Genomic DNA, 72,089 nt, shown 5'->3' with positions numbered 1-72,089 from the left:
TAAAATTTTTTTTGTTACATGTTTTGTTAATAACATGTAATTTTTAGAAACACCTGCGTGTTTAAAAATGTCTGTAGTTTGAATCTGAGAATGGGGCATGAAGAAGGTGATAATGATAATTAAATAAGAACAAATGCTTCTGTCAAAGGTTTAGCAATGAAAAATAGTTTAATAATGCATGTTTAAGCTATGCACCCTTTCAGAATAATAATAATAACGAGCTACAAATCACGTGTATAGAATTCAGTTACTAAAAAAATGAATCGGTGTATTTACAGTCAATTACTTATTTGTCTTACTAAACCCTCAAGAAATCAACATTGCATTATTACACTGAAAACCTGTTCTGTCGAACTCCAGGGATGCACACTGGATTCTGAAAGATCTGTAGGTTCAGAGGACAAAACAGAGTCAAATTTATCTGGAAAGTGTTTGCTGTGCTTTTTAATTACATTTCTGTATATGAAATCAACAACATTTTCTCTTCTTATTTGTTTTTATTTGCTTTTTTTTTTTTTTCTTTCCAGAAAATACAGTAAAGGGTGTGCTGACTTTGCCTTACAAGCTACAAGATGGGATTTGAAACATGCCATATTTTGTGTGGTCTAGCAAGATACTACTGGTTCAGGGAGCATCCTATTTGCAACTGTTTTCCTGGATAATAACAACATGTGAAAGTCTTTTATATCCAAGTCATATAGAAGGTTTGGAATCCAAATGTATAAATACTCAAATAACTGTGCTAAAGCAGGTAAGAAAGGCTAGAGGGAAAACAAATAACAAGAAATGATGTTTGGAGAAAGAAAAGAAAGAAAAAAGGAAAGGAAGGAAAGGAAAGAAAGGAGGGAGGGAGGGAGAAAGGGAGGAAGGGAGGAAGGAAGGAAGGGAAGGGAGGAAGGGAAGGCAGGAAGGGAGGGGAGGGGAGGGGGAAGAAGAAAAAGAAAAAGAAAAAGAAAAAGAAAAAGAAAAAGAAAAAGAAAAAGAAAAAGAAAAAGAAAAAGAAAAAGAAAAAGAAAAAGAAAAAGAAAAAGAAAAAGAAAAAGGAAAAGAAAAAGGAAAAGAAAAAGGAAAAGAAAAAGGAAAAGAAAAAGGAAAAGAAAAAGGAAAAGAAAAAGGAAAAGAAAAAGGAAAAGAAAAAGGAAAAGAAAAAGGAAAAGAAAAAGGAAAAGAAAAAGGAAAAGAAAAAAGAAAAGAAAAAAGAAAAGAAAAGAAAAGAAAAGAAAAGAAAAGAAAAGAAAAGAAAAGAAAAGAAAAGAAAAGAAAAGAAAAGAAAAGAAAAGAAAAGAAAAGAAAAGAAAAGAAAAGAAAAGAAGAAAAGAAAAGAAAAGAAAAGAAAAGAAAAGAAAAGAAAAGAAAAGAAAAGAAAAGAAAAGAAAAGAAAAGAAAAGAAAAGAAAAGAAAAGAAAAGAAAAGAAAAGAAAAGAAAAGAAAAGAAAAGAAAAGAAAAGAAAAGAAAAGAAAAGAAAAGAAAAGAAAAGAAAAAGAAAAGAAAAAAAGAAGAAAAAGAAAAGAAAAAAAGAAGAAAAAGGAAGAAAAAAGAAGAAAAAAGAGAAAAAGTGGGGGATGTACCTGCCACTGTTTTTCTAATGCAGTGATGTGGTTTGTGAGTTTTACAGTCCTGGAAGGTAACGTTAAATTATAACCATACCTTATTGATTCATATCACCAAAGAGATGATTTAAGTTATCTCCTACTGAGGGCTTGATATGGGAGAAGGAATACACAGGAAAGAAGGTGCTTCACTGCTCTCTATATTCTGAAAGTATTACTTAAATTACCTTCAAGTCATCTGATAATTATGAACTTTCTTTTCCTTTATATTTATATGGAGTATTTATTGAATTGCACACTGTGCTTTTACAATAAAGTGCTTTTTACGTTGGTTTCTTTGTTCCTCCAAAATAAAACTGACAGTTATCCTTTTATAAGCTATTCTGAGAACATTTTTCTCTTCTTTGAAACTGATTGATGCACTACTTTAAATGTTCCTGCAAATATCGTTTCAATTCAAGTTTCTGCATAATGTAATAAGAAGATAAAAGAATTCTATACTTCAACAAGAGACATTACAAAGCAACTAGAGACATTATCAAGGGCATTAACAAGCTCCTAATAGCAATAAAACCTTTTAACTGTCTGATGTAGAACATGCTCCCACCAAACCACCACATATTATGGTAATTGGCTGCAATTTCTGAATCTTTCATTGTAAAGTTACAAAGAGTTAGGTAGAACTAAAATGTGAAGCTGGAATCCACAGTTCAGTTGCTTATCCTTTATTATTATTATTGTTGTTGTTGTTGTTGTTGTTGTTTTCTTTATAATATACAGAATCAGCATGAGGCCTGGCAGCAGCAGCCTTTTATACTCTGTTCTAAGGCTGTTGATTCTCACTGTTCTTGTTTCTCAATATTTAAAATATAGCTTTTTAGCCCTTCTACCAGCTATCATCTAAACAGAGGAGTATAATGTGCAAATTAACCACATTCCAGTCACTTCATATGTTCATTCACTGTAACACTGGAAGTTCAGAAAATGAAAGGAAACTTGACTTCAGGACTTTAGTTTTCTTTATGAAGTAAAATAAGTACATTGCTTGTTTTCTCTTCTATCCCTTCTTAAGAATTTTCAACTCTAATCTCATCCAGCATCCCAAAAGAAATACAAAATTCAGTAAAAGCAGAAAAATGGAGAACTGACATGAGGCTCCCTAGTGATTAACCTGCAGTTTAAAGCCATATGTCCAGCTGACATGACTGTCGTACCACGCTATCCTTCACAGGCTGGCAACCTGTTTACTTGAGAAGGGCAATCCTATTGGTATCTAGCATCATGCTCTGAAAAAGAAGCTGTCATTTCATGTCTCTGAAACAGCCCTGACTTAATGTACAAGGCACCAAGAAACAAAGCACAGGGAAAAAAAAAAAAAAATCTGAGGGAGGAAGGAAAGAAAAAAAGAAACTACTGCAAATCTACAATATTTCCAGACCAAAACTTGGTGTTCAGACAACACAAAACCTGTCAGGCTCTATCTGCAATGGAATGGTTGGATTTGTGCATATCAGCAAGGTTTACAGAAGAAATATATGCTAGAAACACAAACTGGATAACTGGACCACCCCCATTTCTTCATAAGAGGGAGGAACTGCTCCATTTCTGAAGTTCTTGCTGTTTGTATGGAAGTTGATCGCTTGGACTTTGCTCAGATCGTAAAACCTCAGCATGCAATTTCTATCTGCTTCCTGTAATAGTTAGTCGGACAATCCTTTCATTACAGTGTAAATTAGAGTAATCCTTTATTATTGCTATTGTCAAAGGCTGCTCTGATTAGACCCACATTAGGGTTTGCTAAGGCCTTTTGACAGCAGAGTGCACAATTATTACACAGTTACCAACATGTTTCCAGCCCTGTTACTAACACAGCTCCTTAAGTACTCAGAATTGAAACAAAACCCAGGCAAGAAACTAACTGCTTTGTCCCCAGAAAACCTTAGATAGTGCTCTACCCATTGCAACCTTTGTAAAAGTTTGTGAAAAAAGACCTCAGGAGCAATAGAAACAGAAGACACCTACAATGACACTAAATGCTTAAGTGCAATGTTTTATCAAAACATTGTAACTACTGAGAGTTCACTTCCATGTAACATGAAATGGCATTTCGGTTTGACATCAGATCTCCTTTGTAGAATTCCACTGAACTCTGCACAGCCTTGCCTTTTTCGTACGTCTGCCTTTCCGGCGTTAACTCATTAACCATCAGCAGTGGGAGATTGGTGCAGTGAAAACAGAAATGGCATCACTCAGTACCATGTTATCTCACAAACGCCGGCAGTGAATCAAAGCTACTGTCACAGTCATGCATCAACATTCTGAACAGTCACATAGCTAGAGGTATTTTTAGGGCATTTCACAAGAATTTCATTGTTAAAGCAATAACTTTTTCAAATCAATGTTCTGCAGGAAATAAGCAGAAAGAAGCCAACGATCTTAGAACACGAGAAGGGAAATAATCAGGCATCACAACACTTCCCTTAGTGTACACTCAGGATGAAAACCTCCCCAGTGCTGCCTTAAGAAAGGCAGACACCTTATTTATCCCCTATAAATAAGCTGGCGGTAGATTATCGCTAAGGCTGAGTGACACTCGAGCCTTTCCAACGCACAATCGGGTTTGAACTGAACGTTTAAGCCATCATGTTAAGGTTTTTGAGAAAAATACCACGCTGGGGGCAGGGGGCCGATTAAAATCCGCACGGCTCGTGATGGCGGGGATGGGGTCCGCGGAGACGGCCCGGCCCAGGGCTCGGGGCTGCGCGGCGGGGAGCGGCGGCCGGGGCCCGGCACGGTCCTCGAGCGCCCCCTAGCGGAGCCCGGGGAGGGTTTGCCCGAGCCCGGCTGCTCGTACTGGCCGGCCTGGGCGGAAAGGCGTCCTGAAAGCGCGGTGGGGACTCGTTTTTTCCACTTGGGGCACTCGCAAAAGAAATAACAAGCCGGTCGCGCTCAAACATGTCAAATTGCCTACAGCCTAGGCCTTGGCCAGGGCCTGGATGCACAGGAATGAAGGACGTGACATACTTTCTGGTTGCAAAAGTCAGTTTGACGTGATATGAGAGAGAATGAAATAGAAGGAGGATGTAAAGCTCCTCGGGAAGTTCCTCCTGTATGTTGCTTTATTTGAACAGTAAAGGGAGGAATGAACATACAGAAAGCAAACAGTGCCAACAAAGTCAGCCCTAACTGATGACTAATAATTGCTGCTTTGCTCAAAGGTCCCACACGGCACAGGGACGGAGCCTTCACAAGCATGAGGGCTGCTGCTAAGCCCCTGAGTTCTGTCTCCACATGCTCTCTCATACATCCACATAGTTCCCAAAACACGGAGAACTAGGCCCTGTCTTGCTCAGAAACTGGGGCCACCTCAGAGAACCAACACAGCACTCGCTATCTGCTCCACTGAATTACTTCCTCTCTACAGACAGGGCCAGACACAGCTGATAGTAAGGCACCTCCCTGGGCCAGGACATCTCAAGTAATGTGCCTCTGCTGCTGGGCCACTGTAACCAGCTGCAGGCTGCTTTACCAGCTGGAAATGCAAGGCAAAGCACTTTTACCCCTGCACAATGCATGATTCATGCCCACATCTTGGGAAAGACCAGCTTTTGTTCATTCCAGGGGCTCAAATGGTACCTGTGGCTCAATTCTACAGCTGTTTTCCTAATTTTCCTTGTTTCCTTCCAAACAGAAAAATGTAGCCTAAGTCACTGCAGCCTGGTCACTGACCACAAGGGACATACTGTCATCCCTGGAAAAAGAAGCAAGGAAACCACAAAAAGCATCCTACATTTGAGAGTGAAGATGAGCCTGTTTATGCAGTTTGCAGCACTACCTCATCCCATAAATGTCTCAGCAATTTAAGGCATTATTACACAATCTAGTTGATGTTTAAAAATGTTACAGATCTCAGTAGCAAGTGAAAGCCATACCAGGTTACTATCACTTGCTTTAGCACAGAGAGGGATAGATGATCCCATATACACACACACGAATTTTTCTCTCACAGCATTAATTTCTTCCTTTCTTGGGGAGCAGCACAGCTTTGTTCAGAGCAGCCCCGTGCAAAATCCCTGTCAGCCCTTTGGTGCAGAACTGCCACTTGAAACTGCAGCACAGAATTGAGAGTCCTGCTGTTGGCTGTACTTGCTCTCCCCAGCACAGGAACAGCCCTCCCCCACATTGCCCTTTTACTTCTCCGATATTTCTATCCCCATCTCTCCATATTTCCATTTCCCCCCTCTTCTCTCTTTCCAGTTCTAATAGACACCAGCAGCCAAACCCAGACCAGAACAGTTTTTTTTCCATGGTCATACAGATCCAGGTGAGTCAGGCCCAACTCTCGTCTGTTTCCTGCTGGGGCTGTGCTGCAGGTTGCCTCCAGCACTTCATGAGGAACATTTTCCATTACATTTTTCATTTCCAACTCTCAACCTTTCTATCATATGATTTCAGGTTAAAACAGCAGGAATTTTGTACAGCTTATCTACTTCAATATGATCTTTCTGTCAGCTGCTAGAAAAAGATTAGTAGACATTAAAGCCAAAAGCCAAAATCCAGCTGTGATTCATCTCCAGCTTCACCCTAGAAACTTAACCTCATTCAAAATACCTGAGTTTTTCTATCTGAAACCAAGGATTTGTACACACGAACCATCACTTGTAACCTTAACATTTACCACAACACTCTTTCAATGGATGTAACCAGATTTCCTCGGCTGTGCACGTTTTTTCATGTTTAACACAGTCCAACAGCTTAAATAGAAAATGGCATGTAGTTTCAGCTACTGAACACACCTTCAGCGGCTGCTCACCACCCTGCATGACCACCAGCACTGCCCGTGCCACAGGCAGGTAAAAGAAGGGTCACACAGTTTTAGGCCACCAGCACTGCCAGACAAGGGCTGAAACCATGGCCAAAAGGGAAAAGAAGAAAAAAATATATACATTTACAGGATGTTCTCTCTGGCCATCTCTGGCCTTAACACCTTTATACATTATAAGAAAATATGCAGAATAGAAAAATAACACTCAAGGTTCCCATTGCATTCTTAACAGAAAAGGAAAAGCATCATTGTTAAAGATATGATATGGAGATATGTCTTTCTCCAAACCTACAGTGTTTGGTACTCCTGCCAGCACAGCTCTTCCACAGGATCCAGGGCAAACTTCTGCCATAAGCCTAACAAGTTACATCTCTATTATGATACACGGTTTATATGTATTATACAGGGTTAACAACGAGACAATTGTTATTTCCATCATTTTAAATCTATTTCCACATTTCAGAGTGCTTACATATCATTTCATGGAATTATGCGCACTCTTTCATGAGCTATTAATTCGGTGTCCTGTATTCATTTCTTCTGTGTTTCGCACCTCCCTTGTGTTAGAGCAGTGGTTCCTAAGCTGTAGCCCACCCACAGAATTAAAGCAACTGATCTACAGGAAGGATCCACAGGTCTGCATTGCCTTCACAATATTCAACAGTTTCAAAAAGGAGGACACTATTCCTCCCTCTTCAAACTACGCCCTGCCAGATACCAGGACTCCACAGTTGCCTAAAGAAAGGCAAAGAAGCTGAGGAGTCACTGTCCCTTTTCTATTCTAAAGAATAATGGCTTTATAATGGAATTTTCCAGCAAGTAAATCTGGTCATACAACCAATTAGGATAATTAAGAAATTCACAAAAGTATTTATCTGTCACAAAGAGTACCGATTCCAGAATTTTGCAAATCCCAGGCAGACTTGATCCTCTAATTTACACTGACATCACATTACAATGACCTGTCTACATCTGACATTAAGCATAATTTAATGCTTGTTAATCAACAATGAGACAAAGTGTAAGCCCTACTTTCCTTATCTAATGCTTATTTTCTCCTCTGCAGAGAGAGTTAGAGGATTTGTCTCGTTCTGTCTATCATCTTCTTTGGTAAACACCAATCACTGGAGTAAATCTGATAACTAGGCTGACTTCTGACCTCCTCGTTCATATTTGTGTCATATATAAATATGTTGCTGGCAATATTTTCTGGTAGTAAACTACTTGGTTTTTTATCCTGTTAAACAGAAACGTATTATAGAACAGAGCATAAGGGAATTTCAAAGCATTATAAATATAGGATTAGGAAACTTGCCAGCAATATCTATTGCTGACAGCTGACTTTATTAAAGTTCATCAGCATTAATTGCCTCATTGTTGAATGACTTTTGCATGTAATTATCACCAGACTAAACACAGATTGCCTCAGGTACAGTATCTAATGTGATCATGTGTTCTGAATCCTATTAAAATAGCTGAGATGAAGCAGAGATTATTCTCTCCCTATCAGCAGGGAAGTGTAAGAACCAAGAGAAACAGGGATAAATGATTTGGTTTAGTCTAAACAGTGTCAGTTTCTCTGTATCATTCCAAGATTTCCAGCAATGCTTTGGAGCCATAGATGCTGAAAGGAACACCTAGAGATGCCAAATCCTTACCAGTGTCATTTATCTCAAGGACAAGTGAAAATTCCTGTGCCCCACTAGAAAAGAAAATGCCTGAGGCATGATTGCTAAAATGGGCTTTAAACGTCATGCTATATTTTAATAGACAGAAAGATGGATACATCAATGTCTAAAATAATAATTGTTAAATTATATTTATCAGAACAAGGAAGGGCTGGAATTATAATTTGAAGTTGCCTAAGCTCCAGTATTGTGAGCTAATACCCACAGAGAGGACAAAAAAAACCTTCTTTGAACTTCTATGCTGTTTTAAGATGTTTTCAAGATCTAAAGGCTCAGCATCAAAGACAAAATTTCATACATTTTACACCAGCCTAAAACCGTCATACCATACTGCTATCCCATTCCCAAACTCTACTGTCTCAATAAAAGTAAATAAATCAATTACAGTTTCCTTTCCCATTTTGAGACTCACTCAGCAAAATACACTCTACTTTTTTGAAACCTTACAATATACGTATTAAGGCTTTGAAACGTGTATATATACACATATATACATAATTCTGCTCATAGATTTAAGTCTTGAAAAGGATCATCTCAAAAGCCTCAGCACTGTCTTAGGAATGAGTTGCTTGCTAGTTCCAAATGCCCACCATTCTCATGTACATACATACCTCTGTGCATAACTACCTAGCATCTACCAGGCTTCTGCTGTGACTTTTCAGTAAAATTTGTATTCACAGTAGTGTTTCAGCCATAGATTTAACAGCAAATTACTTCAAAACTGTTACACAGTATTTAAAAATCCAGCATGAAAAACTATTGAACTACTTTAAGTAGTCAATAAAGATTTGACTGCGGAGCGCAAACAGCTCCCGGAATTCTGTAATATTTTTGAGCAGTACTAAGCAGTTCTTGATTTGATTTTGTGTGTTGTAAAAGGCTTTTGTCGCCCTCTTGTAAGAAAAGTAGCTGCATACAAATGCTTGAATAAAGACAAGACTTGTCGCATATTGCCTTCCCTTACCCCTCCTCACATCGCTTTTTCTCTCAAATTTATTAGCATTAATAACTAGAAGCACTGATGTAGCCTTTTAGAGTATTAGACTGAACCTGTAAATTAATGCATTGGTTCATCACAATTCATTAATCAAGCCTGTGTTGGATTTAACAGACAGCAGATTATTAAAGACACCAAATTACACAGACGAAAAAACCCAGCTCCCAGAGGGTCAGATGTAATGTGAATGGTTTTGCATAAAACCATAAACCTGCTATTAAATTAAAAACGGGCAAAAATTATGTCCACTGCTTATCTAAAGTAATTTTTTTAAAGGGGTGTTACGTTAATTTACTTCTTAACTGGTCCTGGTTACACAGCAAAGGACTAAAGGTTAACTGCAATGGCTCCTCTGATGCTTGGTTAAGCAACTTACACTAACATATCCTGACTGAGGTGAAGAAATTAATGAAATTACTACTGTAATTCATTACTAATGGAGAATTGTCAATGCTTTCAGCCAGCAGTTCACACAAATTTTCTGCAGACGTGAAGACCTAGTACAGTGACTCATGCTCTTAGACTTGCTACTCTTATTTCAAGGCCCAGCACCATTCATCAGCCGAACTCGATGCCATACTATCTAACAAAGTTTAGCAACCTTTGATCTCAATATCTGAGGTCTTTCTATGTCTGTGACACAGGTTTATGAACAAAGAAAAAATAACATGTAATTTTCAGCATCAATCTAAGGAACACTAAAATAAACAGTTCTCAGAGGCAGAATTGCTGCTACCAGCAACCACAGCATAACGTAGGAAAGACTGTAATTTGATAACTAATGATGCCAAATGCAAAGAGTACAAATGAGTATAAATTTCGTAAATCAATTACCATCTTAAAGGACATTCATGATAAAGTACTGAGGTAGTAAAGAGCCCATTGTGCTACATAGTCTTCCTCTCCTCGATTTCCCTAAAGTACAGCTAGAAAATCAAAGATAATACAGCAAAGTCATTCGCTTCAGAAAAGAGACTCATCTGTAACTGCTGTAATCATCATCTACATACAGCAAGAATGTTATGTTCAATCACATTGACATAAATAAAGTATCAAATATTACTTGGCTACATATAACATATGAAACTCCTAATAGAAGCATTCTTTTATGTTAATTTATAGGACACTTGTTTTATGATTGCGGGGTTATTCTGGGAGGAAGATAATAAAGATAATGTTTATGATCTTCCCATTGATTCACTTTTTGTTTGTAAGCAAAGAAGATAGTGTTTGTGATGGTCATAAATACCCCAGAACCGTGCACAGCATGGTTCCCAGTACAGCAGCAGGGTTAAATTACAAAAACAAAAAAGAAATTTTAAATATCAGTACAGATTTTCCCAAGAAGAGCAGAATTAAAAGTAGGGAAATCCTTGCCCACACAGGAGCTCAGCAAAGCACACCCACTGCTGCCTTGGGTCTCTTCTGTGCTTCCCCCAGTGTGAAATGGAAAGAAGATCTAGCATAGCAAGAGCAACATAAGAACAGCAAACACTTTTAATGGAGGAAGACAGCAGATTTGCTGTGACACCCTTCCCTCCCAGCGGGGTACTGCTGATGGTAAATAGCAAGCCTGACTAAAGAGTCCCCATACATCACCCAAATGTCAAATCGCGTCCTTGGGAGAAACCAGTGAAAGCAAACAGCACAAGGAGGTTAACCAGAGAAGAGCGCCCTGCAGATGATGCCCATTCCTTCTACTCAGTCCAGAACCATCTTGCTGGCTGCTCTCAGGGGGCAAGGGCTAAGGCAGGCTGGATCCCAGTGGTCTCTGGATGGCCATTTCTTTTGCCAGGTTCAGAAATGAGAATTTCTCTTAACTCAGTGAAGGGTATTACAAGAACTCTTACTAAACTCCAGCGAGACCCAATGTCTCAGAGCAAAGGAGCCACAGCACACAGTGAGAGCACAGCAACGAGCAAAGTGTTTGTCATCTTCACAGTTGTCTCTCCTGGGGGCTCAAAAATTAGGTAATGCAACCTAGAAACCAAAGGAAAGATAAGGTCATTAGGGACAAAGCATGCTTGGAATTTATTTAATTTAAACACCTCTAGTTATGTCATTTAACACTTGCAAATGACTTACACTTCTAAGATAATTCTCACTAAAATCGTGTGGACACCACTCTCGTGCACACATCTGCACCACCATGCTGTTCCATACTTTTGTGCCGTCCTTTTGCCAGTACCACAGGCCCAGTCTCCACTTCAAACACAGGAGTTGTAATAGTCAGTGATGCAATTAACTTTTCCTTCAAACTTTTAGGACTCTAGAACTCAGTGGGAGTCTGCTCAGTCCCATTTCTCTGCAGACCTGAGCAACTTGCACAGCAGCTCTCCCTGTCAGTCTGCTGCCAAAATATTCTGAACCACCTGAGGAGGTTGAGGAGAAACTTAATCCACAGATGGAAGACTGTTGTAATAGCTGAGCTTTTCTGTATTACAAGCAATTTTTTTTTGTATGATATTGTAAGATATTTATCATACATATCATACAGACACGCGTATCATAGGATATTACAAGGACTAACTGAACAACAAATTGCACCTTCCTAGCACTACAAAAAATTTTAAAAATATAGTTGAATATATTCCTTAATTGTACCAACTCTGCAAAAAATAACGTGATTTAAATGCATTATGCAAACACTTTTAATTTATGACAGATTGCTACTTCAAATACAAGTATTAAATCTCTATCAGATTCATTGAGATAATGCACTAATATGCATCACTAAGGTCTTAAATTCCTAAGTAGCAGTACTGTTTGTTAGATGCAAATAAGGATTACTTTAATTAAAAGACTATCCTCAGCATCTCAGATGATTTAATCCAAATCTTTATATAGGCCACATTCATTATCTATCTTCAGTTAATAAAAATACGACCTACTTTGGTTACATTTTAGAATTCAATGTTGATTACCATTTTGTTAATAGAAATAAGATTCTAAAGACTTTAAAGACAAGCCGAAAGCAATTTTGCCAGCCTAATTAAAATACTATTTAATGGCCTCAGAAGGAGCTTTACATTTATTAGTAACTGTGGATGTAGAATTTTTAGAAATGCTTTTAAGATATTGAATTAGACATCAGAATCCTAAAAGCATACCTAAAGATAACAACTGAGATTTATAACCAATGAGCTTAAAACACAGCCTGAAGAGTGCTGGTGAAGAACTGTTAAGCCCCACAGGGACGCATTTGAACAAAGAGAGCTGTCCTGATAAACTCAACAAGACTACTCACTTCTTAGGAGGCGGCCCATACCATGTGTCTTGGCAGAAGCAAGGCTTAAATTAATCATAACACTCCAAACGGAGCGTCAAGTTTCTGCTAAGTAGTAGTTTCCAAGGAGACATGATGCTTATCAAAATACTCTGAGGCACTGCAGCCTGCCAGATCTAAGACAGTATCTGAATGGGATAGTCACTTCTTACCAAAATGTAGCTTATTCTGGATTAAATCAAGGTCACTGCAAGTTCGGTGAGAAGGCAATGTTTGAGGGGAGTAGTGGGAACAAGCCTCTTACCACAAAGCTTTCTCGTGTGACTACTAGTGCAGGATTGCAGGGAGTGAACAGAGTAAAGAGCAGCCTGCCTCTTCCTATCCTCTACTCCAAGCAAAAAGTGGGAGAGCAACGTGCATCCCACTGCAATCCTACAGTGTCAGGATTTGTTCTTCAGACTCCCACATTTCTATATCCTAAAACAGTGACCTCACTTTTGAAGCTAAGAATGTAAGGTGATGACTGAATGAGAAGCTTTGCCCATTCATCACCCAGCAAAAACACGAGTGCAAAGTGCTTGTCTTATTAGATTGAATTCAGATTGGTCACCTCTAGTTATTACTGGATTCAGTTTATTATAAGGTTTCAAGAGACAAAACGTCTTGCTGCTTTCAAGAGACACAATGTTTATGGCCTTCTATTTAAACTTATTATCAGATCCTACACTGTGAACTCAATAGAACTGTGGCTGGGTCCAATACTGCCAACAGGTACCCCTCCCTTCCCAGCCCCCAGACATATTTGCAGAAAAACATGTAATGGCACACGTTTCCCTTTATTTCTTTTGCCACTCTCAGTCCAAGAGCAGCAGTCACAGCCAGCAGCAATATCCCACCTTGCACACACTTGTGGACCTATCCTCCTCAACCCCGGACAACCGATTGCTGCATGCAAGGAGTTAATTTTATTAGACAAGGGATTTTTAAGCCTAAGAAAACTGATGACATTAGAAAGCTCCTTGTAAATTTTACATAAAGTGGTCTTGTCTCTTTATCATGTACATAAATGTCACCCACTGAAAGACTGTTGTCACAAATGTCTCCCATGAGCGCTGGATCTGTCAGTAATGCAACACAGAAGATGCCTGTTCTTCTCTTAACCTGCACTTTTCAGTAATTATTAATTCCTTAAACATTTAAAATAGATCGTTCCACTGGTGCTTTCACCTCTCTGGGTCACTGCAGGAATGTGAGCCCACATGGCTCATAGTCCCCTTTCAGCACTCATTTTCAAAGACATACAAAGCACAAACCAAGAACCAAAAGCAGGCTCCTGAGGCTAAGATCTGTTTTTCCTCCAAACTCTTCTTTATGCTAATATAATTCCCTTTTGCTGGGTTTCATGCATGAGACAACGGATTCTAAAATACTCTTTATCTCACAGAAAGCACAACGGTCCAAATTTTTCCCCTTTCAACTCCCAGCTACTCCTCTCCACATAAGCATAGGCTGAAAAGATGATAAGGGCAGTATTCTAGCAGATCTGTCCCTCTCCCTTCTTCCATTATTAAGAAAGCGGGAAAAAAAAGAGTGAAAAAAAAACATTACCTTGGAAATGGAGGCAGGCTTTGGTGAGATAAGCCACTCCTCCATGTCGTATATTCCACCGAAGGGATTCATATTGGGCTTGGTATCTTCTAATGGTTTCATCAGTTAACATTAAATTGCTTTCAGATAGAAATAGAAGAATTTTCCTTGCACCGCATTAAATAATTCACCTTCATATAGACTGCATAAACTGCTTTTCTGAAGAGGAGCAAACAATTATTGTCCCATTTATATAAGTGACAGTGTATGGCTTCTCACAGATTGGCAGCCTGTATCCCACACTGTGTTTGGCTGTGCAGTTCCCTCTCTGTGTCTGGTCGTTTTCTTACACTTGGCAAAAGGAAAGTTATTTCACAGTAAGAATGCAGGATTGTGAGGCATAGCAAGATCTTTGGAGTGAGGTCTTCCTGCCCTCAGATGGCCTTTAGTGTCAGTGCTGGAAATGCTCTCATATTGAAACAACCCCTGTAATAACCAGGACATTTAACAGGATAATGTCCATGTAGCATATGTAACATTTCTGGGGTTCAACAGAATGTGCAACAACTCTATTTCTCCTGTTTCTGAGGAGCCATGGGTTTCTGTTTGGCAGTGAAAACTTATCTTTTTCACTTTGTATCCAAAGGTAAAGTTCCACATTTTGGAACAATTCACATCATGTTTGTCCTGGAGCAAAAACCTGAGCTGTGCTGCAGATTCTGTAGTTCACATACTAGTTATTGTTCAAAGGTTTTGCGTGTTCCAGCATCCCCTCCAGCCTTAGTAAGCAAAAAGTAATAAAAAAAAAAAACCTTGCCCTTACAGTAGCCTTTCAAGTACAGCCATGCATGACCTAAGAGTTGTAACTCTGATTGCCACAAGCTATGTTTTGCCATGGAAGTAATCCTTCCCAGGCCTCCGGTTCCTCTTCTGCTTGCCAGCAGCCAGCATAAAGCTAAGCCTGTTTCACAACAACAAAATCTTTCATTCAGGTCTTAAGAAGTCTTTAAAAAGACTTCTTAAAATGCTTTAAAAAGAAAAAAAAAAAAAATTACAAGTGTGATCTACAAATCTGTTAAAAATTTTGTTACGCCTTGAAGATGTGCTTCCAAAAGTACATCCCAAACTATTTTTCCTTTGCACTATTGGAAAATGATGAGGTGGCAACTACATGGCATAAATATAATCTCTTGCTGCTGGCTCAGGAATAAAAATCCTCATTTCTACCCAGAAAAAACTTAGACCTCCTTGTTACAATTCCTAAAAAGGCCCTGAAATTTTGTAACATTCGCTTCAGCACTTTTAATGATGTGCTGTTAGCAAGAAATATTCTGAGAGCTGTAGCACATTCCTACTTCAGATTCACAAGAAACGTAACAGTTCCTTCCCTCTTAGGACTTTCAATCACACTTTCTGCCTAAGGCAGGAAAACTTTTTTGCCACTAAACAATTATCCACAAGTCATTTGTTTCAACTCAGCAAAGAATTTACAGGAAAAATATATGAACTACATAAGTAAGAGATTAACTTTCCCTTTGTAAAAAGCTATTACTTTCCCTCTCACCTTGTTCTTACTAGATATGTCATGCCTAAATCATACTGAGAGGGTGGATCTTACCCCTTACCCATACAAAATTTTTGACCTATAACAGGTTTGCAGCAGTTAAACCCTGTAACATCACCGACCACTCTGTTATCATTTGAGACTGCCTTTGCAATCTATGTGGAACCGAAGCACAAAAGCCTCCCGAAACACTGCATAATTGAGAAGAACAACACAACATCTCCAGTCCAGGTTTCTATAATATCTATGCAGAAAGTCTCACAAAAATTAAACACTTACCTGTATTCTGATCCCACACACAAGCAGACATTTCTTTTGCCAACTCTCCTGGTCCTTATTTTGCAGAATGCCTGTGCTCTGCAGGCAACCAGCCCCTGAAAGCTGCCTCTCACCTCTCCAATCTTTCCAGCCACCTGGAACGCCTGCTTCCCCCACATTGTTAGACTTTTTCAGGTTATTGCCTCAACAAAGCCTCTATCATCCCTTGATCATTTGAGGAAAATTTCTAAGAATTGCTTCAATTCCTTTGCACAACATACAGCTCTTGAGCTATGTTAGTCATCTCTATATCCATGAAACCTTCCATTATTTGTTCTCCGTTGCGCAGGCTGTTTCTGCTAAAAAAGAGAAAATTACAATAAAGCTACACATTTATTTCAAGCACTTCCATTTGAAGCTTAGATACAGTAGCAACATCTTTGCTTATATCCCCCAAACTCTTTCCTGGGAGTAATCCATTTAAAAAATAAATAAATAAATAAAAAATCCTTCTCTTGGCTTCTCTGAGAGCCACATCACCAGTTCTTGTTGCTGCTGTCTGTTCCTTTCTAACACCTCCACTTCTACCAAATAGAAACCATTCTCTGGCATAGCTCTATCCATACAGCTCCACTTCTCTTCAACTTCTCACAAGGGCAGCACTCTTACGATTATCTCCATTTGCTTTAAAAAGAACTGCTTTCTCTATCATTTTTGCTGAAAGGTATTCATAGCATACACTTCCACAAAAATGTTCCCCGCTTCTGTAAAATACTCCAAATTCAGTGCTCAAGCAGAGACCAACAACAATATTTTGCATTTTCTTTTTTCTAAGTGCATCCCAAGAACATCACGTGTACACAAATGATTTTACCCCCTTTGGTCTTAAAATCATGGCCTCGATTTAGCACTGCAGTATTCCTTGTGAGTAGCAGGAGTGTCACCTGTACCAGGAGTGGCCCCACCTGGGCCTAGAGAGCATCCTGCCTTCAGCCAGCAGCTATGCAGACCTACAGCAGTAACAGGGAATCACCTGCTAAGGTCTGCTCAAGAAAACAGTGATCATTTCACTATTTCCCATATAAATCGGTCATTTCTTATCCTCAGAAACATCAGAGTGGACAATAAGAAAACGTTGTTCTTATGCAGAAATCTTCTGTCTCTAGCTTAATCCTAAAGTGGCTCTTCCCATCCAAGCTATTATATCATGGGAAATGCTGATAAAATGTTTACCACAATTCCACAGTTAGCCATTTTCTAATGGAGGATACAAACCAATCACTTCCATTATGTTGTTTAAAGAATGCAAAGAAAATCAAAGGTGTAATGATTGCTACTTTATTAGCATAAAATTAAAGCATCTGAATACCTAATCGACTGAAAATGCAAGGTATTCATTTTTTTTCTTAAATGAATGTGAAAACATCTCTTTTAGGCAATTTCTTCAGTCTCACTGAAAAGTTGTCTTTGCTTCAGGTTTACATTATGGGGTTAGAAAACATGAACTAATGTTGATGTAAAAGCCTATCTGTGACAATAGCTCAGAACACTAACTGCAAAATGCTATCAGTGTATTTACATTTCAAGCTCCATTTATGCTGATATTTAAGCACATAAACGTTCATGATATTATAGAACAAAAAATTAAGTATACCTACAAAATACAAAAACCAGAACAGAGTGCAGCCAGCACTTCATGTGTTACGGACAAGAAACTAGGATAATAATGGTTAGTAATATTGTGAGATATATGAAAGCTGATTGCTGCAACTATGTTCATAATACAAGACATTTCCATTTTAAACTCTGAGAGAAATACACTAGGTGCAACATTTCATCAGCTTACTTCAAATGAACTCTAACACCATTATGTTTCTATTTTCACAGATAAGCTGAACAAACCAGGGACATTGGGTTTTAAATCATCCATATATGCATTTTATTAAACTGTTTCTAAAAGAAACCATGTAAACAAAACATTTTTCCACTATGACTTGGTTTCGTTTGTTGTTTTGTTTGTTTGTTTGCTTTTAATTTGAGGCTCATTACAGCTCTTCTGTGCATAATTCATTCTAACGTTGTGTGTCATTCATACAGAAATAAGATACAGTCTTGTTATGGGAAAACGACATAAAACTATAGAAATACAAAAATTAGCTTTATTCACACACCAAAAAAAAACCAACAAATCCACTTTCTATTAATTTTTTAATCAATGATTTTCATCTTACAGTGTCTTGTCTCCCTTGGAATAACAAAAACAAATAGGGAGCAGGGAGGGAGGAACCTATAATCTTGAATGAGACTGAATAGGTGGAGAGGGGAAAGAGACTTACAAACTCCCAAAAATCCCAGGATGATGCCCCTCAGAAAAAGTACTGCCCTCATCTGGAACTCTGCATTACTTCCACTGAAGCCATGAAACTATCCTGGTTGGCTGCTCATACAGATTCCTTTTCAAGATCTATCAATTACAACCCTTATCTACAGCCCATATATATTACAAATAATGTTTTCAAAGATGATAAAGAAAGAAGGGAGTTGAATTCCAGTGCCTCCCTCTAAACATGCCTTATAGTAACAAACCTGCCTGAGACATCTAGATATATCTCTGGAAATAACAGGCGCCCACCCAAGGCTGGGGGAAGCACATCCTTCTGTGGAGCAGAGCACATCTCATTAAGATTAGAACAGATGCTCTGGATGCACTGCATTCACATAAGAACAACTGTGCAAGTAGGGCTGATGTTCAGTTTGAGTTTTTACCCCAGTGTCAGTGTACCTTTCTTACTCCATCTTTTGTTTTCTTCACACTTAATAAAACAAGGGATTCATAGAGACCAATTAAACCACAGTTTTATCCTAAAAAAACTTGTTTATCAAGTCATCAGTCCTACTGCTACAGCTTTCATTACAGCCTGACTTCCACAGCAAGGTATGATTACATGGCTGTGCTGCCCATAAGGAAGCATGCATATTTTTACTACACTTTTTCTTTAAGTCTTAAATTCTACTCATTCCAAGTAAAATGAGGTTAACGATTGAAGGAAGTTCTAACAGGTTTGATGAACACAGGTGGCAGACTGAGAAGAAAAATATTACTGATCCTTTAATGATTTATGCAGATCATAGCCAGTATCAGACACAGGGAAATCCCCTGGGAAAGCAGTCATGAGTGCCTTGCCTACAGGAAAGGTTTCATGCGTACAATTTAGACACAAGCCAGACCACAGGAAATAAGACTTTACTAAACAAACTGTTCAAAGATTGTTTATATTGTAATATTCACAAGAAAGTTAGCTTTTTATTTGTTAAAACATTTTTCTGTGCAGTTTTTTCTTTTTTCTTTTTCTTTTTCCTTTTTTTTGCAAGTAAAATGTGTTACTCCGGTAAGTATATATATTTCACTTACTTTTCAGACACTGAGACATGCCCTCTTAACAATTCTCGGGAGCTCTGGCTTCGTTTCCTCGCATTTTGTATTTCTATGTCTCTTTCACTTCCTTTGGAGGGAGGAACATGCACCACAGCATGCATTTCGATGACTTCTGTGCCCCAGGGGCTCACAGGCTTACCCATCTCTTTTACCAATAAATGCAAACATACCATCTGTTAACAGACAGCTGCAACATTCTTCCAAAAGAACAACCTTTAAAAATATTGTTTACTTGTCTGAACACAAGATATCTCTCCTATCCTTCAAAATAAGTGACTGATTGACGGGTAGGCAAAAACGTTTGCTTTGACAGAATCAGACTGACATCAGTTTTCATGTTCTTCTTTGCTGTCTGAATAGTATCAAGCTGATCAGATTTGTAATTCTTCTGAAGCACATCAAATCAAGCATAAATACCACAGTACTTTCTGCACTAGACTTGTTTATCTGACCAGTGTAAGTTAGTAAGTAAAAAAGTCACCTGTGATAATGGCACCGTGATTGTTTTCTATATTTCTTTCTATGGCTCCTGGAATACAAAAATCACCTAGCTTCTTTGAAAAGCCCTGTCCAAAGAGTTAAACAAGAAGGCATCAGGTAAAAGTAACATTCCAGAAAATGCTGTAAACACGAGTTTACAACCAAGTGTGACTGGAGCTGGAGCTGCTTACCCCACAAATGGCTTTTCTAAAGCAGCTAAATGTCATAGCTTTTACAGTAGTGAGGAAGAAGTTTGAGAAGAGTCTGCACCTACACTTGCAAGAAAGATAGCCATAACTGTATGCCTCAGTTACTTTTGCAGTCATACACAACTTGAGATCATGTGACAAGGAAAATCATGCCATTCAATTCCCAAAATTAACAGAAAGAATATTCAGCTGATTTATATGCAAGCTGGGTAAGGCCCCAGCTAGACTTAAATAGCCAAGATGTTGATATGGGTTGGAACAAAGTTCCTTACTGTTCTATTTCCAGAACACCAGAGGATTTTAAAGATCTGGCTGAGGACATACATCCACCAAAGAAAACACTACAATTGGCTTTCATCTCAGCTGATATACAGTTTTTAAATCAATTTAAATTCTCCACTTCAGCGGTTTTATACATTTTACAATAAAAACTAACATTAAGAGAAACATTTCTAGGATTTTTACATCCGAAGTCACATGAGCTCTTTCTTTAAATCAACATTCAAGTATTTATAGATTCAAGTAAATAAAGAAATGTTAGCAGACAAACACCTAAAGGTTGTTAAGTATATGCTGTCCTCTCATGCTAAGATCTGTTTGCTATGCTTTTTAGAAAAATACTTTTACATAGGCTTCCAAAATGAAATTAGTCACAATTTCTAGCAAGCCATTATGGAAGACCACCATCACAAGAGATGAAAAACAAAGCATTGAAAATCAGGACTGTAAAACAGTTCAATTGAAAGATTATTATTCTAACACTGTTTTCTCCTAATATTTCATATTTATCATGCAAATATCATAATTAATTCCACATTCTTCTGAAAAAGTTATAGTATGCACAGAAGTCAAAAAATCAATTCTTAATGTATATGTTGCTTTCTCATTATTGCAACTCCTGTTGGTTTTTTTTCTTTTTCTTTTTTTGTAGATAAGTTTGCTTGTCAAAATAGTCTTTATTTCCCAGAAGAATCTGCAGTCAAATACTACTTTTCTCATGGAGTCCAGTGCTTTATTTTTATTTTAAGAGAGGAGGCACAAACTCAGAGAAGAGATTTGCAAGTCCTGCAGTTTCAAATTCCTTTTGTAGCTCATCCAGCGTTGAATATTCTTTGACTTCAAACATCTGAAATCTACATTGTACAAGAGAAACTCATGAATATGCCTCGGTTTGTCAGAATGTAATTATCGATTCAGTTACTTTTCTATCCACAACAGTATTAAATTATACCTTTTATGCTGTGACTGTACTTTTGTCTCACACAGTACACTAATCATTTTCTCTTTGCATTTCTTTCCGCTCGAGTCCACATCTACCTTAGAAGTTTTCTGAAGAATCAAGTACTCCTAAGTGTCAAAAAGAACAAAATATTAAATGTCAGCCAGCATCTTTGAAGTTTAGTGAAACTCAGAAATCCATATGAAACAAAGATCTTTTTAGAACACAGTAATCACATATTGAAAGTTCATCCCAAAAAATGCATGCCTGTTTCAACACATCACCTTGAAGCTGAGCACAGTCTTAAATAATCTAGAAAACATTGAGTTTGAAAGATCAAAACTTTCTCTTCCAGTATCACCTTATAAGGCCTGCCTAATGCAGCAGGACTACATAAACACAAGTTCAAAAGTACAGTAGGAGCACCACTGTACTTGGTGACAAGGAAGAAGACGGCTAGGAATTAACTACTAGTATCTGTTATTACCTTCCGATCACAAATTTCCTGGCTTCGGGGTTACTTCGTGGGGTGTTTCAGAAACAAGGAGACTGACTCTAGCATATTACAGTCAGGAAACATAGGGGAATGCAAGAGCAGAATCCAACGGGATATGAGCCACAGGCTTCACTGGTTTCTTTCTTACAGAATAACTTATTTTTCTTAAACATGGAATCAAGTTGTTGGGCCTTCCTATTATCCTATTGATCAACCTGCTTCCAAAATTGCTAATCTTGGAAAAACACACAGAAAATATTCAGACACAGGTTTCAGTAGTAAATCAATAGAACTAGTCAACATTCATTGTTCCTGCACCTTAATGTTGCTCTTGTCACCCTGAAGAAGAATCAATATTATCTTGCCCATGAACATCAGTCTTCCAGTCAGTTTTAGATCTGAAGCCCATTTTTCCACAGTTCTGACGTATTTTGCCTTCGCTCTCATGTGATCTAAATGCAAAAGGAGCATCCAGACAGCATCCTCTGTACTTGCCCCTTTTGACAAAGTGGTTTTTTCATTGCAAACTGTTGCTGGTTGCTTAATGATATACTTAAGATGCTGCTGTATCCAAAGAACCAGTTCATGCACCATGGGTTCAGAAAGATGCTTCTTCGCTTGTTCAAGTAATTTATCTTTTATGTCCATACACTGGGCCCTTGTAAGCTGATCTGAGCTAACAGAAATTTCTGGTAGAGTTGATGGATAATTGACTGGTAAACGAAACAGCAGCTTTAAAAGTATATCTGCATCCAGTAGCTCTTTCACGCTGATTTGAATTCTAAATGTGACTCCATCTGTTTCTGGAAAGTACAAAAAATAAACATTAATAGTTTGCTTAAAGTTGAAAAACATTATTAAGTTTTGCTTTCATCTTTTATCAATTCAACCCAATGTCATTCTGTACTAAAAACATAGTGTTTTTCTTGGAGGGATGAGGAGGTGCAACCAACAACTGTAGCTTCACTTGCAGGGAATCCTAAAATGAAACTCTTCCATATCATACTGGAAGGAAAATTATTTAACACATTCCAAAAAGCATTCACACTTCTTGGCTCCTTTAAAGTCTACTCAAGCCAGTAACAAAGAATTGTCCTAAAAACTTAAGTCGGCTTCTACAGCTCAGCAGCAGCAACAAGGACAAGTGGAAAGAGGGAAAGAGCACTGCTGTAACTGCTCCTAGAAAAAACAGTAGGGCTTTTACCATCAATGCCAGCACGGTCTTGTGTATTTTTGAAGATTTAACCATTCAAAGGCAGTTTAACACAGAAAAGAGACAAGGAAAGAAAAAAAGTTACAAATTCTTCATCCCTTGCAACTTTCTGAGAAATTACATTTAGTTCTTTTGTCGACTTCTCCACATTCTCAACAGTGGGACTGAGACAATCAAAATATCTCTGTTGTACATTTGATCCAAAATACTACACACATCCATACATATATCCATATATATATCCATAGTTCATGTTTATACACCTGCATAGGTACTCAAAACATGTTCTCAGTGTACTCCAGAACAGAATGATATTCAACATGAAAAGTATACAGCGTAAGCATACAGGAGAAAAGACCACATCTCCTGATATATCACATAACTTAAATCAGTGAATATGAAAGGACAGTAATTCCTGCAATAAACCCCTTCTTGTTTCACAGGAAAAACAAAAAAAAAAACCAACACAAAACTTGATAATGTGAAAAGAGGGGACAAAGACCTAACCTCCTCTGCAATCAAAACAGAAGGTATCAGATAAAAGGTGAACTTCCTCACATGTTCTCTGCTTCACCCCTTTGATGCATTCCAAACACTTCACCCCAATTCTCACAAAAATTGCTACCGTGTCAGGCTGATTCACTCTAGGAGGGCAGGAGAAGCCAGATTTGAAAGGGAGACGAGAGCTGAGATGAGTTTCTGAGGAGCTCTTTTGAAGTGACGTGCTGCCTTCCCCCCCACCTTACCTTCCTTCACATGACAGTTAGCTGAATTATGTCTGATTAGCATTGCTGACACCGCTAACCAACCTCAGCGCTCTCTGTGACTTTATATTTAAACACTGTGAAGTGAAAGACACTAAAAGTGACTTGGACAGACAGATATACTTGAGAGAGCTTAGCCAAAGGTCTGCTTCCAAACTTCCTTCCTGACTCACACAAAGAATACTCAAAGGCAGAGCAGTCACAAAATAAAACGAGCAAACCCTCCAAACTCAATAACTGAAGTACAGCATTACGATAGCATGAGCTGCCAGGCCCCCAGCCTCTGGCTGAACATCACTATCACCTGATGCCTGCCCAACAGCCGCTTCATTTTACACCATGTTGCCTATATACTTTGAAACACAAAGCCTACAAGTGAACTGAAGAAGCAGCCAGGCCAACCTTGCTCCTTCAGCAAGGACCTGCCACTGCCATGCATGCACCCATTTGCCTGCCACATCCTCACACCTTTCCCTACACGATGGCCTCAGAGCAGCCGTGCAGCCTCATGTCCCAAAGCAGATTCCTCTGAGCCTGGCCACGTCCATTTACATCTGCTTCAGACTTACTTTTAAAAAGGAGAACTTGTTCAAAACATGTGGTGTGCAAAGTTTATTTAAGCACAGTGGTGCCCACATTCTGCACCAGCCTGCACTGCAGACTGCCGGCAGAACAAAGAGTGACACTTGTCATCCTTTGTAACAAGGCTCTGAAGAAATGTATCCTTTGTTTGCACACAGTGCAAGGTCTGAGTCGCCTTCCCAGCAAAATGGTGATTATTTCTGAAATAAAGGTTTGGGTATGACCCCTATTGGCATTTAATGTGCTAATACGACTAAACTCAATACATTTTAACCTATTTTCACCCACAGCAGCACGCTTATCAGTATATTTAGCTCTAGCATACTTCAGATTTTTTCTTATGTTCCATGACAGCCAGACAGATATCCCCCTCCTCTCCTGCCCAAAGGCATTTTGTGCAACAAACGCAGACTATTTTTATATTCAGAAAATGGCATCTATTAAAGTACGAGCTTGGAATATATAAATATATTTTATAGCAAACTGGATAAGTAAACCAGAAAATAACAGATTAAGAGTACATTATGGATTTCTATCTCTAATGCTAATCTTTCTAAATAGACATGGAAGGTAAGAACGATATGCCGTAATTAATTTACTTAAATTCATCAACATGTTGGTTTGGTTAAAAACATATTTTATATTCTGAATATTTCATTATCAAATGCTGGGCAGCTGAGGTAAAGCATTTTCTTCTATTCCTCAAAGCCATAAACCCTCAATAGGCTCCTTTTTGATTCAACAGATCTACACCCAAATTACTCTTAACATATGAGAGAGCAGAATCTAACAGCCTCACTGAAGTTACCCCCATGCACTGTTTTGTCAATGACAATTTCTATGGTTTGAAAAGTTTAAGCAAATATAAGTTTGTAAATACAGCAAAACCTTACTTTAGACTAACTTACGGCTTTCATAACTCCAAAACAAAAATTCACAACATAAGAAAACTTCCAACAATCCTATAAGGAAGCTTTTCAATTCCAGCTGAAAACAATGGAAATCAATCAGATATTCATGGTCCTAACATATCATGGGAACAACCTCACAAGGTCACACAACACTAATACAGATATACCAGCCTGTCTGTATTGAGCATCCATGACACTTCACGATGTCCCTGGAAGGCTTCTAAGCCTTTTACATCCTGGTAGTTTACTAACTCGAAAACATTCTGCTGTATGTGAAGCAGAGAGATGGAGAGACAGCCGTGCATACACAATGTTCAGATACGCTGACATTTGTTACAAGTATCTGTTAAGCCTAGATACTGTATTTTCAATTAGCGCCTGAAATAACGCATCTGAACTCAATGTCTTTTAGAAAACAAAACGCAGTTGAGGCGTTTCATCAATTGCATTTGAAAAATACACCTCTAAATGCCCACTGAAAAAAAAAAAAAAAAAAAAAAAAAAGACAACCAGGGCAAGAGGTGTGCTGCAGATGTAGACACAAACCTGCCCCACTTGTAGGCTACCCCGGCTGATTGTTCTCCACGCACGCACTGATATCTGCGTCCATCGGAGGCTGTCTACCCGCCTTCCTTTCAAATAACGGCCTACTGTTCTCCGGGGATCTATTTCGACGGCTATTTTCAAATAAAAAAATGGTGCTTATTCAATGAATTTCTTAGTAACCATTAACAACGAGTCACCGCAGGGCAGCCCCGTGCCACTGCACACCAAAGCAGCAAGGGCTGTTCACACAGCAGCGGGGACCGACGAGCTCAGGTCGCCCGAAGCCCAGCTCAGGCTGCCCAGGGCCACGGCCCGGGATCCGGGGAGGGGGACCCCGAGACAACCCGTGCCACTGAGCTCCTGGCCTGCAGCATCCCGGAGCGCTACAGATCTGCTCGCTCTCCACCCTACGGCAAACGCGCAGCACCAGCCAGCCGCACGCCGCCGTAAACCCAGCGAGCACAGCCGCCGGAGCAGCCCGCGCCGCAGCCCGGCCCCGCGCGAGGAGCGGCCCCGCAGCGCCTCCTGTCGTTGCGGGCGGCCAGCAGCGCACCAAGGCGGACGGCGGCGCTCGGAACCCCCGTGGAAGCGGCCGCTGGGCCTGGGGCAGCGGGACGGCGCCGGGTCGAGCGGGAAGCGCTCGGGAACCGGGCCGCGCGGAACAGCAGCCGCCTTCACCTGAGGTCGCCAGCACCTCGCAGGCGCCCGGCTCGCAGTAGATGGCGGCGAGGGCCGAGAGTTCCTCCAGCGCCTGCTCCGACATGGCCGCGCCCGCCCGCAGCCGGCCCCGCCTGCAGCTGCGCCAAGGGGCGGTGGCACGGCGCGGCCTTCTGCCTCCCCTCGGCTTAGGCGGGCGCGGAGGGCCGTGAGAAGGGCAGAGAGGTGCGAGGGCGCGGGACCTGGGCCAGCCCCGAGCCAGCTGCCGGCCGCAGGCTGCACCGGGGCGGAAGCAGAGCCTCAGCTGCCGCGTGGCGCCGCCGCCATTTTGTCCGGCAGCCCCCGGCTGTCCCCCCGCTCCGGCACCGCCCGGCAGTTTTTTAAAAAAGGTTCCTAGGTATAAGAGTTAACATGACAATTTCTGGTATGCTCTACGAAGAGCCGTACCGCACAACAGCGCTTGCGATAAGTAGTTCGTGTGATGACCACCCATGTGCCAGAAGCCGGTCCTCCCCTCCCGCCGAGGCGCACGCAGGAACACGGAGCTGCCCCACGCAGCCACAGCTGGGCTTGGAAACGCAGCATGCAGTGGGCATACCAGAAATGCCATCAGAGCTGTGCTTCAGCTCCACATGGCTGAGCAAACCACACAGAGAGATGCTGACGTGCACAGGTGTGCACATACATAGACATTGGTACAGCAGCAGTGATGGCAAGGAGTTCCAGGTCAGCCCCAGCTGTTGGCATCAGTACACAACACAGAGAGCCTCTGTGGAACTGGACTTTGCTCTTTCACAGTCAGTGATGGTGCGTGGATGGTTCTTCTGGATGGTTCTCATCTGGCTGAGGCCTGCTACAGGAATGACTCCACATACAGCTATCTCAGGGGTATTGTTCGGTACTTTCCCCCAGCTGGAAACGCAACAGGAGGCTGAAAGGCTAGAGAGCAGTGGGCATGTGTCACTGAAGTTTGTTACAAATCACTTAGAAGCAAGGGATGGGTGGCTTATTTATTCAGCAAAGCATATCATACCATTTTTAATACCCTAAGTTCTGTTGAAATACCAAGAAATGCTGAGCGGGGAACAAGTGAATAACATGCACAGACGTAAGCCTGGAGCCGTCAGAAGCGCTGCAAAGCAGCAGTCCATGCAGCTGTTCAGAAGGCTTTGTGGAAATTAGCCTTAGAAGTGCTTCATTCTAGTACTGAGAACTTTCTTGCTCCTGGTCTTTCCCCCTTCTCCTCATCCACTTTGCATATTCCATTTTACATGTTTAAATAAAAAAAGTCGATGTAAATGTCTTCTAAATTGACACTATCACAAGACATTGAGGTCCCTATGAATAAGTTACTGCACTCTGACATTTGGAAGTCATCAAATGAGACAGTATAATGTCAGCTTGATATTTTTCACACTATGAAAATATCAGCTTCATGTCAAAGATCTAAATTCCATCTTAATGTAATAAATTTTCTTGTATTCACAGACTAGTGAAAATGCTAAATATTTAAATTTGAAATGAACTTCTACAGTTACGATCTGGCCTTCATATTCCATTACTATTAAACTGGAACTCAAGATCTATTTTCCCCTTTTTTTTTTTATTTTAATTTCTTCAAACATTGCAGTGTTTGATAGAAAAGCATTAGCTATATTCATTTCTCTAAATGGCTGCTTTCCCATCAACACATGGCAAATAAAGTCCAAAAACCCCACTTTTTGGAGTTACTCTGTATTAAAACATCTCCAGCACCCTGTCATAAATTGATATACCACTGATTATATCAGTATTTTCCACTTTGCCTGACAAGGCAAACAGAACACAACCTTTCATATATCAGAAAGATTAATCTCCCCAGTGTTATTTGCAGAAGTAGCATCCTTTCCTTTCCACTCACTGTAATTATGACTCCCAATCAATCAGGGGTTACGTTGACAATCTCTAGCGATTACATATAAAAGCATGCATTTAGACCCGCTCTCCCCTTAAACCAAGTTGTGAATGACAGAGAAGACAGACATTCGAAAAAAACACATTGATCTGGACCATCCATCTACATATTTTTGCTATCATTTTCATGCCATTCAACCTCCTGTGCCAGCTATCACAAATTATAAGCAGTCCTAAAGTATGTACTCTAGAACACATTAAAGAACCACTAAGAGCCTGAAAATTGCTTGAGATGCCCATTCATGAATCAAACAATAATGAAAAACCCATAACCACAGCACAGGTATGATGGCTCAGCTGCTGCTGGGAAAGAGAGAGCTGAAGGACAGCATCTCTACAGATCTCATTAAGAATTCATCTGATCAGGTCCAATTCACCTGTTTATGCTTAAGTCTTGCGCCAGTTCTTTACCTGGAATAGAGGCTGGTCCTAAGACACAGATACTTAAATAGAAAGTTATGCACCCCCAGGAATTGATGGTAGATCCAGGAACTTGCAAAGATTTTACCCAAATATACTTACACAGGTAAGAAAATCATCCACACAAGCTCAGGAAGCTATATGCCTAGATACACACATGTATAGGCATCTTCTAAACTAGAAACATGGCTAATTTGAAGGGCCACTTCCATTATATAACAGCGTTCTAGAACCCTATCAAATACAACTTCATGAATCCAAGACTAATAAGAATACTCAAGTGATTCACATCATCTTTGAATTACTCCACAATGTTTTGCCTTGGTTATCAGGACAGAGTAAAATATATACTAAACATATGCTATATTTATACCTTTGGATAAAAAGAGAAAACAAATTACCTTAACTCATCCAGCCTTCTGTGATATCATTTATAACATACACCCAGAAATTATCAGCTTGGAAGATTCTGTTTCATTTCTTCAGAGTAAGCACCATAACAAGCACTGGAACAATGTTACCTCAACAAAAACGTTTATTAGGGAACATACTGAAAATACTGTTCGGACTCGAACACCGCTTGACTTAGTATCTCTCTCAGTGAAATTGGTTGATGTGAACATTTTGGTTAGAGCCCAAAGCGGGAGGCTGTGGCTCCTTCTAGTTGGAATAAAGTAATTTTAACTCTGTAAATAAAACTGATAAAAGAAGTATTTTTTCCTAAGGTAAAATTCAGCCTTTTCATAGCATTTCACTCCTTACTTTCTGAAAGTTAACAAATTCTCATATATAAGATCTGTAATTGGAGAGAAAAAAACATTTTCTATTGCTTTTTCTTGTATTTTAGAAGCAAGTTTTTCAAGGATTTGTGGACTAGCAGTGCTTTTTAAAGGTCCTCATATTTACCCTCCGTGTATGAAACTGTTCCAAGTCAATTCCCTAAGACACTTAATCTTTCGAGAGATGGAAACTCATTTTGAACATCTAATGACCAATTAAAGCATTAGCTATCCCTACAGACAGGAGACCTATGGGGTTGTGGTCTTCAGAAGGAAGTAAGAACGGCAGCATGTCAGAAAAACTGCTAAAATGTTATGAAGTTACCACAAAATTGGCAAAATACTGGAAAGCAAAAATCATTACCAAGTCCGTGATGCTTTCTTGCTGTTTTTTTCCTTGATATTTTGAAAACAAATGTGGTGGTTTCTAGTATGTAAGAGAAGTTATTACCCAAACTGGAATGTCAATACAGGAAACAGTACCTATTCCTTTAGATTTTTTACATGGGGCCTAAAAGTAATCCCAACACTTTCAATATATTTATATTACCCTTTGAAAATCTGATCCATTCGGAGTCCATTTATAAACATATGCACACATGCTGCAAACATGTCTTGTGAGCAGCTCCTGCTGAAACCAACACAACCTTTTGGAGCAGTAAATAACTCATTTCTGCATGTGTGCTCAAGAGTTTGGAGTCAGGACTAGTATTCTGCATACAAGTTTTTGTACAGTTTGATGTGCAAGGATTAAGACTAAATAGATGCAACTGTTACATTCATTAAAGAAATTAAGATTGTTTGAGATGACAGACTATGATCATTTTCAGAGCAGTGAAAGATCCTTGGCTGCTCTCAAGACTTTTGGAGATATAACAATATTCATAGACTAAAATTTGTCCTTCAGTAGTTGTTTACAGAGCACACTGATGTCCGGAGAGTGAATACATTATGTAATTGTCATTACTGTCCCCCCTTTACACTAAACTAACGTGTCTCTTTCACATGACAACTTAAAAATGGTAATCCAGAACACTTAACTTTGGCAGTAATATATACATATATATATATATGTATATACATATATATATATACATATATATATATATATATCAGTAATCAACAACAGACACAAATATCTTTTTATCAGTGATATAATCCCTTTCTTCTACAGCTAAATAGGGCAGAAATTCTAGGGCTTGGATGAAAAAAAGGAGTTATGACTGTCAGCGTAATACTGAAAAGGAGAAACAGTTATTTCTAAAGGAGGGGGGGGGAAAAGAAAGGTGATAAGAGATACATCCCCTCTTCCAAACTGCCTAATACAACACAGTGGCAAAATATCACCATGACTCCATGCATCAAGGAACTACAGGTATCCCACCACAAGGCTGTGAATTAATGCTAGTTACCAGGTATTCATGTTGGCCACACACTAAGAGTACACAATGTAGAAAAGCAGAGAACTAGGCCATCTCTTAGCAGGGAAAGCATAGTTGGCCCAGCAGGCACGTTTGGTGTTCCTCCAGATTGGCAGCGCAGTGCTGGGCACTGTTAACCGCAGGGCAGCCACCTGAAGCAATGCAATGGCAAGAGACCAGAGGAGTTGAATGCAGAACAGTCTCATACTACAGGAAGATCAGCATTACTCTTGGCTACATGCACATTACCCAAGACCTGATTACAGTCGGACTGCTATGACAGAGTCCTTTTCCACTGATCTTGAAAGAGCCACAGAGATTGCAGTTTCTGAGCACAGTATCTTTGAAGAACACATTTTCAACTGCAGACCCGCTGTGTTAAATCCAAGAACCAAATACAAGAGGTGAAGGAGAGCTTGGACATGGTAAAGCAGAACACAGGTGAACTGTAGACAACCTAAAGCAGAAAATGGCAGATTTCCTTATGCCTCACTGCTTGTAGAATATAAACTTAATTAATTTCTAATGATTACTTTAAAAAACTAAAACCTTCCATTCTGCAGAAGTTATCTGGACTGAGGATGAAAATATTTGTTGTCATACGTTCTTGTTCTGAAACCTGCAGGTTTGGCTGGCTAATGCTTAAGTTAGTCCTTACTTTTCGATTCTCTCTTCACCTAAATATGAGTAGTGCCTATTCAAAGATCTGTTTCATTGGCCAAAAGAAGTTATCTCATTTGGCCCATGCAAGAGCTCATATTAACAGTTCTTAGAACTACAAATATGATCACAAATACCGAAGTTAAGAAAAGTATATTTATTTGAGTCTCCTTTTTGTTTGAATGACAAAACAGCACAGAAAAGAACAATTCTGAATCTAAGAAAGATGAAACAGAAGACAGTAAACTCATGGAGCAGCATGAAATATCTTCTCCCAGATTTAGTAGCAATTACAGTTTTCATAACACACTTAATGTCAAGTTTCCAAAACCAACAGTGCAGACTGGTCATTTTGAAGCTTCCAAAGCACTCTCCATTGTGCGTGGATCAAGTTACAAAGCACGTACATACAACCCAAAAAGCTCACAAAGCTCAAAAGCAGCTCACAAAGCTCAAAAAGCAGCAATCTTCTGCCTTTTCTATTAGAACTGAAAGAATTAGCTCTTTGACTGTCAGACACAATACTTCATAGATCACACACTTCTTATATCTTGCATATATACTGCCTACTCAGACTGAGGCTTGGGTTTTCTTGCTCAAAACTGTTCTTATTAATATACAGACACACGTATGAATTGCTGAAAAAAAGGGAAAAGTAATAGGGAAATTGAAAACAGGTAAAAGTATGAGTTATTTCTTAGGATTCTGGACTTCTGGGTAAGTTTTATTCTGACCCTTCAGATAGTTGCCTATGAAGTGGTAGTGATTAGTCTCCATTAGTACCATGAATTACGGAAGATTTCCTACCTATTTTCTTAATTGAGAAGAGTTACTTTACTGAAGTACTAAGGTGTTCTCCCCTTGAGAGAAAACAAAAAGAAGCTTCTGTTATCAGTGAAAAATAACCACTTTCAGAGAATTAAGGTACAACTGGTTGCCAGTTAAAGTTACAAGAAGAAACTCTGACTTGAGAAACTACAATGTGGTATTTGGTTATTCTTTCTGTTCTCAAGTCTTTTGCACAGAGGAGTTATCTTCAACAGTACTGTATGCTGAAAGGGAGGAGTAATGTAATTTCAGGTATGCGGCAACTGAAATTTACCAAGCCATGCGAATTTAAAGCTATTACAGTACAAGACTTTAAAAAAAGGGGGAAAAAATTATTTTCCACAAAGAATTAACAAGCATCACTCTCAAAAAATGCTCAACTCAACCTTGCTTACTTGCAAAGTATTTACTTGCACTTTGGATACCCTTTTAGTCAAGTTATACACACATCTGTACCACACCTCACTATCACTGCTATGAAGGAACGTGCTATGACTACGTAGTCATACACCTCTGTGCAACTGTTACATATTTTAAGAAGAATTAAGAAATACTACACTACAGGTGATGAAACTATGACACAAAATCCAGATGCATTGCTGGACACATTCTTTAAATGAAGTTTCTGTCCTGAATACATGAGAAGACACAATAAAGACAGAAAAACACACAAGTGCAGCAAAAAGAATACAATTTTCTTACATCAGAAAACAAACTTTTTAAATGATTAAATAAATACTCATTAGAGACCAACCTTATCTCTTTTGAGAAGTGTTGCTTTAAGAGAAGCCAACACACTCTTTTCCTGCCTGTAACAATCAGCTGTTCTTCTGTTCAAAGATAAACTGCAAATTAAGGCTTAAATATACTCTCCACATTTTCAACTGAACACACTTTTAGAAATACTCACACTGCAATACTCTATTTCTTTAACAGAATAGATTTGACCAAAATTTTCTGAGGAAACATATTTAAACAGGTAAAGTGCCCACGTAAAAACAAGCACGTAGCTTCGATGCTTAGTAAAACATGCAGCTTGTAACAGCCCACAACTTTTATGCTTTATCATCTCAGTATGCTGATACTGTAACTAAGGGCAACCATTCACGAAACTTCCAGTTTTCACAATTTTTTTACTGCTCAAAACCACAGTCAGAACCAGAAGCCTAATGTATTTGGTACAGCACCAAAGGCATGAAATGAAAGAAGGAAATCTTATGCAAGATTTGTAACAATAAAAGATTTCCCAGGTCTTAAGAAAATTAAGATACATGTTTTTGCTTCTGTACTTTTATTATATAATTTACAGTATCATAAAGCATTGGTATACCTAACAATGCATTTCTTCACCCTGGTCATGCCCCCCCCCAAAGAACAGTGGTGATGAAAATAATCACAGTTTTACTCAACTTCTATTTCACGTCCTACTGTCCACACACCCTCAAACCACAGAGGCAAGTGGTTTACTTTTTGATCACACATAACAGGAGCAGTTAGGAAGTCCAACGCCACCAGGCTACCTTCATCCTGTCCCACACAGCCGACAGAGAATCAAACGCAGGACGAACATCCAGGATAGTGAACTGGTAGTTCTTATCCACTGCACCACCGTCATAGTAATCGATAACATACCGCACTTCTTTCCCACATCGGTCAACAATCCAATCATGTCTGTCAAAGGGAAGTTCATATCTGGAAAGATAGATAATAGTGCAGAAAAATGTAATGGATAGGTATTATGAACCTGGGAGAGGGAGTGGAAGCAAGATTTATTTATTCACATTCTGGCATAAAATTCCTTACCACTACATGCACTGTCTGGTGATTATAACTTGCAATTCACTTTTTGTATCACCTCTAAATTACTTCTACACTGCATCTCCAGACACGCCTCTCTCCAGACATGCCTCTCTCCCTTTTGTCTTGACCAGAAGTCCTATTTTCATGCCAACGTACCCCATCCATGAACGTATTCTGGCTCTTGGTGAATACTCCTTCGCTTTGCCTCCAAACCGCATCAGGGACGGTCCACACGGACATTCCCTACAGACACAATTAGAACAGAGAAACAAAGTCTAATTTTAACTGTTTACACCATGTTCTGCTCATTATGAAGGAAAATTGCTTCTGATAGGTTCTTGGCAATACCAAGCAAAGTATGTGCAGGTAGACCAGCAGTCACATAAAGAAAGAAGAGCTGACCTCACCCAACAGGTGAAGAAGCTCTCTGGCTATGCTGCGCTCCTTCTTAGGAAGCAACCTAAGGCCAAGAGGTGCTCTCCCTTCAGCAGCTGGCCCTTTGTGAGCCCAGAGCAAGTCTACCCTTTCTAGTCACACAGCTGCAAACAACTTGCCTGTGCTGTCTAGAACAGCCACAGCCCTTCACCAGATGTTCAATCATTAGTTCAAGCCCTGACCTAGCAGATCCCCTACACACCACTAAAATAATTGTTACGGGTTACAGAAGTGAAAACAATTAAATAACAGAAAATCATAAAAGAAACCACTCTGCAACAAAGGTCATGGAATTTCAGAGGACAATTTCTAGATACATCACGTTTACCTGGTCTGTGTCTTGTAGGAACAAGGACTATACCGAAAGTGACACAAGTTCCTCTTAAAGAAAATTTGTCCCTCTCCTTTTTCACAACAAAGATGGAAATAAGGTGATATTCAAATAAATACACTAAGATGTTTTTTTCCTCCAAGTCCACATAATATGCCACACCACTAGATGGCTGATCCATTTCATCGGTGTAATTATTCAGTTCCAGTCATCCCTCCTGTGTAATCTTCCCCCCAATTGTATCAAAATGGGAGATCATACAAGACCGTAACTTCTGAAATGCATCAATACCAGAATATTTTTATGAAAACTACAAAGTCTACTTTGAAACAACTACAAAAGCAAATGCTAAACCAAGTGATTTGCTTCCCATTTCATGTGTACATACATAGCATGAAGAGCTTCCCACTTCAAAATCTCCTTCCAAGCTTGTTCATTATTTTGATTGTGAATCTTAATGATGTTAGTCATATCTTCACTTGTTATGTCATCATCTTTCCACCTCCACCTAAAAAATAAGACAAGTGTTATCCTCCATATTGCTTAATTTATTGGATGGACATTGAATGAACAGATTTAAGTGTTTATGCAAAGACACAGCAAGAATGGAAACTTCTGGCTCATCTGCTTAAGCATCCTGAGTACCACTTCATTTTCTGTGTAAACAGATAGTTACCAAAGTTATCATCACAGAGATCCACAACTTCAGGTTAGCTAAATTAACAGCTTAACTGGATCAGAAAGTTATTGGGATGTGCAAACAATGGCACATCCACAGCATTTGTAAAAATGCTCAGGAAAAATCCCACTTGCGTTCTTAATGCACAAAAGTCCTTTACTCAACACATTTTGCATACACTTTGAAACACCTTCCATCTCTCTGATCCTGCACTGTGACTGTTGCTTCTTTTCCAGTAGGCATAAAATTGAATACATGAAAGCATTTACAGGATAAAAGTTTGTGTTCAATACGAACTGCTCACGATGTTGTCTCTAGAATCAAAAAGTAGTATCGAAGAATCACTACTGTTTTAATAGTAACTGCATTTAAAGTTGATGTTTCAGAATGACAAACAAATAAATACAAAGAACTGCAGAAACAGCAGCAGAGATTTTTTATTTAGGCCAATAAATCATCTATCATTCAGTTCGATCTTGCCTACACTGAAGTTTTGTTTAGACAGAAAACATCTGCAAGTCAAACAACTTTAATTTTCAAATTTTTAGCAGCATCACAGAGTCAAATGAATGCTCCTGGATTCACAGAATTTTTACTGTCAGTTTATAGGATTAGACTGAAGTCTCTTGCATTTGAAGGTAGGTAGTCAAAGTCTTTTTGCACCTATGCAGTGACTTCTAAGAAAATTTTCTGAGGTAGTAGCAGCTGCCTTGACATTCTCAGCCACCTTGCTGATGATGGGGAAGGAAAGTCTTTGAGATTGGCTCGTATGCAATGTTAAAGCTTTTTTTTTTTTTAAAGCAGTACTTTTTAAAGTTAATTGCTTCCTGCTTGAAACTCTTAAATAGCATCTATGAATTAATAACTAATGATGCTATTTCAAAAATCCCAGGCTCATGGAGACTTCAGCTGAAAATCCAGTGTACTTACCCTTTTCTTAGCATAGCATTCCAAAACATCTGCTCTGAAGGATAGACCCATTTCTTGTCAGAGTGTGCCCTCGGAATGGAAGATTCTTCTCTAACAGTTGACAATGGAAATGGTTGATCTGGAGATGGCAACTGATTAGGAGGAGGCATCTAGAAAACACAGAGAATCACCTGAACAACAAAAGCAAAAATAAACTAGAAATTATTAAATATTTGAGAAAAAATAAAGCAATAATTAAGCATCCAAGACAAAGAAGTTCAGCCTTCACATTAAATCCAGCAAGGTCATCTTTCTTTTTTGCAACAAAATGCTTTGTGTAAGTTTGTCATCTAAAACCAAAGGACATCTTTTGTGTAAACTTCAACTATCAAATCTGCAGTCTTCTTGTAATCAAAGGAAATGTCAGAAAGACCTGAATGAGAACTTACCATACCACTATTGCACAGAACCTACAAACCGCTGATGTAACTTAAGAACCATGCTTGTACGTAACTAACAGAAATACATGGCATCAAATATTTACAAACTACAAAACTACTTTTTATCAAAAATGATTCAACTTTGAAGAAGAGAGCCTTCAACCCTATATTGGTTTAAATTAAATTAAAAAATTAAATATCCAAAAATATTTGGATAAACAATCAGAAAAAGCAGTTTTAAAATTGAAAAAAGAACGTTATTTGCCAGAGTTCCCATTTTACACAGCATCAGTATTTACATTTTTGGCATTTCAGAAGAAACGAGACTGAAGAAAACATCTGAACCAAGTGAAAGTTACCATATTGCTAGGATCTATGTCATTGTTTGCTTGAGATGTCCCAGACTTCACAGGACACGCTACATATTCATATGCTCTTTCCTGATGTGCAGGAACATTGTCTGTGTTCTCAGCCCTACGGTCAGAAGTCTTCATGTGCATTGGGCAACCTAAAATATAGGAAAAAGCATTATATGTCTTGTTACAAAATGAAGTCTCTAAAACATGACAGGAGACGGAAAACACTTCATGGAATACTAATGTAAATACAAGAATGACATTTCACTTCTTATTTTGAGTTTTAGAACACTTTCCAACTTGAGTAAATATTTTTGTCTTGCCTGTTTTAGCACCCAACACCGTGCTCAAACCTAAGCTTCTCCCACAGGCCCTGAATGCTTACACCCTGCTCTGACTGGCTGCTACACCAAGCTGTTTGTCACCAAGATTTCCAAAGCAATGTGAATCCAACTTGTGTTCATTCTGCCGACAAAGAGCGGACACTGTCCATCCCCAGACACTGACCTCATTGTACCCTTCTGCTGCCCCTTCCCTGATGCACAACCATCTGCTCCCAGAGACCACCCCCAAAGGGACATGGGCACCAGTCTGGCCCCACATGGATGTGCCCTGCAGGGCCCCTCTGGGGAAAGCCAAGGAGAAGCAGCCCACAGGTTCTGCAGCAGGCAACTCCTCTGGGGCACAGCTGAGTTTGTATCATCAGTTGCTACCGGCAAATCACTCTGGGTGGGGGACAGGCTCAAGTTCTTAATGCAGTTGTTTTTCTTTCCTGACAAATACTTTTGAGCTTTCAGTGTAAGGAGCTAACTTCACTAGCTTTCAAGCACAGTTACCTCTCATTTTCTCCTGATGCATGGGGCATTCTGAAGGTGGAGAGGCTGCCTGGTGCTGTTTGGATGGCTCGGCTGCTGACTGAGCTGTGGCCGCTGGGGCGGATGCAGACAGACCCATGGCTGCTGAAATCAGGCTTTTCAGTTCAAGTTTCTAAAGAAAAGAAAAAAGCAAACACCTGTAAAGAAACTTATGTTCACTACTCACTATAGCGAATGCACATACAGATATACCACAGCATCACATATTGCTTAAAAACATATCCATAATAAATAACAAAAAACCACTGCGAGCCATAAACGCACTGCCTGAATAAAAACCCACGGCCGCGGCCTCCACAGCGCGTACAGCGGAGGACAGGAGGGACGCTCCGCTCAGGCCCCTTCCCCGGCTCTCAGCGCGGCGCTGCCCGCACCCCCGGGCGATGCCGCACGCACGCAGCGGGCTCCTGCCGCGCCGGTGCCTCCTGGGAACGGCGGCCTCGGGCCTCGCCTCGCTGCAGGAAGCGCTCCATGACCCGTAACACACACCGTGACCGGATTCACCCGCAGGCAAGGTCAGGCCCGCCCCTCTTCGCCAACAGGGGCCGGACCCGGCCCGGTGCCGCGGCCCGCGCCCCACCGCTGCTCCCGCCGCTTCCCGCGTCGAGTCGTATCGCTTCGCTTCGCTTCGCTTCGCTTCCCCTCGCCCTCGCTCACCTCTGCCCGGCCCGCGCCCCCCCACGACCCCGTAGAAGCGCGCCTCGCGAGAGCGCCGGCCCGCCCCGCGCCTGCGCAACAGCCGCTCCCGCCCACCGCGGGGGCGCCGTCGTGCCCGGGCCGCTATCCCAGGCGGCGCGGCGGGCCGGGCCCTGCCGCGGGCTGCTGCCGGTAGAAGGCGGCCTGCCCGGTACGGCGCCACGCTGTGGGCGGAGTGGGAAGGCGGGCTGAGCTCCCCTGAGCCGCCAGGAAGCCCGTAGCGCGCGGAAGGAGGCAGCCTGCGCAGGTCAGAGCTGCTGGCATTCAGCTGTAGCACGCAAGTCTGTAAGAGTACAGTCGTTTTAAGCACCCGAATTAAAAAATCTTTCAGTGCTTTTATGAACACCTCTCAATACAGGGACATCTTCCCACGTCCGTCACGGAGTTTCTACAGCAAATACTTTTACCTCAGAGTAAAGCCTTGCAAAGAACAGGGTGACAGCCACAAGGAAGTACACACTGCCCTTAAGTATTCTCCTCTGTGGACTCCAGAAAAGCCGAGCAAAACCAGAGTATACTCACAATATGCATCCTTTAGAAAATGACAGATGCCCTGTTAGTGTGAAGACATAAAACAAGCAAAGCAAAGCTCCTAATTTGGAATTATTGCACCAATACAAGTAGCAAAAACAGAGGAAAATTTCAGAAAGAATGCAAAATTCAAAAAACAAAACAAAACAAAAAAAAACCCCAACCATATGTAAATGGGGGAGCTATGCACCAGAAAATGACATAGGAAGCATTTTGTATATCCACCTCTATATCTCAGGTGGGGGCTCTCATGCTTTCAACAAGATTTGCTGAATTTGTGCAGTTGAGAACTGCTCACAGAACAGCATCCCTTGTTCTCAGCCACCTTTGGACCTTCCTTTCCTCCATTCAGTGCTGAAAGCCATACGGTGCTGAACAACAGCGTCCCACCGAGCCTCCACCGTCCTTTTGCAAGCAGTTGGAAAATGACCTACATAGCATCTGACCCTAAGGAAGGCTTCCAGACATTCCCAGCCTGAGTCACTGCAGACAGATTGACCGGTTAAGGACAAGTTTTCTACAGAAAGTATAAAATGAGTAACCTAAGAATATCATTTACAAATAGCACAAAATTCCCCTTAAGACATGAGAGGAAATAAAAGTAGTAAAAATCACTGTATTTTCTTCTAGAAATTTAATCAGTGCATAACTCAAAAGCTTGGAGAAATACAAGCAATTGCCAAAGATACACAACAGCAGCAACTTCCTCTGAGCATGCTCAGAGAAATCACCAGGCTTCTCCATGCAGTTTGTGGTTCCCAGGCGTACATTCTCTGCCCATAGAGAAACTGAGAATTAAGGAACTTAATTGCATATCTCAGTATTCAGGAAAGGACTGTGTAATGCATCTATAACACACAGATGACAGCAGCTCTTTATACCCACAGCCTGCAGAGAAGTGTTTGACTTATGTCCTGAAATGTATTATAACACATTATAGTTAATACTATCCGATATAAACATAAGCTTTTCCCCAGTACACAACAATTTACAGTTGCAGTTACATTCCTGGCCACAGTGAGGTCCTACACAGCATTTCACCCTAAGTCCACCCACCCACCCTACACACCTGGCTTAGACCCCCCCCTTCCTCCCCCTGCACATAAAGCAAGGTGCAGCAACTTCAAGGTATTGTACAAGCCAACTGCTTCTCAGCTTAACCTAAAGCAAGTCATTCTTTCATGACACATTTATTATTATAGATACATAAGCTATTACCACAATAAGAAAGAAAAATTCACAAAATAAGCAACTCTGTTCTTTTTATTATGAAGTAACAATACCTTGCATACATCATGCAATTTATTGCTCATTGACATTATTGCATATACCAAAGAAAAAAAAATCACCCAATATAACGCAAGCTCCTAGACTGTTCAAACCAAATACAAAAATGCTCTACAGTATACTGAAATGCAAACACAATTCAGAATTTTATAGCAAAAGGAAAATCTAAATGCATTGTATTTAACCATTCACCTTACTTTACCTGTTCACTCTTGTATCCAATCTTTAGAATTGTTATATTGCATTCTTAAGTCCTTGTGCAGTGATAAGGATTGCTACTAGAATCAGGCCGCATTACTATTTGAATTTAATAATATGATCCTAACATTCCGTGACAGTATCAATCTTTTCTCTGCAGACCAGATTGTCATGGTTTTCCAGAAATCAGTCTGGAAGAACGTCCAGTTTTCACCCTTGCTCTGTATCAGGGCAGAGGTATACCATATTTGTTGAGTCTCTCTTGAAGATTACATGAACATTTTTAAATTACTGACTATTACTTATGCCTAAATCATAACTCACTTGTTCCCAACAGATTGTAATTTGCTTTTGCATCAGTCTAACTGTGCTTACATGTTAAATCATTCTCCCCATATAGGTATCTGTAGATATTAAACACTGGTTTATGCATGCTAGAAACAAATCCAGGATATTTGCATGTAAGTGTATTAAGTGTGCAAATTATACCAGAGCTCAGGATTAGCCCTTTTCCCCCCTCTCCCTATAATATAATGGATTTCTCTTGTCAAACTTGAATAGTGTTACAATGAACAAAACCAACATCTCCTGTACTGCATTCAAAGTTCTACGCTCTGTATTGGAGCTTACTGTTGATATTTAAATGTTGCATTTAAACAATCAGAATTTTTTCAATAACAAGATATTTAAACATAGAAGACAATTTCCATGCAACATGTTCCACTCGGGTGCATTTTCTCATATACTTAAATATGTATAGGCTCATAAAGGCATGTGCCATCCACAAGACGAGTACAGTTTTTGACATCCCACACACAGATTAAAAATAAAGATACACTACAGAATATTTTATTTGTTTTTATATTTTCAATTTCAATGACTAAGAAGTTATAAATAGCACACTGCATCATTATATGGTTGATACCGAGGCATGCTGAACTCCTCATAAACCACTCTCTTAAAGACATTTCCTTTATATTACAAGTAGATTAAAAATTTATGTACATTGCTATCAGATGCCCTCTTAGGACACCCCACCGTGAAGCTGATCTCAGAAGGAATTTTGACAAAATATTTCTTATACCAAACAATACAAGTTATTCTTCATAGCTACCTTCCATTCTTTACTGAGCTATAAAGTGCTTGGTTGTTATAAATAGAGCAAGAATGCCGAAGGAGGTAGCTAGTAGAGATTTTAAATGGATAAGAAATCATAAGTGTTATCACCTAAAAGTATTGATCTGATGCTTAATCCCAGAGTTCTAAACATCCCAAGCAGCACATCTTCCTTTCTTTCCTCCATAAAAAGACTTTTCAAGTTGCTTTCAGAAAATCATATGACCTTCACCTGTCCAGCAAAGAGATTTCACCCAGGGTTTGGATGAATGTTAAAGTTAGTAAATATTAATAATTTTTTTTCCATTTGACTGGTGCCAGGACCTCAGCAGCAAAGTACTGTTCTTTCTCCAGCTGTCAAATGCATTCCATGGGTAGAGACACTTTACCAGGAACAAGTCCTGCCTTGTGAAGTTCCTTGCAACTGGTTAATGAAGTTCTATGGAAGGCTATTATTAAATGGGAAAGAGGGCTACACATTCTTCTCACAGCCTTCTACATTTGTATTGCTCATCTGAAAATTCTAGTTCCTCTCTACATGGCTTTCCCCATTGCTGAACACTGTAATAGACCTTCAGCTGGAGTAATTTTGAGTCAGCCCTTTATTTTCCCCTGAATGGCTCAGCAGAAGCTTTACAAAACAATTTCACAAACTTTTCTACTAAAAGACCTTTCACAGAAAGCTTGTATGTACATATACTTGAACTCACACAAGTCGTCTTCATACAGAAATCAACAACTTAGAAGCCTTTTTATACAGCTTGAAAAGAAATTTTAGTTTCACTTTGTACCATTACAGAGATACAGGAATACATAACCTTTCTGCTGCTTGTCATTCTACCATTGTCCCAGCCACAGCAGCAGTTGTACTCAGCATCTCCTCCACCTCCCTTCTTTAAATATGCTTGAACGTATCTGCTCACTTGTGTAAGCTTTTACTCAGAGATTAACATTAATTTTTCAGTATGAATAATGTTTCAGCATAATTTTTAATGTAAAGATGAAAGCTATTATCTTCCAAACATTGTAATTAATTTATTTTTAATAAACTTTGACATAAAATTTGGAATTGATAAGAATTTATATACATCAGTCAGCTCCTCTCATTTATCCTGCTCATAGAATAACTTTCATTATTCAGTAGATTCTATTTTTAAGCAATTAAGAAAGTGCTGAGCTCACCCAAAAGAGCATTTACTTATAGAGGTAGAGTAGGTTTCAGAGATAAAATTTGTATCACTATGTGTACAGATACCCATTAAACATCTCTGTCGCAATAAGGCTCTTGACTTCACTGAAATCCGCTGGAACGCTCACCAGGAAAATGAGGATTTGAAGTACTTTTCCCCTCTGCAAGTACTGCTTCCACAAATCAATTATAAAAGCAAAACTTGACCTACCATTCCCCTATAGTAGCTCTGAGAGCGGTATTTATTCATCTCTGACAACAAAGTAAAACCATAGAGAAACTGGCATACTTAAATACAGCACATACAGACGCTCTCATGATCACCACACTAATTTTATGTAATGCAGTACTGAAGAATATAAAAAATAAAATGTGATTTTTGAGCGTTTTTACTGAGCTAATTCCATCCATTCAATACGTCCACGGCAAAGTCACCTGGCGATATACCAACTGTCTGCTTTACAATGCAAGTGTCAAAATAGAAGTTTTAAGTCACTATTAAAGTAATATTACATTCTGGAGATGACATTTATGAAAATCCTACTAATCATGCACTTCTTGCATAAAAAAATCAAAGAGACAAGCTTGAAACGTAAAATGATGTCAATATTTCAACACCATTTTTAAATTAAGAAGGTGTAATTGAAAAAATAGGTGCCAAGGCCATCTAATTTGCTGTGTTATAAACTTGTAGTGGCAGGTAAGACTGCTCTATCCTAATGTATTCAATACAATATAATTTTGCAAACTGCTGACTACAGTTCTCGCTAAATAGACAAGTGTTAATAATGCTTTTTCCTTAGACAGTTGCCTTCTCACACATAGTAGATGCATCAGGACTGAACAGTAATACACTGAAATATCACGATACAAAAATGAAATGGAATACATTGTAAAATGTTGTTTTAATTACGTTAATTTCATGCAGCAATCCAAAACATTGCATCTTCTAAAGAATTACCTCAATGCCCTTCTATTTTGAGTTGTTGCCCAGTATGTACTCTGCAGGCTTGTTTTTCCATTTCCAATCTACTTACAAAACAACCTTATTACAGCTTGACTTCCCCCCTATGATGCACAAATCTATCTAGAAGTAAAGCAAACTGACTGTTTTAGTGAATGCTCTACACTGAAAATAAAGCAAAACAAAATGATACTGAGATGTCAAAGATTAATGTGAAGTTGAGATGAACTTTGAGAAGCTTTCATCTTAAAAGCTGCTTCAACTCATCTTCCTTACCAGTTTTTCATCCTACTTCCTGAATAAAATACAAGGATACTTCTACTTTCAAGCATATTCTCCAAAATGTTTGAATTTACTTCATTTGAAGGTGATTGTAGAACTGAACAAGCAGTCTTAGACATCTCCCTCAAGAGGGCAGGATTGGAAACAGTACTGGAAAACGTCTGCCCAGTGAAACCAAGCGGATAAAAGCCAGTATTGTGCATATCAAACAATACTCTCTGACATCCCTGGAACTGGGAACTCAACACAGCTGCCTTGGCTATAAGTCCATGGGGTTCTCTCTGGGGCTCACTGACATCTGATTCCTGGGAAACAAACCCTGTTTCTCGCTCAAAAGCATCGTAGTGTTGGTGCACTGACACTGCGGTCTGCAGAGGTGAGGGCTGATTCCACACAGCTTTGTTAAGGGGAACAGGAAAAAAGGAAAACAAAATATCCCATAAATATTTATCTCTTTGTTTAAAAATAAATTTCTTACACACAGTCTGCTACAATACTTGGTATGTGTACTGAAGTACCAAGTGAAAATGCATACATTTAGCACACTTTGTTAGAAGGTATAACTAACAACACAATGTTCAAAAATAATAATTAAAAAAAAAAAAAAAAAAAAATCAAGAAACGAACAGAAGTTAATCAACCTCAATTCAGATATGATTAAAAGTAAGCAAAACAGAACCAAAACTATACACAAATACTGCTCTCAGAATCATAAAAAAATAAAATTCCTCAGATTATAATACAATTTGGATTGAGAGCATTCCTCCTAGACACTAAGATTTCTCTCTAATGTCCTCCAAGTTTTAAGTCTGCAGAAGGAGGAACAGAGTGCCTATTGACAAATATGTGGTTCTGAAAATAAAATGTTGTGCCTACAGATGCGAGCTGTCACTGTATGTCACAGGTTGAAAGAAGTTTGGCACTGTTAATTCAAGAGTGTTCTTTAGTCAACAGCTCAGATGTGATTAACAAGGAAAACATGACAATAAAAATCAGCAATCATATCTAATGGGTCACTTGTGTGATTAAAATAGAAAAAAAAAGGCTCATTGTAAGTTCCATGGCACATATACAGAATAATTTTATCTTTTTCTAAGTAAGCTTCATATCCCAAAAGTCAATGGTTAACTCTGAGCAGAGTTGCAATACTTCTCAAAAGCAGTAGCAGCAAAGGAAAAAAGCACTACAGTAAGAATTATGCTGTTCCCAAACATAATTTACCATACTAACTTATGAACATATTTCCACGGCTGATTTAGTAGATGTGCTCTTGCATGCAACCTAAAAAAGCAGAAATGAATCCTCCCTATAAAAATCAGAGAATTTTAACCACTCTTAAGATATCTCGTATGGTCTTATAATACAGCATTTTAGATAAAATTATTTCATAAATTTCCCCAAATGGTTTGCATTCCTACAAGGCAGAACAAAAAGCAGTAAAAGACTTCACAGAATCAGAGCTAGACTTTTAGCATCTCTTGCAAAAATTAAAAAGTTCTCAAGAATGAAATCTTGATTGTTATTCCTAGAAGAAAATATAGAAACTTGCCAGGAAAATTGCACCATATCATGAGTTTGGGGAGTTTTGTTTATGTTTTTATAAAAGAGAGATATCAATATTCACTAGATTTATAAAACACATTAATCTGAGAAACCTGAGTGAAACACTTCAGACACACTGGTGGACAACAGCCAAGTAAGCAGTCTGCTCCTTCCTCATTTCAGTAGTTTGTTAAGTGCTCAGAACATGTAGCATTCATTTCTGTGAACGTTTGCTTCTATTCCTCATTGGAGAAGATCCTTAAAGCGTGGCCCTGGGTGCGCAGGCAGTGTGGCTAGGGAAAGAGTAAGGTCAGTACAGAGGTAATACCTTGTTTCCTTAAGAGGAGCATTCCATGGCAGAAATGTGCACTGGTTCAGTGAACCCAAATAATTTTCATAGCAGAAATTTCTGTTTATGCGTATGATCTCTAGTCAGATTTTCCATTTTTATGAGTTTTGGCTTCCTCCTGTCCAACAAGACAAATAACTTTGTAGCAACCTTTCGTAATTTTGACCATCCACATCAAGTTCATAACATCCAAGACAACACTTGAGATAATCCAGGCACTCTGGGCTGCAAATCCTAATCTCTGGAAACCCTCAGTTCCAAACGAAGAAAATACACGGCTGTAATACATAGGCATGACGGCAATCCTCACCACGAAGAACACAACTGTCATCAGCACACCATTGATCATGTTAGCCTTTGAAGATTTGGGATATCCCAGTACTTCAAAAAACCACCTGCAAAAGAAGTATTCACAGACGGCAGGCACGCTTAAGTCCACTTAATTGAAGATTTTATTTCTCTTAATTAAGCATGTATTTTTTTAATTGTTTCTACCTTGTATTTCTAAATTATTGCTTCTATTTCTAAGTTATTGCATAGTTTCTTGGCTTACCTTGCAAATTCTTCTGCTTGGTTTCTTTTTTTTTTCCCCCCAGGTAAGCACTGCATGATATCAAGAACATTACGTGTAGAATAACACGTAGAAAATCCCAGTTCATATTGTAAGTCAGTTCAAGACTAGTATATATGCCAATGACCATTACACTATAATTTAAAGTAACTTCTAAGGTGGCAAATTCAAATTAATTGCTTTTTATTATAATTTGCATTAATAGATAATTAAAAAATATTTCTGCCCTGAAAGCAATCCTAACATTGTGTTTGGATATGGTAATAAAATAGAGGCGTAATATTTCATAGATCTCAGGGGGGCGAATGGTGGCTGTCACCATGCCACAGTACTTCTGCTTATGAGTGTAAAGATAAGCAGAAGTGGGGCAAGCAGTCTTTTTCAGGAGTGCAGCTTGAAGAAGCTGGCCACTGCAAAAGGCAATAATGCTTGTGCATGGCAACAGAGGCACCACTTCGTGTTGGCTTATCTGTTGGGCCAAGTGTGTCATGCTAACAGAGAGAAAAAATACTGAAAAAAGAAACTGAAAAGCGGGGGATGAAAGGTTCCCACTAAACTAAGGACTCTGGAGAACTCCCAAAGAAAAGAAACCTTTGGAGGAGAGAAACTCCCAAAGAGAAGGAACCTTTGGCAGAGGAATTCCCTAAGAGGAAAAAAAACCTCTTCAGAAAGAATCCCCTCGTTTGCTGCTACAGTGCAAAGCTTTCCGCCTTTCTCCCATGCCCTATGGTGACCAGATGAGTTTTTGGGATCAACAGATGCACTACAAACCACGCTGGACCTATGGTGGTGACCATCTCTCTTGCCTTCTACAAAAACTGCTTGCTTTTTCGCCCGTCTTCCTTTCCCCATCTCCGTAAACAACTAGGATTTGTAATAAGCTGGTCAGGCTAACATTTGACCCCGGTGTCTTAATCTCACTGTTATATCTCACATATATATTAAACATTCTCTCTCTCCTATAATTGGAGTGAGACACGTCCACACATAATAAATAAATGCAAGGAAAAATTGAGCAACACCGCCAGGTTAAAGACAGGAAAATAGCATGAATCAACATATTCATGACAGCGATTGGGAAGAAGGAAGTGGAATAATCAATTTGTTTTCAAAAAGCCACGGGGTTAAAGCTATTAAACAAAATAACAAGTTAAAAACTTGTAAAAAATAAAGTCAATTTTAATTATCTGCAGATTGCAACCTACATAATTACTGATATACTAAAAAGACTTGCCAGACATCCAGCTCTAACGGAAACACACCAGGAATCAGTTAAGAATGCAGCAGATACAAACTCCAGGCTCTCCAGGTGATAGCCTGATCAGGAAGCTGGACATCTTCCCACCAAAACGCTGGGCTGATAGAGACCTGGCATGTTTAGTGAGACTGAGCCTGTATTTTCCTCAATATATTTAATGCAGATTCCAGAAGTAACATCAAAGCAAGCTTTTGAAGTCCACAGCAATGAGCCAGGATAAGTAACTGCTGGAGAAAAGGGTGACTGGACATCTGCTCAGAGACTTCCCTCTCCCAGCAAATTCAAAAAATATGAATAAATAAATCTCAGTGATTGTTAACATTTTACCCAACACAGTTTATAATTAACTGCATAAATGTTGACATGAACATAAAAAGATCTAAATGCTTGGCATGGGGACAGCCCTGAATTAAATACCTCTAACAGCACCAAAACAAAGAAAATACTTCAGTTCTGAGATTAGAATATCATTTTATATTTTAATACTGCTCTTTTTTGGTAATACTAAGAATGCAAAGCAGAAGTTTAATGTAAATCATTATCTACCACTTGCTGCCTTAAGCGTCTGGTTCCTTTCAAATGTAATGGGAAAAAAAACCATGCACTAATGAGATGACATTTCTCAGTGTGAAGGACCTTATCGTCTCCACAAAGACTTCTGTTTTTCTCAGAAAGCAGTAGATGTGGGTTTTCAAGGACACAGTCTCACCATAGGCATTTAAAAGTATAATATATACTACTTTTAATAGATTTGAAAGGCAAGCATCCATTTCCAGTATGAAATCCTATCTTGATAAAAGTCAGTTATGAGAACAATGACTGGGACATGAGCACTAATAGAGAAATCTAGAATATAATACCACCTTCAGAATACACTACGTCTTGCTTTCTTACTGTCCTATAAAACAAGCTTGAGGAAGTGCTTATTCATTCCTTGGTTTCTCTGTGCAAGCAGAGCACAGCCTGAATTAAACCACAACAGCCTTCTCTTGGACAAATGGAAATAGTCCTGCAGAGCTCCTTTACCTGCACTCCTCTAAGTTGAATTTGCTAACATTCAGAAGAGTCCTCAGCACAATTCTTCCTTTTTGTTCTTTACATTCTTAGAAACGTGAGGAATGCTACAGTCTCAAAAACTCTTTCGGAGCTGACAATCACAATCTACTAATAGATAATACTTAGACATCTTGTCTGAAGGCTTATAGACCCTTTTTCTTATCACCCTCACCCTTTCTGTATCTGACACCTGGAAAGGAAAATAGATACTACACAAGAAGGATCAGTAAAGTAGAAACACCCAAAAAAAGATGGGAATGGGTATGCGGTGCACTGTGAGATCTGATCCTACACTACAAGCAAAAGAAAAACATGGCGGAGGAGGGGGAGGAAGAGGAGGAGGAGATGACAGCAGCTCCATCCTATACCAAAGTCCCGCTCTCGAGGTGAAGTCCTGGAGCAGGTTGGCGTCTCCAGTTGGGTCACAGCAGCTGCAGAGCAAGTGGGCACCCAGCCCAGAGCTCTGGGAAATTCCAGGGACTGCCCTCCTTGGCATCATCATGCCTTCCCTGATTCTCACAGCAGCAGTTTGAGTGTGGTGCTACAACCAGAAGCCACAGCAGTATTCCACTGTCACTGAAGTCTGCTAAAGAGACTCCTGCCACTCTCTTCTCTGATCACAAGTGTAAAGCTTGCACAAAACTACCACAGCTGCATTTAGATGCTTTGCTACTTTTCTAATTTAAGAGCTCAGAATCCAGAACTATTTTTATAACTGAAATATGAAAATCTGGCATTTTATATGAAGGTTGCTTTAAAAAAGAACTCAGGGGTGAGCACACCAGCTGTGCAGCAACAGCAGCTAAATGTTTTCATAGCAAAATAGATTTCCAGATAGTAAACTCTAAATAAATGAAAATTCACTTTTAGCAGCTATTCAATGACAAAATCCTTCCTGTATAATATGGATAAAAATGTAAAGAACTGTGTAAAAACTCCACAGCTACTTACCGCTGATTGACAAAAGGAGTGGAGAATTCTGCAAGCAGACGGAAGTTCCCAAAATAAGCCAGCAGACCTTTGCTCTAGTTGGACAAAGACAAAGCAGACACAGAGATCAACAATCTAGCAGATGAACCTTGATTGAAGTCTTCAAGCGTACACAGAATGATACAGTGACCCAAATGCCTGATTAAGATGGTCAGTATGCCAGTTTCTTAGCTGTGGCAATCTTCCATAAAGTTTCAAAATGAAGTTTTCTACAGAAGATGCTGTTGTCCTTTAAATACCATGAATCAGTAGGATTTTTTTTTTGTTTTTGTTGTTGTTGTTGGTTTTTTTTTTAATAAATCTTTAAAAGATGTAGAAATAAGAGGAAATGGGAAGCCAGCTAGGAGACTGGCACAAGAATTGGTAGGATATAACTATGATGGTACTGCTACTGCCTAAGGGGATTATAAATATTCTGGATTTCTCACGTTTAAACAAACTCAAACAAAATCAGTAAGGTGAAGAACGTCCCTGAATTGTTTTAAGAATACAACCTAGCTACATCAGGATAAATTATCGGCTTTTATTTGGCAGCAGAAAGGACACACAAAGCCCTTGAAATTCTCTCCTGCCTTCTGAAAGGAAAATCCTTTCCACTAGTTGTGTTGCAGTCCCTGCCACATCCCCTAAGCTGGAAGACTTTGTCTTCCCTATGTTGGTATCCAGATAACAGCATGGAACTTTTCCACCAAAACACATTGTAACTGAACACCTCCCTCTAAGTGACAAAGTACACAGGCTTCTCTGTCTTATCTTTTGGTTGTGTTATGAGCTGGAAATAGTATCCCACTCCACCAGGACTGGGCAAGCAGCAGTTGGCAGGTGTAGAGATAAAGAAAATTCAGCCTTATTCCTGAACAACCCATGCCACAGACATAGACATCCAGTGGGTGAGTTGGATCCAAATAATAAATTGAGCTTAAAGTTCACGCTATATTATTACTCCAGAAACAACTACTGATTTTTCTGCATGAGGGATTAGTCTCAGGAGTGATATTTTCATTTCTCTAATATCCAGTTCTAATTCAGTTTCATCCATGACATATTAGTAGATCTAATTACCTTCAACCCGAAACAGAGTACTTACTTGTCAGCGCACTTCATTACCTTTAGATGGTTTAAATCTGGCAGTAATCTGACATCTCAACACATTTTTAAATATTTTAAGCCTGGGATTCATGAACTAGCTAGTGAAAGAGATGTGGTAAGTGAAGTAAATTGTGTTTTATAGGATTTCTTTATTTACTGAATGAGCTTTTCAGAAGAGCTTTAGCAGCATTACTCTGGAGGTCAGCAGGTTTTCTACCAAATCACAAAGGCATCTTAGCAATTCCAGCAGTAAATCAGCAGCAAAGAGTAATTGAGTTAGTCTTCGCCCTAGAAGAATAACCTTTTCTTCCCCTTTTATCATCAGTGCATGTACATATGTCACAGATATTGAAAGATATATACAGTGAATCATCAACTGCTTCCCCACCACAGCAATCTTAGAAAAAGTCTCAGAGGGTCAGCATCAGCCTTCATAAAAACAAAACAAACAAACAAACAACATACACGTACTGAGAAATCTCAGTTACAACAAAGCTTAACGTTAGTCTAAGCTAAACAGCGGATATAGTTACTTTGTTTATCATCTGCAATTGGGAACTTCATGTGATTGTTCATTTTTCAGATTAGTATACTTATATTACATATTAACATGTGCTGTATGCCAGCTGCTTAATATCCAGAAGAGAAACACATTTCATAATCCTACCTACCATAATAATAAAGTGGTCATGTCTGGGTGACCTAAATGTGTACAGAAACAAAGTTTTTCTGTTTTTTTTTATTTGTTTTTGTTGCTGCAATTAAATAAAAAGAATAATCTCCAGAAGAACCACATCCAGCTGCTCAGAGTGAGACATCAACTGACCAATGGTCTTAAAAATACAGTAACAAGCAAAACATTTGAAATCATCTCCTGGTTTTCCATTTAAGTGTTCACACTTGTGATTTTGTGATCTCTTTATTGAAGATATAAATATGCCTATCATAAAGTTAACACACCAACCAGCAAATAACTTTTTTAAACATTAAGGAAATGAGATTCATAAAAGCACTGTCTCCATTCTCATCTGCTTGTTACATTACTAAAGAATACAGCACTCACCAGTACAAAATAATAAGCATACAGAGCTGCCAAGTGATGTATTACAAAAAATTTGTCACCAATTGCCTTCCAGTAGCAAATAATAAGCAACAAATCTACAAGAGAAAATAAATAATGTTAAAAAGCAAGTTAGTATGCTACCATTTACTTGAGAATAGTGTTTCTCTTAGTTTTTAGAGGTATGAATGCCAGTGCACACTACCAGTAGAAACACACTTTATCCTAAAGATTTTTTTCCAGTAAAAGTTCTGACAAAATATTAAGCACAAGTTATTCCAACAGCTGCAATAAATTATCTTCCATATCAACAGGAATATGGGACAATACCTTTAGCTGAAGTATTCTGGTAGGAAATGGTGGATCCAGAATCTGATATGAAGACCTCACACTTACAAATCCACAAATTTGAAATAACTGACCAAAAAAAGAGGAGTGGGAAGGGAAGGGACATATATAGCCAATGTACAAATGCCTACAATAAAATCAAGGATCTACTATGGAGAATTAGTGAGTTCAGAACTTTATACTTGCAAACAGGGAACCATTAATCCTGTGCAAGAAACACGTGGAATGAGAAGCATGCTCACTTTATTTAATCAGACCTTCCCAGTTACTGCAAAAGCAATACAGTGTACTTGAGTTACTGCTGTAAAGAAAGCTTTGACAGAGAATTTCTTCTTGCCCTGTGATTGTCTGAGATTTCAGAAAATTTTCTGTTCTATACTGGAATAAGCAATTTATGCCTCTTCTTTCTCCAAATAAATGAATACTCGGCACTTTGAATGGAATACTAGTGACCAAGGTTCAGAATTAAAGACCTTACCATTATGCTTTTCCTATCTGCAGTGAATGCCTTGATCTCTTTATATGAGCTGTCCTCAGGCAGGACTCCATATTATCTGATATAGCTGCTCCACCACATATAAATAATTAAACATTAACTACATAAGGAAGAGAATGAGTGGCCAAGTTCAGTCTCTGTTCAAAGGCATTCATTAATTCATAATGAAAGCCTAATGCGTAACTATTTAGAAATAGATACCAATGAATTTAAACATAGAAGATGAAGTTCCTCTTACAGACAAACCAGAGACTTGAACTGCGTGTGCTGGTCACCAAACCCATTAGTGAGAAATCAACTGCAAGAGACAATTTAGTATACAGCGTAGTCTCTGGTGAAAGACTCCATTCAAACAAGGGAAGTTTTCCCAGAAAACAGTCCAAGCTAAAGAGTTTTCATTTTGGCAAGTCAGCAATTCCCCACACAAAATAAAAGTTCCAAATAGTGTTTTTGCAAAATTCCCATGCCAATTTTAGTTAGTCAATAATTCAGAACATCAACATATTTAAATGTAAATGCTGCATTAAAAAAATAATTCTAAATTTTCAAGTTTTATATGTGACTTAATTTTGGTTTGAAGCGAGATTAGAAGGTGGGCAAGTGAGATCCAATGGCATCATTTGCCTCAACTTGCGTTGAAGGTTGTATATTTAGTTTCTGGTGCTCTGAAGCAAGCCACTTCCACACCTTCTGAAGTGGCTGAAGTACAATCTGAACTGGAATTGGTAGATGGGTACCAAACCATCACAAAGCCACGCCATGGCATTCCCTTACTGCCTGGGGAGACACCATTCCCATCTTTCACATCCTGCAATTTCACCACAACCCCACAACTCCATTACAATACAACTTCTGCTGCGGCTTTTAAAATTCTTACACCCATCACATCTCCAGAACAGTGTCTCAAGATAAACGTAAATAGATAGGACTCAATATAAATAAACATGTTGAGCACGTTATAAAGATGACGTTGCATAATTACCAGAAATGAGGTAGCCTGTGGTAATAGCAATATTCAGTTTCACAATTGAAGGGTCACCCCTGTAAACACACCAAAAATGCACAGTTAAGCCTTGGAAACAAGGTAATTTGCAGAGGATGCGCACGTATCAAACATCATCGTGTCCATGAGGTTACCTAATGTTTGTCCCAACAGTAAGACATCGTGAGACTTGGCCACAGATCAAAGTTACATAAATGGACTCCTTTCCAGGCAGATGCAAGACATCTGCTAGCTGTCCCTGGCCTGCCCCTGGCTACACACCAGAACTGAAACCCAGCAATCGCCCTGGGCTGGCTTCTCTGACAACAGCAAATAGAAGCAAGCAGCCCAGGCAGCGTCACAGCACTCTGATTGACAGTCTTCATCTCCATTTTTTTCTTCTGCCAGTATTAAAACTTTGTGACAGATGACAAAAATATCTCTCTCAGCTAATGCTTTTCATATTTGTGAGAGGACAAATGCTTATATGAATAAACAGAATAGAAGGAGACACTAAAGGAGTTATTTGCCTGTTCTTTGAAGCCAAAGAACCTTTCAGCAAAAATGTTTTTTAGAGCAGTTTCACATCTTCTGTGCCTTCCCTTTTGGTGCCAAAGATTCATTTAATAGCAAATTAAAAAATGAAGTCCCCCCAGTATGTTCAAAACCACAAGACCTGTGAACACTGCTCAAGAAGAAGCATTCATATTACAGCAAGTAACTACTATTTGTTCTTTCTTCCACTGTCCTCTGTGTATTGTTACCTTGAGGAGTTAAGTAAGCAATTCTCCTTTCCTATGCCCAAAGATCTTTTTTTTTAAATTAATTTTAAGATTTTTAAAATTAAAAAAAAAAAAAAGCTTACGTTGTGCATCTAATCTAGATTTGTTTTGTGTAAAAATACACTGAGCTTCAAGTGACGTGTCAACAGATTTTTAAGATGTGGGCTGCCCAAAATCTCCCATTAGCATTAATGAGAGAATTATAACCTTGCAACAAGTCCTCTCCAGACTTTCTGGACCAACATTTTGACAGCATGCACGGCTGTGCTACCCATTTGTCATCTGTCAGTACCTTCAAGAAAAGTCCATTACAATCCCAAATTAATCTCAGTTAACAGAAAATATAGAATTCAGTCTAAAATGTTCTGGATTTCCCAATCTATCAGCTCAAATGGGAAATGCTGTCAAGTTTATGAGCCCTGGTGTTTGCAGCACAGTTTTGACGCAGGCGAGTGCCAGGAATGACAAACAGGGAGTGACCTGAACAAGCAGAAGTCTCTTTTACAACTGCTTGGGAGGTATGTGCAGCAAATGCACTACAGGAACACACACATGGAGAAAAAACACAAGGATGCCCAGCCAACTTTCTTCAAGCTTTTTTTGCAGATATTTTTCAGGTACAGTCTACTAGATAAAAACACTTTAACTTAAAGAAGGTTGATGACTGCAAAGTGGAGAGTGATATGAAGAAACCTGCTCTCTTGTAAATACACGAATTAAGTCGTAGCTTCACACCGTCTCCCTCTTCTTACCTAATCTCTACCACCTACACATTTTCTACCATGTTATTCTCATCATCTCAAAAACAATTTCTACATTATTTATGCTAGTTAGCTATTCTCTTAACATATAGAAAATATGGCAAGTGTTAGGGGAAGTCCTAGGCCATCAAAAAAGGTGTAAAAACACCAGGCTGATAAACCTCTGTGGCATACGCATGGTCCAGTCTTTATCATCTTTTGTTAGGATCTACTGCATCTAGTTTCAGGCACTACCTGGCAGCAACACCACATCCTCTCTCCATTGCACCCAATGCCTTAGTAGGAGTCCTGATCCCCTTCAAGAACTACATGTATTGTCATCACCATGCATTTAAGCCTCACATGAGCCCAGAAGTCAGGCTGATATACATTGAAGATTGGAACCTATGGCTTTCCATTACTGATATAAAAGACACAAATCCTGCAGAGAATAAATGGACATGATCATACAATCAATGGCTGTACAAAGATTTTGGCAATAAACAGAGGGCAAGAGTGACAGTGGTCTAAAATTGGAGCACCAGTGTAATGCTTTCAGACTACATGAGTAAAAGCAGCATTAAGGCTTTCTGGACGCACACAGACTGTTGAAACTGGACTCAAATGCTTCTTCACTGCTTATAAGACACTCCTAATGAAAGGCTCATGCATCTTTCATATCTGCAGAAGATATGAGCTCCACAGCTTATGACTGCATTTCAAAAGGGCATTTGATTTCCATGATGGAAGAACCTTACAGCAGTTCCTTAGAATTTGCTTTTTCCTCTTCAGCCGTATCCAGTTAAATTCAAAACTATGTGAATTCAACTATGAATCAATGGAAAAGTGACAGATTAAAATTTAAAGTACATCCAGGTCATACAGCAGACTGAAAATTGATTAAAGCTCTGTATGGTCAGTGAGGGCTTCAGTCACCACAGAGAGGGAATTGGCACAACATATGGAGAAATGCAGAGACAAATGCTAGCTATCTCCTTTTCAAGAGTAATATGAAAGTTAGCCTTAGACGAAAATATACACCTGCAATTTCTGAGGAAACTGACCTGTGATTCTGGCTTCACTGGTAGTTTCTGACAGAAGAAGCACAACACAGAGTTTTAATTCATTATAATCATCATTATAAGTGTATCCAAACAAAAAAAAAATACTTAGAAGGAAAAGTAGAAATACATAATAATTTTTTTTCCCCCAAAATTGATTTTGTCCTACAGTATCTTTTACATAATATAGGATGCTAAGGCTCCGTAAAGGAGGTTAAGTTTTCAAAGCAGTACACAAAAATATCTCACAGCCTTTCTTAAACTTATTAAGAATTAAAGATAATTTTTGAAAACTTAGTTTTCTATTTAATTAAATTTTTTATACACCAGGATAATTTAGTAAGCGTGCAGACAATTTATCACCAGCAAGTCATACTTCTTTCTATCACTTATTACTTCTTTTGTACTGTTTAGAAGAAGGTCTACTCAAGCAAACCAAGATAAAAGCTTGTATAAGATAAAGCTTACCACAATCCATATGGAGATCAAGTTATAATAACCTACTGCTTTTAAACAAGGTTAACGATCTTGTAAGATACTGGAGATTGTATACAGTCACTCCAGAGATACCAGAATACAATGAAAAAAAGTCAAAGAAACAAATTAATCATGTATCACTACAAAAGTAAGAGGCCAGCATTGTTCACATTTGCTTTCTGAATCAGTGTTACGTTTAAGAAAGCCACATAAGAAATCAGTGGCAGAGATACCATCAGAATTCATAGCTTCAAGCACCCAATCTTGTCTAGTCCATACCGTACCGCCATTAGTTTACAGTACCAAAGAGCAAAGTAAGAATCACGTGTTAAATTTACCTGAGTTTAAACTGAATCATACTGTAGACCTACAACAAAAATAGCACCCTATGGCAGAAATATGAAATGAAACTCCTGAAGAGTGATTAACTACTACATGGCCTCTTCCAGAGGGAGAGTTCCAGAAGGTAATGAATGAAATGTCAAAATACCAATCACACAAAGCAAGAAACATATCCTGCCCAAAAAAGTAAGCAAAAAACAAAACAATATAACTCAATAGAACTAAACATTAAAAAAAAAGGAAGCTTAAGATGGAATATTTGATGAATAGAGAAAACATTCGAAATCTATTGATTAAAAAATTCTATTCCCTATAAAGATAGAATCCCTTAGAACTCCTTCATACTTCTTGGTAGAAGCTTTTTGGGAGGCTACAGTATAACATCCTAACTTCTCACCTTTTAGATATGTATTTTACATAGATAGTAGGCTCCACTTCCCCCACCCCCGCAATGATTTGAAAGAGCATTTCAATTTAATTTAAAAATAATTGTACTAAGTAGCATAGTTTCAGTCTTGCCAACTGAGTTGGACTCTCAATCCCATAGATTAGTAATATGCAATTACAAATCAATTGACTGCATGGTATCTATCCCACTTCACAGAGACAGTACGCTAAGGGCATTAGCACTGACAAAATAATCTGGAATTGTAAAGTAGCATGGACAAAAGTAAATACATCAAACTGTGTATTTTACAGGGAAATAAAACATTTACTACACTAATTAATACATTGCAGGATACTTTTTCCATGCTCTATTATGTTACTTGACCGTGTAAACACAACATGTAAATAACAACATCTTACCAGAGATGGTCAGCATTAACAGCTTCATCGTACAACAAAATATACAGACAAAATCCACCAACCACCAAGGCATGGAATGTGGACACTGTCCTGAAAAACAGATCACAGTCACAAGGAGATACTGCCAGTCACTGTCTGTACTGTACTGCAGGTAGGATACACCTAAAGGCATGCCCCTCTGCATCTCTGCTTTACCACTTACACAGTGACACGTGAGAAAGGAAGTCATAAAGAAGTATCTTCTGATGGGGGCGTGGGGGACGAGCACTGAAGAGAAAGAGTGGTTTTAAAGTAAAGTAACTGAGATCTACAGGTGTTTTTTTGTTTTTCCAATTAACCTACTGTTAATGAATACTTAAAGACAAAGCCACATCCAGTTCTCAAATACTGCATTGCTTCATTTGATGGAAAACCCACAGGAAAGCGCCTTGATTTTATACTCAGACTGGCTGTGAGTACCTCCTTTCAGGCACCAAGATGACCCAAAAATAATTCTCCTGAGCCTGGGTTTTGCAAAGAGGGGCATTAAGTGAAAATCCTATTGGTGAAAATTTCAGAAAGAATTTCTAGAGTGCTTGAAGTAGACTCTGGCCATCAAAGAGTAAACTTTTGTAACCCAGAGCTGCGGCTGCATATCCAAGGTGTAACAGCAGCAGCTTCCTACCAGCTTGCACTATTTCATACTCCTCCTGTCTTACACAAAGTCACAGGAATCAGCCAGGCCCACAAGTGCTGGCAGAGCAGCACACCCTGCGCTGAAGGCAGGCAAACCCCAAGCATGGCCAGGTCCTGTCTTTTTTTCCTCTAGAAGGTTTACTGAATAAAGAGGGATTTAGTCTGTTTCCAAGGGATGTATTATCTTCTATTGGTATGAGAAAATTCTATCACTTCTCATCAAAGATGTCCCTATTTACCATTTGCTTAAGGAGTGTCATCATGCTACTTTCAACAGCTTTTTCAATCATACGCCAGAAAACGGATAGAGATAAAAACAGTCTGAATATCCAAATGAAACAGGCTAAGTATGAACACTTAAAATCTATTATAGCATAGGCTTTATATATATATTAAAAAAACCCAAAACTTTAAACAAAGTAAAATCCTGTTATCAGAATTTTAATGATAATTAGTGCTTTAATTAAAACATTGACTCTCACAACACGGAACTACATAAGACCAGAAACTTTGCATCCTTTTAAAAACAAAGCATGGCATGCAAGGTTAGTGCTTGAGAAATACTTGGGATTTTTTAACTTTAGGAGAGCACAGCGCTGAAAGAAGTAAAATTTGCCCTAGCTTATACTTCATTAGCTTGCAGTTGCAGTTTGTCTTAGGAGTGGCTGTTTATTCAAACCTTAGTTCAGATAAGCTTACAAGCTATATACAAACACAGCACTTGAAGAAGAAAAAAGAAAAAAAAAAAAGAAGGAAAAACAAAAAAAAAAAGGAAAAAAGAAAAAAGCAGATTTCTTCCTTATTTCTGGACTTTGAAGTTTCCCCACAGAATAAGAGAAATACTCCATTTTAATATGGAAACTAGGTCAAGCTATCAAGCTCAGTACATTTCTTTGAAATTACTGTCAAAGCCTGCATCCTTTAACTCCTCATTAAACTGCAAAGAAAAAAAATAACAGGTGCACTGATAAAGTGTATACTTATTCTTTTCCTACCAAATCTATGCATTTTCACAACTGCATAATAGTAGTACAAATATATGTTGCAGAAGAGGTGACAGGAACTTCTGCATGACAAATTAGTTACAGTACATCTGTGTTGAAGTGCAACTTTTAATTCAATTTGAGAATGTGCATATTGAAAGATCTCAGAATCAGTTTCTTTATTGGTTCTTAACTCTTGGAAGGTCAGAATAAACAAACTGACAATATGGAAAACATGATCCAGAGCTGCAGCTCAAATGCTCGACTCACAAAACCCTCAAAACTAACAACATATTTTCAATGCTACAGCTCATTTCAGGCAGATGCCGTCTTCCAGACCCAGCTGAGCTGATAAAAATGCATGACCATCCTCTGTGCCAGTTTCCTTCAGGACTGCCAACAGAACCATTTGTCTGAGCCCTCCCTAGAGCAGCTGAATGTAAGACAGAAGAGCAAACATCTACTTTTCAAACATTTAAGCTAATCAAATTCATTTTAACAGGAGATAGTAACTTCCTCCACACGCACGGCCATATGCACGGTAGACACGTGTCTCTCTATTCTATGAACACATAAGATATTCCTTGGGGCTTTTCTTCACTTCACTGAGACACTGAAGTGAGGAAGCAGCGTGGTGAAGTGCTGTGCTTGGCTAGCAAAGTTAACAGCCAATCTCTTGCAGAATCACCAGCACCATCAGCCCTTCTTTCACTCTGTGCCCTCCTCAGATACAAAACCAACAAACTGCTGATGAGCTGTGCCTCACGTTTCATGCCTCTTAATTCCAGAACTGAACCACAATTTATCTAAAATCTAGCACTAACATCAACATCCTGCTCTAAGAAAAATCGTGGAAAGAAGTTAAAAAGAAGGGAACAGCATGAGGTGCTCTTTCAACTTGAGTAATTAAACACCTTACTGCAAAGTAGCCTGGAGATTACAGAGCAGCTTATTTCCAGCACACTTGTGATCTGTGAAACAACTTGTGTGTTGTTATGCAAAGCTTTGCAACTTACCATAATGCTACCAGGCATGAGGTATGTCCTCAAAAACCTTATTATGCAATTTAGGGGTCACTTGATGTGGCTTTGAGACAAAAGTTCAGCTCCAGTATGATAAAAGTTTAGTTTCCCTGTTGGACTTTATTGTCGATTTCTAACACAGAGATAAAACTCAGTTTGCACTGATATCATGAGCTGGCAATCTAGAAAGATATTTTGGTAGATACACAATTATTCAAAGATCGGACTGAAATTAAGATGGTGCCTTTAAAAGCACTGCAGGCAGACATTTGCCAAATGGAGGACGAAACTATTTGAGTTACTAATATTGCACAGACAAGGAAATAACTTTAAAAGCATCCACTTGATAATGCCTTTAAAGAGGACAGGGGAGGGAGAGCGATAATGATAATGCTTTTTGAGTGCAGTAACAGCCGTACAGTACATACTTCTCAACACAGAATTTCAGAAACACCTGAAAAATATTTTAAAAGTTTAATAGGCCACTTGAGCATGAAGTTATACTGTAACAATTCATTCTGGTTGGAGAAACTTCTGTACTAGATATAATCTTTCAAAGTTTATTTGAAATAAAACCTCAGTGATTACCCTGCTTGCAGTTACTACTCTATACTTCCTTTATAGCTTAAAATAGAGGACAGCACCCACCCAGGGAAAGGTTTACAGGGCTGCACAAGCTGCTGCCTGTGCCCTGCCCAAGGGGCAGGAGTAGCACAGGTACACACATCCTAGTGGCAGGTCTGTAGAGACACAAAGGGAGCAAGGCAGGTTTTTTAGACCAATTTTCCACAACTCCTTTCTGAACACTTACCCTACATCTCAATATCCTCCTGCCCTTCCTCAAAAAAAACACAGATGTAGCTGTCCTGAAGCTGTAGTATAACTCTGCCTCACCACAGTTCTACAATGACAATTTATCAAATACTTGGAAAACCTATCTAAAGCAGGATGCAGTGTACTAGTAGTGAGAGACAAGAGTAACTTGCTTTGCACACAAAAGCACGACCCAGAGAAATACTATCAGTAAGATCATAGAATAAATTGAAATAGGTATGATTTTCATGCATGTCTGGGTGAAAGGAATTTCATACCCATTCTCTAACTAGAAGCATCATAGAGAAGTCATCTAAAATTAATCCACATTAACTTAGTACCTCTCACCAATCACTATTTTCTTTTACTTCCTTTTTCACTTGAGCATCATGATCTAAAGAAGCATTTAATACACAGGTGTTTGTAACTCCATGTCCAAGAAGGAGATTCTTCTTCGACATGCAGACTTTGTTAAGCACATAGAACTGTCCTACTAATCCTCGTGCATGTTTAACCAATATCCTTATCTGTAGTTTTCAATACATGCGCTCACAAGTGGTAGTTCATTAGCCACCATTTGTTTTGAACACTTTACCTTGAATTCCATTCAATCTTCCTTTTTCGGCTGAGATTGCTAAAACCAGGTGTTATTCGCGTGGATACCCAAGAGCTTAAAACATGGAACAGGAGCTGGAATATGGTAAAACTGGCAAGAGCGATACCAATAGTCAGGTTGCTGAAGGAAGCCATTGTTCTTCAGCCTGTGAAGAGAAGAAGTTGTTAATTTCAGTTCATCAACCATTCAACTTAAAGCAGCAGAGTGTCTTTGACAACTAACTTCTCAATGGAAGCACTATTCACTAAAAGTATAAAAGTGTTCCCAGACTTTTTTTTTTTTTAATGTAAAAGTTGTAACTTTTTTTTTTTTTTTTTTTTTTTTTAATGTAGCGTTTTTGCTTGTTTTTAAAGTGCTTCCGACAGCACTTCAAAAAGTGACAGTGAAGTCACATAAGCATGGCAGGGATTTTCAGGCCAGCTGAGAAGGTTTCAGTAAGCAACAGCCTCGCTGCAGCTGTACATTTCTCCACTTTACAGAGACAGGGTTTCTCAATTTGCACTTTTGTGCCTAACTGAGGGCTCCTCCTTGCAATATCATGCAGGCAATGCATTCGGGCTTTCTTCTTCTTCTTCTTCACACAAAAGCCTAATCTTTGGACATAGCAAGGAGCTTCCCGTCATCAGAACCAATGATTTCAGGTGCTGGATGGCCTACCTACTTCATGAGGCCTAAATCAATAGCTAAACAATACCAAACCCAAATGCCAGTCGCTAAATGCTTCAGTCATTTCTCATACATCTCCAGCACATCACAAGGCAGACTGGTATTTCCCAGACGTCACAAACATCTGTCACACATCTCCAGTTTGACGTGTGTGAAGTGCTTTATATTCCAAGACTCGCAAAGGCCACAAACTCTTACAAAAGTGAATTTGTATTAAGTTGAATACAAACTGGAAAACACTCACAATCCAAATGGTTTGTTTTAAACTATTTAGATGGCTATTTAGACCATTATTTAGCTGACTGCTGTCACATCTAAAAACAAAATGAAAGCTTACAGGTTAGCATAATTTGATATTACTACAACAACCCGGTGGTTAAAAAAAAAAAACAAAAACATTAAGAAAAAAATTGATAGAATGATATAATACACTGTTGTCCACATTCACTTCACATGCATTGTGGAATGAGGGAACATGCATTTGATTTTTGGAATTATATCTGCATTGCAGATGAAAAGAAATGAGCACCAGGGAGAACAAATGAAAGAAAGGAATAAAAGTCCTTTATTTAAAATAGCAAATTGTAAAAAAAATAGGTACAGTCATTTAAGTATGTAGGGTAGATGGTGAACGAATGTATGGAAACATGTTTTACATTAACACTGAGAAGTCAGCCTGCATGCTCCAGGTCTGCAGTGCAACCCAACCCAAACTGCAGTTAAGTGAGCACAATGAGAAGGTTCAGCTCACAAAGAGCACTTTTAGTCCAAATTAAAATTTGAAAGCATACATATTGCAATGCACCCTGGTTATCTGATGACCAGTTCTAGCTCAGCAGTGGATTACTCTAGAACATACTGTACTGGAACTTTGGTTTCAAACACTAGCCCATACATGCCATGTTCTCTCAAGCACTTCCATACCATTCTCCCTACATTTCTCCATTGTCAAAGAGTACACAAAAAACAAATCAAATTTTATGCAATTTTTAATACTGGAGAGTCTGGGGGCTAAGTCTGATTTTCTAATACTCAGTTTAAAGGAATAGATCAATCACCTCAATTTTATAGACTCTGATGTAAACCCACTGAGGAGCACTGAGCGGCGCCCATTCCAGACTGCGTTCCTGGGGCTGGAACTTTGTTATCACATTATTTAATTTGTAGAAAGTCCTCTCCTACATCCTTTTAACTAGAAGATAACAATTCTCATGCTACTAATTGTATTCACCTGAAATGGCTACGCCAATACCTCTGATTTTCAAAAGCACTGACATAAACATGGCTTTCTTTTGTCCAAGAGTTTTCTCCTGCAGCACCAGCACTCCTCAGCACCTGAAGAGTTCATTAGGTAAGTGATATTTCAGTGCATGGCGGGTGTTCATTTTAGTACAGGAGATGATGGAATTAAACAGAAGACTCCCAGCCATTCACTCAAGAAATGACTTTCAAGGAGTTAACCTTTCTTCTAATCTTTCTTCTATGTACATCGTATGGGGAATTTAGGAAAAAGCAGTCATTGGAAAGTGCGTGCTTGGACTTTAAAGTATGATGTACATACACCTCCCAGCACTTACGGCAGCAGTACAGAAATGGGATGCTGGCAAGGAAGGTACCATGGCAGCAGAGGAGAAACCAGTCACCTGGTGCCTGGTTGCTCCGACAGATACTCAGAAGAGTTTTGCAATACTGATTTCAGAAGGTGATTTCATACATGCCTTATCAAAACACTGTTCAAGTGCCAAAGTCCAGGAATAATTCCATATTTTACTTCAGAAAATTAAAGAATGCTGTGTTTTAATTCACTTCAAGGACCACCTGCAAACACCGTGTTTATATGAGACAGAAGAACAGTTCAGCTATAGACTTTTTCTCATATGTCTAAGTTGTTTCCAACTGTGTCCTACTCACCATGAAAATTAAGTGTTGCTTACCATGTTCTGTTTTAAGTAAGAAAAGTCATTCACCTTGCTGAACTAAACTTTATAACTTAAAAAAACAAACAAACAAAAAAAAAAACCAAGCATAATACACTTCTGATTACATATAGTTTCTTTGCCTCAAGGAGAAGAGCCAAAGTTAGGAAATCAAAAGCAGCTTTCAAATATGCTGTGGCTCTCTGCCCCAGTATTTTCTCATGGCATTCCAGCAGAGTCCGACCTGGACACAGAATAGCATGGATTATATATGAGCAGACACTTTATCCCCCAAACTGCACAGTCATTGATTACCATTCAGCCAGCTGATAGTGGGGAGAGTTGGTGTAACTACTTCGCAACACAGGAAAAGAGTAATGTAACAGTGTTGGATCCTCACCATTAGTTATTGAACAGCAGTCTTCTCCTGGCTTACCCAGATTATTGTCTTAACTGCTGAGTTAGACAGTAATTACAACTTCACTCCTGCATCTTTCAAAGTAGACGTTAGATAAATAAATATTATCAAACACTGGAAGCTGACAACAGTGAGAAAGGTGTTAGTCAGGCACCACTCTAGCAGCACAGTATCAAATTGTTCTACCGACCCCACTAATTTTGAAAGAGCCAATAACATCACTTTTCAGTCGTACTCAGAAAGAGCTGAAAATACAGTCCTTTCATCTGGTATTAATACCACATGCTATTCCTCACATTCTGTTTCTACTTGAAAATCAGGGGGAAAAAAAACAACAGGAAAGAAAACCATTAAGTAGATATATATAAACTCAGAATTAATTCACCCCCAGTATGAAACAATTAGCAACTTCTGATAGCAAGAAGCCAGCACTTACTGAGAGCATAAAGGAGGAGTAGAGTTATCCAGCACCTGTACCATCAATGGCACTCGGCATTTATGTCCTGCTCAGATTGCTGTTCCTCTGCTCACATCAGCCTTTCCCATCAGAACAATAAGACATGCTGCCCTGCCACAACCCAGTGTGTAGGCACAGCATGAGACACAAGGCCCACAGCCCTCACCTCTGCCAGGCTGGACTGCAAGACACACAGGATCACTTTCCAAACAAGATAATGTGTTAAAACTGCAAGCAATACCAGGGCATCCCAGTCAGCGCTGTGCTCTCCTGGTCTGGTTAAAACTCACAGCTCAACCCAACCCTTGTAAACCTTACTATGGTAATTTGCAAAGAACTCTGTGCTACTGCTGACTGTTGGCACACATTATATTAAACCTAATAATAAACCATCTGCAATGCTCGAGTGTTGTTGGGTCTGAACCGCAGTTTCTACTGCCCTGATTAGCTTGGAACTACATTTGTTAGCTCAGTAGGAAATGCAGGAAATATCCCTTCCACATCGCAGCAGAAGAATGGAGACACGAAGAAAAGCAGTAACAATCGTACGTTAAGACATTCCCTGTTCTAAGTAAGGACATTTACAGCCAAGCTCCACTTACGGTTATGCTCCGGAGCGCCGTGGCAGCGACCCGACGCGACGCAGTTTGGTACCGAAGCGAGCTACGTGTTGCTATGTCATTTATCCGAAACATCCATCTCCTCACACATTGCAAGAAGTTCTCAGCGGGGAAGAAGGGGGGAAAACAGAGAAGGAAGGAAAGAGAGAACTTCTCGGAGATACGGCGAGCGCAGCCCGAGCGGTCCCAAGGCGCGGCACCGAAGCCCCGCAGGAACGCGCGAGCAGCGGCCCGGGGCCGCGTTACCTCGGAGTGCGCTCAGCCGGGAGCGGCGGGACTCCGCGGGCAGGGGTAAGGGCAGGGGCAGGGCCGGCCCGAGCAGAGGGCAACCCTGCTGTCGGCCGCGGGAGAAAGACGTCCGCTGCGCTCTGCGCTACCACGGCCCCCAGCGCCGCCGGCTGCGGCCCGCGGGCTGGGGGCGGCCCCGTACGGGGCGGTCGCCGAGAGAGAGTGAGAAAAGGAGGGAGTAACGGAGGGAGGGAGCCGCCGCGCAGCCCGGCAGGGGTGGGGACGAAGGGGCTGAGCTGCGCCGTCCCTACGCCTTTACCTCCGCTTCGTAGCCTCCGTCCACTCGTCCTCGCCGGCTAACGGAGCCAGGAGGGGAGACAGAAGAGGAGTGAGCGCCCACTTTTCCCGGCCCACCGCACCTGAAAGCGGGGCTACCGGGGCCGAGCTGCAGCCGTGCCTCTCGGCGGCGGGGAGACCAGCCCTTCCCGCACGGGATGCTCGGGTTACGGCAGGCGCAGCCTTAAAGCGGCCGAGCCGCCACCTGCCTCAGGGCTCCGCCAAGGGAGTGCGGCTCCCCCGACCCCGGAGCCCCCGGCGGACCGCGCCCGCGGGAGGCGGCGCCGACGGGCACCGCGGATCGCGGCGCGGCGGCGGCTGCGGTAGCGGCAGGGTGCGGGCACACCGCAGCGCCCGGAGCGGGGCCAGCAAGCACCGCCCCGCCGCGGTGGCGTTGCCGCGCCGAGCCAAAACCCGACGCGAACCGGAACGGCCGCACCGCTCGCCGTCAGCTGCGGGGGACGGCCGCACCGCTGCCTCCCTCCCTGGGGCTTCCCGACAGCACCGCGCCCGCCCCGCCGAGCGCACTCACCGCCTCTCCGCAGGCTGCGCCGCGCCGCGCTGGACTCTGGACCCCAAATTCTGCTAAATGCGCGGGGCTGAGAAAGGCTTACGTGTCGAGGGAGGAAAAAGGGCTGCTAAGCAGAGCGTTTTGCCCTTCGATAGAATTCCAGCCACCGCGCCTTTCTCTAGCCCCGCCGCCGAATATTATTTCATGGGAAAAATGCTCCTCGACCATGCCGTACGTATGAAGGGTGCAGTACCCGTGATCCTGGGTTGTGCAGAGTGCAGGTACTGCTGATACTTGCTGGTTTTGAAATCAAATGCTCCGATTTTGTTTAAATTATTATTCACTTTGCATCTTTGAGCTGTTACATTGTATTTATTAAAAAATAGAAAATCAAAGCAAAATTGCATTAACGAAATTAAACACTGAAGATTGACGGACTTGGTTAACTTCTCCCAGGAAATGGTAAATCTTACCAAGCAGGAAACAAAATGCTCAAAATTGTTTCCTTTTGAAACCTTCATCAAATGCATCCTAAACCACTCCAACTTCCATTTTCCAGCAAGGATGCCTGATCTTTAAGATAAAAAATGTATAAGTTCTCTCAACGAACATAACTTTAAAGGTATTCAGATGTAATTGCAACAGGATCAGCTGCCATTGCCCAAGAAACCATCTATCCCAGCTGTGCTTGTTAATTTCTCTTGCAAGATGTCTCTCATAGCAGGAATGCAAAGGCTCAAAGACAGAACCGAAACTGACATTGCCTACTGGAAACCCGTAGGAGGTGGGCAGGGCACATCCCCAGCACCTGTACTTGTTTAAAGCTTAATCCATTGCTGAACAAATAAATCAACCGCCAGGTAAGAATTTGTGTAAAGATCCGGACTGCTGAGGCTTGACTTCAGCTGGACTTGTGTCCTACGGCTGACTGACTCTGGCAGCATTTTGGTAACAAAATTCCACATGACATACTCAGCTGAACAAAGCAGGAGATCTTAATCCTGCTTCCAGCCTTCTTCCAGCATCAAACAGATGGACAAACAAAGACAGCAATAGCACATACACACAATTTCTTAATGAAATTGGGATTTAAAAAGCTCTCATATTTTACTCTGTTGTATCAATTTATTCTTCATATAGTGGAATATTTCAACCTGCCCTCTATTACGTATATCTGGGGTTTCTGATGAAACAGAATAAACAATAAAGCCTAAGAACAGCATGGTGGGATCTTAAACCACTTTCATAATGGCAAACTAGAAAAGCCCGAAGAAAATTTTCTTCAAAAATTCACTTTCCAATGAGCAGGCCTCAATTTTTGCTTAGCCCTGTATCACCGAATTTAAAATTTATTTGTACATATCCTATATGTGCTTCTTTGAACGTATTTTGTATGTACTTTGTACATACCTTCCCCTTCCTAAGCAAAATGACTGCAATAACCATATTCCATTCAAATGAGCAACAGGACTCTGGGGTGACCAAAAATCTGTGGCACCAGCAAAGGCAGCAGTGGCTGTTCTCAAGCCCACAGGGACACAGGGAGAGGCAGGTCTGGCAAAGACTCTCTGCTTACAGCTCACAACCAGAAGCTCTGACCAACGAGATCTAGTATATTTTTCAGCCTTGTCTTAAGGTGTTCTTTCTCCCAGCTGCCTGAGGTCATGATTGCTTTAGCAGAGCACAACAATTAAAGGAGGTAATTGTTTAATATGCCAGCTTGTGACCTGGAGGCTCTTCCATCAAAGTGTGGTAGTACTCGCAGCAGGATAAAGCAGGCAGATGAGCATGGTAGCGTCTTAATCTGAACAGATAACTCTGCCAGACCACCTATCAGAGTTTTAAACCTCAAAATAACTCATCACCTACAGAGTTAGGAAGCATCTACAAGACAAGCCAGACACTCCCCAGACCTCTACATCAGACCTGTGTAGTACACATCTTACCAAATAATTCCTTTGGCCCAGCACAGTGTGTGGGTGAAACTTGTCTGACCTGCCTCGCTGCTTGCACCTTGGCCCGCAATGAGCACTGTCAAACACCAGAACCAATGCTGTCTCTCAACAGCCACATGTGCTTTGTTGAGCAGAGCTGACTGGAAAGCTGACAGATGATGATGCACTGAGAATTCCTGGCTGGCAACTGCTCTCCCTGTGGGATCTCTCATCCTTCTGACAAAAAGGATTTACAGATAAAAGAGAACCGGCTAAGGAGGTACAAAAGCATTGCAGCAGAAGGAAAAGCTGTATACATGTTTAAATATGGCTACTGTGTGCTCAGGCTAACTTACTTTGGTTATTTGTTCTCTTTATCAGCTAGAAATATCCTGCAGGAATATTCAGAGCATTGCCCATACATTTGGAATTGAATGTTACTGCATATTTTCAGCAGCTTCAACTTGAATGTCCTACGTCCAAGCAAACCCCAAGAAGTATTCTGTGCAAACATACTATGCCAGTATTGCATGGGCAAGGAAACTCCAACAAAATCAAGAGAGTAACTTTACACTCTCATAAAGTGTTGCATGAATCACAGAATATCCTGAGTTGGAAGGATCAGAGTCCAATTCCTGCCTCCAGACAGGACCCAAATCCTATGTCTGAGAGTGCTGGCCAAAAGCTTCCAGAACTCATGAAGGTTTGGAGACATGCCCACTGTCCTCAGGTGCAGACCCTGTTCCTAACACCCACCTGCCCCTCCACAGCACAGCTCCGTGTCATTCCCTTGGGCCCTGTCACAGACAGCAGAACTCAGCACTGCCCCTCTGCCCCCTCTGTGCAGCCGCCACGAAGCCTCCCTCACTGCTCTGGGCTGAGCAAACGCAGGGATCTCAGCTGCTCCACACATGCCTTGACCTCCAGACCCTTCAACATCTTTGTAGTCCTTCTCTGGATGCTCTCTAATAGCATTCCATCCTTCTTACATTCTGGCATCAAAACCTGCACACAGTGCTTACAGAGGTGAGGTTGCACAGCACAGAGCAAAATAAGACAGCCCTCCCCTCCCCTCCCCCCTGCTCGGTGGCAGTGTTGGTCCTGATGTACACCAGGGCACAACTGTCCCTGTTGGCTGCCAGCACACACTGGTGACTGATATTCAATGTGCCATCAGCCAGAAACCCCAGACCTCTTTCTATGGAGCTGCTCTCCAGCCTCTCATCCCCCAGTCTGTACACATATCCAGGACTGCCCTGTCCCAGGCACAGAATCTGGTACTTGCTCTTGTTAAACTTCATGCAGCTCCCTAATTTGCCAAGATCTGTCTGCAAGGCCTCTCTATCCTTGAGGGATTCAACAGCTCCTCCCAATCTAGTGTTATCCACAAATTTACTTAGTACACCTTCCTGTCCAGCATCCAAGTCACTGATGAACTCGCAGCACAACCACTCACAGCACTTGCACCAGGAGGCCCGCAGCTGCATCTAGTGCACCTGTTATTTGCATTACCCAAAGGTAATGGTAACCCAAAGGTAAAGGTAAAGGTACCCAAAGGTAAAGGTAACCAAAATATTATTTGCCCTACCCAAAGGGTGGGACAAATAGTAACCATAGTAGTGCCATAGCCAACTGGCTGCTATACATTTTATGCGCATTTTTATCACTCCCTTTGCGGTTGACTCAATAATGGTAACTGTCAAGAGGTTTCCCAATAACAAATTTAACTTCTGGAGCCAAGCTTCAGCTAGGAAAGGAAGTAAGGGCAACAGAGTTGCTAAACAGAGGTGTAGCATAGAGATAAAGGAACAGGGGGCAAGAAATCGTTTTCCATCTTCCTGAAAGAGCAAATATGCTGAAAGAGCATTGGAAAAGCAGGGAAGACATGGAGGTACTACAGTAACATTTGTAGGTAACAGCATTCTGTTAGTTTCAGTTGAATCCTCTTATTTACGCTACCTAAGAGAAAAAAATGGACTCTTCCTTTCATCCATGCAACAAAACCTCTTGGTTACACTGATGATATTAAGCTTCATGCCAACTAGCTAAAAAATTCAACAAATGAGGAACAATCTGGCTGAAGTGGAGTGGATCTGCTAAGATGGGGTGTCTAAGGAAAGTAGCAGCTCATCTTCAGCCAAGTTTTACACACCTGTTCCTTCTCCTTCTGTAACTGACAAACAGAGTGACACTCCAGGTATGGCAGAAATGTGTTGTCAGATGATGGCTTGTACCTCCTACTAAAATCTGATAGGTGACAATGAATAGAAAACCCCACGGCACCTTTCTAAGTATGCCTGTTATTTCAAACTGTGTTGTCTCAGAGCTGAGCTTGCCTCTGCAGAGTATGAAATTTTTATCACAGCCACCATACTGAAAAGTGAGGCATATGTGAGAAAGCACAGTACTTCCAGAGCAGCTGAAAACTATTTTGGTTCTGGCTTTGAACTTAGGACATAACTAACCTTTCCATCTGAATTCAGAGTAGAATGTTTAAAGCACAACCTGATCAGTTTATGAAATAAATTATATAATGTGGTGCTGTAGCAGCAATGGATTGAATTCATTAATCTAAGAAGAGCTTAA

The 72,089-nt window shown here is 39.9% G+C and overlaps 3 protein-coding genes across 3 annotated transcripts; all 3 read right to left on the bottom strand.

Annotated features, from left to right (window-relative positions):
* Window positions 1-20,839: 20,839 nt before the first annotated feature.
* On the bottom strand, window positions 20,840-26,315 carry RWDD3 (RWD domain containing 3; the record flags this gene model as incomplete). Its single annotated transcript, XM_079535334.1, has 4 exons — window positions 20,840-20,954; window positions 21,053-21,168; window positions 21,855-22,339; window positions 26,231-26,315. 4 exons carry the CDS (start codon window positions 26,313-26,315, stop codon window positions 20,840-20,842), a joined length of 801 nt encoding a protein of 266 aa, XP_079391460.1.
* A 7,448-nt stretch (window positions 26,316-33,763) lies between these two features.
* On the bottom strand, window positions 33,764-38,174 carry HCCS (holocytochrome c synthase; the record flags this gene model as incomplete). The annotated part of the gene is made up of 6 exons (XM_079535663.1): window positions 33,764-33,962; window positions 34,227-34,313; window positions 35,225-35,344; window positions 36,446-36,594; window positions 37,224-37,372; window positions 38,057-38,174. 6 exons carry the CDS (start codon window positions 38,172-38,174, stop codon window positions 33,764-33,766), a joined length of 822 nt encoding a protein of 273 aa, XP_079391789.1.
* An 8,154-nt stretch (window positions 38,175-46,328) lies between these two features.
* LOC306947155 (TLC domain-containing protein 4-B-like) lies at window positions 46,329-62,551 on the bottom strand (the record flags this gene model as incomplete). The annotated part of the gene is made up of 6 exons (XM_079536383.1): window positions 46,329-46,644; window positions 50,086-50,159; window positions 52,277-52,371; window positions 54,100-54,158; window positions 58,309-58,398; window positions 62,397-62,551. 6 exons carry the CDS (start codon window positions 62,549-62,551, stop codon window positions 46,329-46,331), a joined length of 789 nt encoding a protein of 262 aa, XP_079392509.1.
* Between the last annotated feature and the right edge of the window lie 9,538 nt (window positions 62,552-72,089).

Source organism: Tetrao urogallus (genome assembly GCF_951394365.1).
Source record: "Tetrao urogallus genome assembly, chromosome: 5".
NCBI classification, from domain to species: Eukaryota; Metazoa; Chordata; class Aves; order Galliformes; family Phasianidae; genus Tetrao; species Tetrao urogallus.
Note: the sequence above shows the minus strand (reverse complement) of the source record. Positions and strands in the feature narration are given on the sequence as shown.